General features: G+C 37.1%; 2 protein-coding genes and 2 long non-coding RNA genes across 5 annotated transcripts; all 4 read left to right on the forward strand.

Annotated features, from left to right (window-relative positions):
- Positions 1–21,037: 21,037 nt before the first annotated feature.
- Positions 21,038–35,208, forward strand: LOC132608699 (AT-hook motif nuclear-localized protein 8-like). 2 transcript variants are annotated; one of them, XM_060322441.1, is made up of 7 exons: positions 21,038–21,385; positions 22,215–22,373; positions 22,845–22,952; positions 29,923–29,975; positions 31,211–31,342; positions 33,891–34,052; positions 34,709–35,208. In XM_060322441.1, exons 1-7 carry the CDS (start codon positions 21,280–21,282, stop codon positions 34,940–34,942), a joined length of 954 nt encoding a protein of 317 aa, XP_060178424.1. In that variant the 5' UTR covers positions 21,038–21,279; the 3' UTR covers positions 34,943–35,208. The 2 variants fall into 2 exon arrangements, with proteins under 2 accessions (XP_060178424.1, XP_060178425.1); XM_060322442.1 differs by lacking the exon at positions 22,845–22,952.
- A 2,951-nt stretch (positions 35,209–38,159) lies between these two features.
- Positions 38,160–44,069, forward strand: LOC132610454 (uncharacterized). The gene is made up of 3 exons (XR_009571159.1): positions 38,160–38,289; positions 43,788–43,905; positions 43,987–44,069. It is a non-coding gene; the product is annotated as an uncharacterized LOC132610454 (long non-coding RNA).
- A 90-nt stretch (positions 44,070–44,159) lies between these two features.
- Positions 44,160–45,169, forward strand: LOC132608701 (uncharacterized). The gene is made up of 4 exons (XM_060322443.1): positions 44,160–44,228; positions 44,299–44,472; positions 44,683–44,740; positions 44,820–45,169. The coding sequence occupies exons 1-4, from the start codon at positions 44,175–44,177 to the stop codon at positions 44,978–44,980; spliced, it is 447 nt and encodes a 148-aa protein (XP_060178426.1). The 5' UTR covers positions 44,160–44,174; the 3' UTR covers positions 44,981–45,169.
- A 1,134-nt stretch (positions 45,170–46,303) lies between these two features.
- LOC132608702 (uncharacterized) lies at positions 46,304–48,862 on the forward strand. Its single transcript, XR_009570484.1, has 3 exons — positions 46,304–46,674; positions 47,619–47,669; positions 48,463–48,862. It is a non-coding gene; the product is annotated as an uncharacterized LOC132608702 (long non-coding RNA).
- The last annotated feature ends 23,227 nt before the right edge of the window (positions 48,863–72,089 follow it).

Genomic DNA, 72,089 nt, shown 5'->3' on the forward strand with positions numbered 1-72,089 from the left:
ATCACAGATTATATTTGATTTGAGTACGATGAAAAAAAAAATTATGTATGTAATAGGAGTCAGAGGGTTCGCTCGGCCCTAAGTAAGGGTCGGGTGCCCATCACACCCTAGTAAGATCAGGGTGTGACAAAGTGGTATCAGAGCAGGTCGGTCTAAGGGGTTGTCTGCAAAGTCGTGTCCAGTAGAGTCCTGTTTATGGGTGTGAAGCCGGCCACATTTATAAGCAGGAGGCTGCGGGGCATCTAGGGATTGTTGACCTTCTTTTTGTCTTACGATCGTGCGATAGAGCCAAGTCATAGGAAAATGAAAATTCCTTACATAAGCCTTATATACGACGGAAGAAAGTGAATGGCGATATGGAGAGCCACAGGGGTAAGTATTGACATTTGTTCTGGAACTGGAAGCTCTGGACAGCTAGAACGTGTTATATAGCCGTATGTTCTGTGGTCTTGTCGATATCTGCTGCATACATATTGTAAATAATAAGAATGGTAAAGGAGATTCTGTCAGAATTGCTGGGTATGCTTAACAGGAAAAAGCGTGGAAAGGAAACATCGTAAACAGACAATAAGTGAGATGTGTTGTTTAGAGGAGCCACGGATTTGGACATGGCATGAAGAAAAATTGTGAGAAAGACGATTAGTAGTCCGAACTGGATGATAATCGGATATGCATAAGTAACGACGACGAAAGTATAATTGTTACCATCAGGAATCTGGGAATCCAGGACGAAAGATAATTATGCACGTAAGTGAAAGGTGAACATTGGGAATCAAAAAGGGTAAAATAGTAATTGCAAAAGAAAGGACGTGTTACGAAAATGTTCCGGAGCCTGTAAGACTTCAGTTTGCCTCAGAACATGTAATAAAGGTTATGTGAGGAAGCGGACGCGAAAATATCAGTATTAAGGCACCGAATTCCAGTGAAGTTTCGAGGTTAAGCGTGCTCAGGTGGGAGCAATTTCATGATGGGTGACCCTCTGGGAAGTATGCAAGAATTCTATAAATTGAGACATGAAAGGCAGATGAGAAGCTAGGGTAACCTAAGGGAAAATAGAGTATATGGGATGGTTGGAGACCATAAGAAGTCGCGCAAGACGAAGCAGACTAGATTGGCGAAGAGACAGAAAGTGCATTACAGCTCGGGAACTAGGATAGGCTTGAATAGCGTTTGGAAGTATTTTGTGGACTAGTTGATAGTAATTATATATATATTTCATATGTGATTGTATCAGTGGACATGCGAGTCTCAGTAACCGGCGCTACGGTAAAGAAGACATTAATCAAGTAAGAATATCATCAATGACAAGTAAAGATATGATTATGATTGTTGTTGAAATCAATGCTGAGTACAACACAAGAATAAAAGATTATGATGTACAAGGGGTGCAAGATTGGAGGTCAGGCAATGGATTTGCGAATGATATAAGTAAGACCCTAAAAGGGGGGAAGCAAGTTAGGAAAGCGTAAGTGAAGAGATTGAAACGACGAATTCCAAGGTGTGACAAGTATAGGCCCTAAAACAAAAGTGAAATTTATACGGAAGTGATACGACCGTTATCGTTATACATTTCAGTATGGACATTAAGGGAATCGATGAAAGGAACGCATTGAGCTTAAATTGAAAGTGAGGATTGCAGATCGAAGAGTGAATTTGTCTTGAAGGCACCGTAAGGTAAGACTCATAAGGAGAAAGCAAGTGAATAGAGCGTAAAGATTCTAAACGCACTCAGATGTGACAAATAGATGCAGTTCGAAGTGAGAATTTTTGTAGAAACGAGTTCAATAAGATCCAGGGGTTAGTCAGCAAAAAAAAATAAAAAAATAAAATAATAATAATAATAATAATAATGATAGAGTGATTGAAGGGTATCTTTTAAAATCGGACTAAAAATAATTTATGAGAAATAAAAGAATCGAGTGATATTCCAATGAAATGGGGCGAATATTAACAAGATATTGGAGTAACAAACATACTTGTTATGGTATAACGGGATGTACCCGAGAATAAGATTATGGACAGACTACAAGACTAGTATGAACATTCGAGGACGAATGTTTCTAAGGGGGAAGGATGTTACACCCCGGAAAAATTTTGCGTTACCAAAAACTATAGACGGCTTAGAATGGGCCAAAGGGCCAATACAACGCGAACGCGCCCCCAACGTGGCGCGAACGCGCTGAACAAAAATCTGAAAATCAATTTCAGAATGAAGGTTGTGTTATAAGAAGGTAATAATGGCATATATATATGACATTTGGAGACCATATGGTGTAAATTAGTTCATATGTTAATTGACGAAAAGCCCTCGTTGCTGCAAGCTAAGTGGGGCCCACATGTCAAAGTTTTATAAAGGACATATGAAGATGCATAAGAGTAGTATATGGAAAGTTGAGCAAGTCCTAAGAAGGACCCATAAGCCAAAAATGGGCATAAGCCCTCCAAAAGGACGATTTAAGGAAATGTTTTCGGATGATCTGACTTGAAAGGGCAAAAACGACATTATAAGTTTGGAATTTGGGAAAACCCCCAGAAATAAAAGTTGTAGATAATTGAAAGATTCTAACCATAGGTCGTGGGCCCTCATACGATATCGGGATCAAGAGTTATGACCGTTTTACTGAACGAACATCCAGTCAGAAATTTTAACCCTGCGCGAACGCGCCCAAAGGGGACGCGAACGCGCAGAAGGAAATTATTTAACTCTACGCGATCGCTCCAGAAGGCAGCGCGAACGCGCAGAGCATTTTTCCAGCTGCTTCTGGCAGCTTCTAAACATCATAAAAAGGGGGAAACCCCCCTCATTTTCAGATCAACACACGAAAAACACACCCCAAAACTCTCCAAAAATCTGGAGAGTTCTCCCAAACTCCCCAACCAAAATTTTGCCCAAAACCAGGTATAATTTCCCAATTCCAGTCCGGGTAGCGTATAATTATTGGTGCAGAATCATATAACAGTGTGTGGTGGCCTAAATTTAGCGTGGAAAAGTGGAGATTAAGAAATATTAAAGGGAGAAAGGTATGAATCTCTTTCTATTTGTGCTAATACTGGTTTATTTACGAAGAATACGCGATTAAATAATTGTATACTGAGTTAATTAGTTATGAAAGCTGAAAAACAGCGTGTGGGCTGTTTTAGGAGATATTTTGAGTTGGAAACATTATAATTGATGTTGGTATTGTTGTTGTTGTTGTTGGCTGCTGAATTAAAAATTTGGGCTAGGCATATAAACAGGGGAGATGCTGCCCGATTTTCGGCAGAATATAAAATAGTATAATTTGAATTATGGCACAAGTGTATGATGAAAAGGCTAACATTAGTGTGAATTATCTTAAATGTAGACTTACAAGCTCGGACACATAAGCATAGCTAATAGGACGTGGAACAGGTATGTTAAGGCTCGTCCCTTTTCTTTCAAAGGCATGATCCCGATATTGTGAATTTAAAATTGTCTCCATATCTTACTTGTTTTTAAAAGTTAGATGTCTATGATTCTAAGGTATGATTACTTTCCCGATAACCCGTCAACGTTTTTCAAAATGTTCGTATTGTTCCAAAACAAAGGTTTATGGTATTATAAGCTTTTATGACAAAAATGATGGATATGTATTACAATGACAACGCTGACATCAAATATGAGAAAATGTCTATGACAGATATGTTGACGATATGTTCGTACCATGAATATGACAATATGAAAATGTTAAGTTATTTCTTGATTTCTCAACTCTATTATGGATATTCACTGTTTTAAAGGCTCCAAGTATATGAAACGATGCCTCATGACCCTATTTTATATTTTCTCATAGTGACACTCTTCATTGATAGTCTCGCCTTATGATACTAGTTCCTTCAAGGTGAGACGAAGCGATCATGGTTATTCCATAACGTAATCGGAGGTCACCGACCTTACGTCACTCCGATGGATACATGATTTTTTTTGGGCTCTCCTGCATGCTTATATGACATATGTATATAAGATATGTATATGCACATGGGGTGGGGGAAGGGATACATGGGGGATGGGAAGGGAAACATGTTTCATTTCCACCTGGTCAGCTGGTTTATCATCCCAGACGCGGGATGCCCGGACGCGGGATATATGGGCGAGCCGACGTATTTCGGCGCTATGTGGGCTAGCCGACATTGTTCGGTGCTATGACATGAAATGACATGATATGATATGACACGACATGATATGACATGACATGATATGATATGATATGATATGATATGATATGATATGATATGATATGATATGATATGATATGATATGATATGATATGATATGATATGATATGATACGATATGAGATGATATGATAAGATATGACATGACATGACCAGCTAAGTATGCATGGTATCCGCCCTCAGCGGCACTCATATGTACAGGTTACTCTTTTATTCTATGACATGTTTTATGTTTCCATGCAGTTATTATTCACACGCATATTTCTTACTATGTTACTATTCTTGCCTTACATACTCAGTACATTGCTCGTACTGACCCCTCTTCTTCGGGGGCTGCGTTCATGCCGCGCAGGTACACCCAAAGGATGCGAAGTTAACATAGAAGATGTTCCAGCGGAGTTGGTAGGCTCCACTTGTCCTGGAGTGCTGCCAAGTCAGAGTATATGTACTATGACGCTATGTTCGAGGTTAGAGACTTTGCAGACAGAGTCGTGGGTATAGAGTGTCGGTTCTGTCAGCAGCCTATGTGTCATTTTATGTTATGTTATAAAGTCCATATGATCACATATTATATTTGATTTGAGTACGATGAAAAAAAAAATTATGTATGTAATAGGAGTCAGAGGGTTCGCTCGGCCCTAAGTAAGGGTCGGGTGCCCATCCCACCCTAGTAAGATCGGGGTGTGACACATCACTAGCTCGATACTCGAAATTGTCCTTCGCCAGTCGATTCATTGTGCACGAACGAAAATTTTCCGAGGTGTAACATTCTCCCCCCCTTGGGAACATTCGTCCTCGAATGTTAAACTATTCGGGATTCTACGAAAATTTCACCAGAGTTTCCCCTGTACTATGGCACTACTAACCTGTCACAACAACCCATAATATCATCGCCTCACAGGGCTACATCACAATAGCAACATATTTGTGGCCACACACGACCAAAATCATAAAAATTTAATGTATACGTACCTTATCTCATTGGCGTTTCGTCTTGGATTTCTCCTGGGGGTTGGAATAAGTGCGGATACTTTGACTTCATACTCTCTTCCGCTTCCCAAGTCATTTTTTCCCGATTATTGTTCCGCCACAAGACCTTAACTGAAGCTACCTCTTTGTTTCGAAGCTTTCGCACTTGCCTATCTAAGATGGAAATAGGCACTTCTTCATAAGTTAACTTTTCCGCTATTTGCACATCATCTATCGGGACAATCTTTGTGGGATCTCGAACACACTTGCGGAGCATCGAAACATGAAAGACTGGATGGATTGATTCAAGCTCTAAAGGCAACTCTAATTCATAGGCTACATGTCCCACCTTGCGGATGATTTTGTAGGGTCCAATATACCTCGGACTTAGCTTCCCTTTCTTGCCAAATCTCATCACCCCCTTCATCGGTGACACTTTCAAGAATACCCAATCATGAATCTGGAACTCCAAATCTCGTCGGCGGTTGTCCGCATAGGACTTTTGGCTACTTTGGGCTGTCAACAACCGATCTCGAATCACCTTGACCTTTTCTATTGCTTGCTGGATCAATTCAGGGCCCACTAATTGTGCTTCTCCTACCTCGAACCATCCGATTGGAGATCTACATTTCCTTCCGTATAAAGCTTCATATGGAGCCATTTGTATACTAGAATGATAGCTGTTGTTATATGAAAATTCAATGAGAGGTAAATGATCCTCCCAGCTACCACCAAAATCTAACACACACGCCCGTAGCATATCTTCTAAGGTTTGAATGGTACGCTCGGCTTGCCCATCAGTCTGTGGATGAAATGCTGTGCTAAATTTCACTTGTGTGCCCAAACCTTCTTGAAAAGACTTCTAGAACTTAGCGGTAAACTGTGCTACCCTGTCTGTGATAATAGACAATGGTATGCCATGGAGCCGCACGATTTCCTTGAGATATAGCCTTGCATAGTCCTCTGCTGCATACGTCGTTTTGACTGGGAGGAAATGGGCTACTTTCATCAATCTATCCACGATCACCCATATCGAATTATACTTACCCCGAGAGCGAGGTAATCCCACAATGAAATCCATGTTGATCACCTCCCATTTCCAAGTAGGTATTTCTATAGCCTGCAATAAGCCTCCCGGCTTCTGATGCTCAACTTTCACTTGTTGGCAATTTGGGCACTGAGCTACGAATTCCGCTATATCTCTTTTCATACCATCCCACCAATACATTATCTTTAGATCGTGATACATTTTGGTCGCACCTGGGTGAATAGAGTACCGGGAACAATGAGCTTCCTCTAAGATTTGTCGGCGCAGATCCGCCACATTCGGCACGCATAATCTTCCTCGGTATCTGAGAATCCCATCACTAGAAACTTCAAACGAAGAGTTTTCTTTTCCATGAGATACGTCTCTATAATGACATAACTGAGGATCTTCGCGTTGCCGTTCTTTCACTCCTATAACAAAGGACGAAACTGCAGAATCTTAGATACTAGTACCTGCCTCACCCGCATCAAGCACACGTACTCCAAGATTAGCCAACCGATGGATTTCTTGAACCATCTCTCTCCTTTCCGGAGGGACTTCACATAAACTGCCCATTGATCGGTGGCTAAGTGCATCGGCTACTACATTGGCTTTCCCGGGGTGGTATAAAATGTCAACATCATAATCTTTCAATAGTTCTAACCACCGCCTCTGTCGCAGATTCAATTCCTTCTGCTTGAAAATGTACTGGAGGCTCTTGTGATCTGTATAGATATCCACGTGCACACCATACAAGTAATGTCTCCACATTTTTAAGGCATGAATGACTGCAGCCAATTCGAGATCATGCGTTGGGTAATTATTTTCATGCTTCCGCAATTGTCTCGAAGCGTATGCAAGAACCTTACCATGCTGCATCAATACACATCCTAATCCGACACCTGAAGCATCGCAATACACCACGTAACCATCTGATCCTTCTGGAAGTGTTAAAACTGGAGCTGAGGTTAACCTGTCTTTCAACTCTTGGAAACTACGCTCACAAGCGTCGTTCCATTGGAATTTATCCGCCTTCTGGGTTAGTTTCGTCAATGGGGCCGAGAAAGATGAAAATCCCTCTACAAACCTCCTATAATAGCCTGCCAAACCCAGGAAACTACGAACTTATGTGGGCGTCGTAGGCCTTGGCCAAGTTTTCACCGCTTCAATTTTCTGAGTATCAACTCGAATACCATCATCGGAAATAACATGGCCTAGGAATGTTACCGAATTCAGCCAGAACTCGCACTTTGAAAATTTCGCATATAGCTCCCGGGCTCGAAGAATGCCAAGAACAATCCTCAAATGATCTGTATGTTCCGATTCCGTGCGAGAATACACCAGAATATCATCGATAAATACGATCACAAATAGATCCAAGAGAGGCCTGAATATGTTGTTCATCAAATTCATAAATACAGCCGGAGCATTAGTCAACCCGAATGACATCACTCGAAATTCATAGTGGCCATATCTCGTTCTGAAAGCCGTTTTAGGAATATCCGCCTCTCTAACTCTCACCTGATGGTAGCCCGACCTCAAATCTATCTTGGAAAACCACTTGGCACCTTGCAATTGATCGAACAAGTCATCAATCCTTGGGAGAGGATATCTGTTCTTTATCGTCACCTTGTTCAATTGCCTATAGTCAATACACATTCGTAGCGAGCCGTCTTTCTTTCTCACAAACAAGACCGGTGCTCCCCACGGTGATGAACTGGGTCTAATGAATCCCTTCTCGAGTAAGTCCTTCAACTGTGCCTTTAGTTCTTTAAATTCTGCCGGAGCCATCCGATAAGGAGGAATAGAAATAGGCTTTGTGTCCGGCAACACATCAATAGCGAACTCAATTTCGCTTTCTGGTGGAAGACCTGAAAGTTCATCCGGGAATATGTCTGGAAATTCATTCACCACCGGAACTGACTGAAAAGTTGGCGGCTCTGTCGCAGTGTCGTGAACCCGAACTAAATGATAAATATAGCCCTTCGCTATCATCTTCCTCGCCTTGAGGTAGGAAATAAACCTACCCTTTGGCGATGCTGCATTACCCTTCCATTCAAGCACGGGCTCTCCCGAAAATTGGAATCGAACCACCTTTGTCCGGCAATCCACATTTGCATAACACGAGGCCAACCAATCCATGCCCATGATTATATCGAAGTCAACCATTTCTAGCTCAATCAAATCAGCTTGGGTCTGACGATCACATATCACAATAATACAATTTCTGTATACCCGTCTTGCTATCACGGGTTCACCAACCGGAGTAAGTACCTCAAAGGGTTTAATGAGCTCGGGTTTCACCCCAGCACAACCGGCAACATATGGAGTAATATAAGAAAATGTAGAACCCGGATCTATCAACGCATACACATCACGGGAGAATATAGACAATATACCTGTGACAACATCTGGGGAAGACTCAAGATCCTGTCTTCCAGCTAGAGCATATACACGAGGCTGAACAGCACCTGAAGTGGATGCTCCCCCTCTACCTCTGCCTCTACCTGCTATCATCTGGGGAGTCTGTGTTGTCTGGCGCGCTGACGAAGAACCCACTGCTGAACCTGTGGGCTGAGTCCCAGTCCTATCTCTCGCTGAGGGGCAGTCCCTCATCATGTGACCGACTTGTCCGCAGGTATAGCAAGCATCCGAACCTAGGCGACACTGTCCCGAATGCAGCCTACCGCACTGGTTACACCGCGATATTGGGGGTCTCCTCTGACCCTGATCTCTTCTGGACTGGAAATTTGAGGCCCTCAAACTCTGTCCCTGAACTGGCTGAAAAGAACAATCGGACCTCCTGTCTGGGAATCTGGAAAGTGCACTGGTCGCTGACTGACCTGAGTGCCTAGAATGCGGCTGCCTTGGTCCCCCTCTATACTCACTGCTCTCTCCCATAGATCTAGCTCTTTTGCTTGGCCTCCTATCACTGTCGCGATCACCCCTCTGTTGTGGTTGTCACCCCTCCAAATTCTGAGCATCAGCCTGTATCCGGGAAATGTCCATCCCGTCTTGCAAAGAGGCTGTCAAACATTCTCTAAATAAATGTGGTCCCAAACCACTCACAAATCTATGTACCCGATCTCCTATGTCGGCCACCATGGCCGGAGCATATCTAGCCAAGGAGTTGAACTGCATGTTATACTCTCGGGCACTCATATTCCCTTGCCTCAAGTTCACAAATCGATCCGCTCTAGCTCGGCGGACCTCGGGTGGAAAATAATGGCGAGTAAAAGCATCTACAAACTCTTGCCAAACCGGAGGAGGCGCATTCTCCCCTCTTGATAATACCCAATTGTTGTACCATAATACCGCCAAATCCCGGAGTCTATAGGATGCCAACTCCACGGATTCAGTTTCGGAGGCATGGACAACCCTTAATGGCCTCAATATATCATCGATAAAACCTTGTGGGTCTTCCTCTGGCTTTGACCCGAAGAACTCTGGAGGATTTAGACTCATAAAATCACGGGCCCTTGTACTTGCTGCCCGGTCACTTGAACCCACATTCTGTCGTTGTGCTTGTGCAGCCACCAACTGGGTCAATAACTGAATAGCCTCGGTCATTTGTTGGCCCGAAGCAACCGGCGGAGGAATTGGAGCTGGGGCTCCTGCTTGCTCTTCCACATTAGGCAAGGTAGAAGAAGAAGTGGGAGTGACATGCGAGGAAGTGCCACATTCGGCTGGTGCCTTCACCGGCGGCATTTAATATCGCGCGGATTTGCTTCTTCTTTGGCGGCATCGCTGAAACCATAACACATAATTAGAATAAAGGAAATCTTACATTACGGTCCTATCGCATGATCTTGTAGAAGAAAGATGGTCATTTTTCCTAAATGCCCTGTAGCCTCTTGTTTATTGATGTGGCGCGCAACACACCATAAACAAGACTCTACTAGACACGGCTCGTAGACACTTCCTAAGATCGAACCGCTCTAATACCACTTTTGTCACGACCCGGCTAGGGGCCGCGACGGGTACCCGTACTAACCACCGAGCACCACTCGTGTTACTACTCCTTAGCCTCTTTATCAATCACTTATCCACTTCATACTTAATTTATAAGAAAACCATTTTCATTTGGAAACAAAAGCATTGTATATACTTGAGCCCTATAGGCTAGCAAAATAATAATATATATATGTACATACATACAAAATGACCCTTCCATGAGACCATACAACCCACATCGAGTATCTACGAGCCTCTACGAAATGACATACACAACTGTACACAAAAGGTCGTCATAGGCACCTCCGGAGCAATGGAGGGCTTTCAATCAACTAGCAGCTCTAAGAATCCGGAGCAATGTCTCCTCCCTGTCTACCTGTGGGCATGAACACAGCGTCCAAAGAAAAGGACGTCAGTACGAATATTGTACTGAGTATGAGAGGCATAAACAATGAAGAAAGGCATCAATAATGTAATGAGAATATCAATATAAAGCATATGGATCTGACCGATAATCATAAATGGAATAATGCATGTTGTCTTAATCATACTTATCATCATAACATATATGCATCATATGCAGACTGCCCGTCCAAGATGGAACGGTGTGATCATCAACAGTATAAGCCCGCGTCCAGGCCTCCCGCGTCCGGGGTACCAACTCATCCCGCCCACTAGTGGTGTCTGCCCATGCCAAAAGGTCATGGTGTATCCGTATAGCTGCCCGCCTTGGCGGTGACTGCCCGGCCAACTAGGCACGGTGTAAAATGCTCATGACATGCTCACCATAAAATACTTGTAATAATATGCTTATCATAATATGCTTATCTTATCATAGTACATGCATAAGGCTCAAGATCAACTATACTCTATCGGGGTGACGTGAGGTCATGATCCCCCGATTTCATTATGGAGCAATTATTGACATTCTGACTCACCTTGAAGGAATTAGTACATAAGGTGAGTGTAAGCAATAAACAATATCATAATCAATACGGCATCATCATATCATATCTCTTATCTTATATAGACATTGATGGACTTAGGCTTCTAGCTTTCCGGAAAATAAGAACTCATGAAGAGGAAAAAAACTTATGCTATAGGATTCATGCCATTAGAAGAAAGGACTAGCCTCACATACCTTTGTCGTTTAGCTAAGCTATCGGTCACTCGTTCACCTCCGATGTCACGTCGTCACCTTCATTAAAGAATGCGAAGTACATTAGCTAACTAACTATAAGAACGCGTCGCTAGTTCTAGGAAAAATTGGGCAGCACTTCCTTTGTTTATGCTACTTTTCCCATGTTCTATATCAACTCCCAACATTCACAATACTACTCACACTATCACAATCAACAATCATCATCTATGTGCATTTAGCAAGATCCACCATTTTCTTCCAATTAACTCATGTTTAGGGTTATAGCTCATTATCATGTTTTTCGCATACATAAAGCTCATTTGCACCGCCTAAAAATCATTCACCACATGTTCATAATCACCACATCCCAACATCCTTGATTCAATCCCACTATCATCCAATCTGCCACTATTCACCCAAAAATACCCCATTTTCTATGTTCTTCTACATTCCAAGCATCTAAGCTTTCTAATACCTTAAATAACATGGGATGATCATAAAACTCACCTTGGATGATGGTTGAACAAGTCTTGAAAGAGAATACCTCCTTAGCACCAAAACCCTACTTCACTCTTTCTTGAATTTCCTTGAAGAAGATAAGCTTTACTTGAACCTACACACTTGATTTCATGTAATTGATGTTGTTGATCTTGATTTTCTTTTGATATCTCTTATAGATGGATGTTGGAGAGAGTTCTAAAGACTTTCTTGGCCAACAAGATGGAAAAATGATTTTTTTGGACGAGTTGGGTACATTTAAAAGGGGTCCAGAATTTTCTGGACTGGCACGACATGCGACACACTTCGCGAGTCGCAGGTGGTGTCGCGGATCTTGCCAGACGACCGACCCTCACTGGCACAATCCGCGATGAAGTGGCGTGGTCGTGGGTCGTATCCGCGAGTCGCGGGTGGTGTCGCGGAGTGTGCCAGAAGGTGATATTATTTTGTCCCGAAACAGTCTGTCGTAGAATGGCCATAACTTTTGATCCCGATATGCTGTGAGGTCCCACGACCTATGGTTCGAAATCTCTTTCAGTTATCTACAACTTCCATCCTGAGGTGTTTTTCCCAAATTCCAACTTTAAAATGGAGTTTTGGATGGTTTATGCCCATATTTGGCTTATGGGTCCTTCTTGAAACTTACTTGACACTTAATTACCAACATAAGGGGCATTATAATTCTTCTCCTAAATCTCATTAAGACATCACTAGTTCGATACTCGAAATTGTCCTTCGCCAGTCGATTCATTGTGCACGAACGAAAATTTTCCGAGGTGTAACAAGGGATGCATAGAAAGTTTTCAAATTCTTAGCTAAGTTTTCAAATTCTTAGCTTCATTGAATAATGACTTTAAAGGATTTAGTACACAAAATTCAATTGATTTAGAATTCCTAATTTTATTCAGTCTTTTTTATCCGCTAAAAATTAATTTCACACTAACTGAAATAGTTATTTATTTATTTTCCTAATATTTATAACTTTAAAATCAATTAATTTATTTCTTATTATATCTTTGTTTATTTGAATTATGTTGGAAATCCTAATATAGAACTTTAGAATCTTTAAGATTTTACCTTATATAAATCTCTTTAAAATCATTTAGAATTTTAACTCTTATGTATTTTACACTTAAATTATATATAAATGTAAACAAAATACAATAAGGAAATACAAATGATTCCATGAATAAGAAAAACAGGAGAAATAGTTATATTACTATATATAATATGGGACAATGCAAAGATTTTGTAGTCCTTAGTTGGATCTCAACCATTTAGTTGTGTGCTTGCTAACTAAATGGATTTTCTCTTCCAAATCTATCATTGTACTTGTTATTTATTGCATGATATACCAAAATATATTATAAATAAATCAAGATACTTTCAAATCTTTTTTGGTAATATTGTACATGGCCCCTTTGTTCAACTGTTTGTAAGTGAAATATGTACCATAACTTTTTTTTGTCATATATTTAGCCATACTTTATTCCTTTATTACTTAGGTTGCCACATTTAATTTGGTAAATATAGTAAAGTTTGAGACCCTTTAAAATGCTTAAAAAAATGTGAATATTAATGATGTCATCTAAAAGAACCAACTATCCATAAAGATAAATAAATAATAGTACTACTTCTACCCCAATTTATGTGGCACCGTTTGATTACACACAGAGTTTAACATATTTGTGAGCAGGGAGTTTGAGACTTTTGAAATTTGTGATCCAAAATAAGTTTTAGATATTAGTGTGGTTGTAATTCATTTCATAAAGTTAAATTATTTTTAAATGTAGAAAAGTTAAATTGTTTCTAAATGTAGAAAAATGACATTCTTTTTTGGACATACTAAAAAAAAAAAGTGTGCCACATAAATTGTTCATAGGGAATAGTAACTTTGAAGAGCTCATTTGGTATTGAGAGAGAACTTTGTAAATGATATTTTCACTTTGTAAATTTTATGATTATAGTTAGATTTATCATGATCTAATCTCTTAATAATCTTTTTATTTTGAAAATATAAATTAGGTATGATATTTTAACATAATTTTGTATAGTAAAGAAAATCAAAATTGATCCTTCAGAAAAATAAAAGCAAGAAGGAATAATATTATTAGGTACGTCGTTGCATCGAGGCATGATTTACTTATTAAAATATAGTTGATCCTAACATTCTTGGACTGGGTATAATATTATCATGACGTAAATTATCAAAATAATATTCCACTTAAACTTTAAAAAAAGAATGGAAAAGAAATGTCATTTCCCCACATGCATCTTTTGAAAAGAAAAAAAAAAGTTTAAATTAAGAAAAGTAGCAGTTTTCCATATTTTGTATGATTTAATTAGAATTAGCATATATTAATATCATTTTAAAGTGTCAATTTTTAAAAATTTAAATTTTTATCTTTATTTACAAATAAATTCACCAATTCCTCAACAGAAGAATAAATGTAAAATGTATGGTTTGATATTTTTTTCTTGAACCAAATTATATATTATTATTCTTTTCTTTTGTTTTTTTGTAAAAAGTAGTTTATAGTTCATAAAACATGGTTTTTTTACTAATCGTGCATATGTAAACCACCAGTCCTTCTAGCAATTTTGTTGTTGTTGAGATTTTGCATTGAATCTTAGTTTTTCTGGTGCAATAGCTTTTGCTATATTATGGTATCAAAGCTTTTCAAGAATTAATATATTAGGATCTTTTTTTTTTTTTTTTTTTAAGGTTTATTCAATGTTCTTAATTAAGTGGAGGAAAGGGGGGGGGGGGGGGGGGGGGATGGTTCGGAGGAGAGTAAAAAGGAGAGAGATGTAAATGTGTCTGCTAAGTGATCGGTTCCTTAATCTATTTTTAATAACTTTTAACCTTGTTAATAATTTTGTAACTTTTGAAGTTTAATTTTGTTATTTATCTTTTCTAACTCTTAAACCATTTTAGTTTAGCTGAACATAGGCTTTTACGGATATCAATATGATATCTTTTTAAGAAAATGATGCAAGAATTTGTGGTGAAGAATTAAAATGATCCTTTTACTTATCGAAATCTTAGCTGAAAAATAATAGATTTCTTTGAATCACTATGAAGAAGAAGCAAAACACAATGGTCGACTACTTATGTAGTCAGTTTGGAATTATTTTAAATACTTCCAACTATGTTAGTTTACAATATATCAAATATCTTTTTTCAAATTAAACTATTATAAAGTTTTCTACATTGATCTTGGGCCCGGGCTCAGCACGGGCTTCACAAGACTAGTTAATGTTATAAGTAGGGCTGGGCGTTCGGTATTCGGTTCGGTATTTTTAAAGTTCGGTTTCGGTAATTCGGTATTCGGTAATTGAAAGTATATACCAAATACCGAACTTTCAAACCTCGGTTCGGTAATTCGGGAATCGGTAAATTAAATTTCGGTTCGGTTCGGTAATACCATTTTTTTGCTAGCAGTTGCATTCATTCACCATTAAGCTTAGAGTTCACATCATAACTGCCAACTCCCAAAACTTAAAAAATAAAAGTCAGCACCACACAGTTCAGATATATAAGATCTTGACAAGGACATTCATAAGCATAAGAACACAAGAACTACAAACCATCATAAGATCACTCTCAGAATATTATTTTCACACAAGTGATGTAGACGGGACAATATATGAAACCGCCAATAACCAAAATTCTGCAGCACAATGTACAAAATTGGCTACTAAAACAAATTTAAGCAGACATTAGATAATGGTTGAAGGGAATGTTCTCTACAGCTCATTCCCGTCATCATAAAATTATTTTACCTTATCATAAAGCAAATGTTCTCTAGAGCTCCTCTTGCTACAATAAATTGAAGATACAATTCACAACGTTGTAGGTACTTAAGAAAGGAAAGGATGCCAATGGCTCAAACCAAGATCACCCGAAAGTAGCAGCAAAGCGCATTAGCAGATTAGGGATTTTTTGTGTGTGGGTCGAAATTGAAGAACTGATGGGTATTGAAGAAAAAAAGACTTGGAAGTTGGAGCTGAGGTGAAGTAAAACTGATGGCCATGAAAGTGGTGAGACTGGTGGATGGTTGGAGATGGGGAGAATTAATAGAGAAGGAGACTGGTGGATGGTGAGTGGTTTTTAGGGATTTGATTTAGTGTGAAGTGATTCAGTGAACTGATGGCATGGGCTATGGGTAATGGGTATAGATAGATTTAGGACTTTTACTCCTATAGTCTATTGGGTTTGGGCTAGACTGGAAATTTATTTACAATGGGCCTTTAGTCCTTTACTCCTTTAGGCCTTATTGGTATTAATTTCGGTATTCGGTATATAATTATAAATACCGAATACCGAAACCGAAATATTAAATTTTATACTTCAGTCCCGAATACCGAACCGAATACCGAATTACCGAATCCCGAAATACCGAAATAGCCGGTTCGGTTCGGTAATTCGGTTTTCGGTATTTTATGCCCAGCCCTAGTTATAAGAACGATGTACCGTACATTTGCTCAATTCGGAGTCCAAAAGTTACTTAATATAGGAGAAAAATAATTAATAATATGAACCTATTTATCATGTGTTCTTTTTTGGGTATGAGTATAATTTATTATGATATAAGTAAATATAGATATAACTATATATTTAGAAATTCCATTCAATAATAGAATATATAACTAAAAATAACTAATAAGATAAAAGAGAAAAAACGCAATCATAGAGCAAACAGTAAATTAATAATTTTCTAATATTTAGGTATTTAAAATCAAATAAAAATTTATTTTTATTTGTTTTGAATCATGTTATTCAAGTCGTTGTATCATAAAATTTTATTCTTAAATATATTAGATAGAACAAAAATGAAAGCTAAAAATTTTGCTCAATAGTTAGACTTAATGTTCTCATATGATAAGATAATAATTTACTATGATTAATTCTTCTTAATACTAACCGCGCATCGCGCAGGTACGTATACTAATATATATTAAAAGAACAAAATTTATGTGTGCTAGCAGATGAATTAAGAAACATACATAAGAGAAAGAATTAAGAATATACAATTCATACTGATAATCGATAAACTACTGAAGGGTTGTTCGACAATAGAGCAGCAAATCGTTTATTTTGAAGGAGAATCGTTTCCTCTTCTGCTAAAAATATTGAGCTTTTACCTCTTCTTTTTATATCTCTCATGTTATTTATTTTTCTTACAATATTGACATGATTGCATATTTATCTAAATTTATTTATTTAATAACGTGATTCTTAAAAGTGTTATAAATATCTAAACAATCAAAGAATTTCGACCGAAACTACAAAGGTTTATCTATAAATATAAAAAATTAATTTCTTGAAAGTTAAAAATTAAAACAAATTTCTTAGATATGTAATATCATTAATGAAAATTATAATTCAAAATTACATGTTTAAAGCAAAGAGAAGGAAAATTAAAATAATTATCACACGTAATTCAACAACTAAGTCAATGTAGTAATATAATTTTGTCATTTAAATGAATTTTGCATATATTTTAATGTCCATTGCTACTATATATATTTTTTGTTCTTTTTGTATAAAATTCTTAATTTACTGACACTTGCAACACACATAGCCTAAAACTAGTATTATTGAAGTATGTTAAACCATTAGATAAATTAAATCATAAGATAGGACAAGCATAGCAGTTTGAAATACTAAAAAAATAGCTTGAAGTGTAATGCAACAAAACCCATTGTTGGTAAGATGTCAAGTTTGCTCTGCAAAGCAGTGTTATTATTAGCTGCAGGAAGAGGGAAAGTATTTCCATTTAATGGAAGAAATGATGTTAGGCTTATTAGGAAGGACTGGAAAAGGAAATTATGGATATTTAAATCAAATTCTCTCTTAAGTTTTAGGACTAAGTGAATTCTTTGATCCATATATCCAAGCCTAAAACATCGGCGAGAGTACTGACCCTGCCCGTAGTTAAGGTTCTTAGGTATTATTATTATTTCTTAATTCCAAGCTAATACACATAAACTCCCATGAAACAATAAAATTAATGTACATACTCATCATGACTTAGTTGAATGCGAATTAATTGATATTGCTTATACACAGATGTCTTTTAAATAATATTATGGTGGTAGGATTTTTTTTTTTTTTTTAAAATGTGTATCTTCATTTTGGTTACTTGATGATCTTTCTATAGTGAGCGATATAAGTTGCAAATTCTTCAACATTTGGAAGTGTTGGTACGAGTCCGCCACCTAAATGAGTTGCATTTAGATCTAAACTTTAATAATGAGATCATGTTTATTTTTTCTCCATTTGTGTATTGTTATAACTGGTTAGGTTCCTCAATTGGAGAAACGACATAAATGGTTCCTTATGTTTGAGGGTAGGTTCAAAATAATTCCTTTAAGTATGTACTTAATAGTTTGGTCCTTTAAGTTTGCCACAAGTTATTATAAATGGTCTCTTATGTTTGAGGGTAGGTTCAAAATAGTCCTTCAGTACGCACTTAAACATTTTGGTCCTTTAAGTTTGCTGAAAGTTAACGCATTTATTCGACAAAATTTGTACGTTAGATTTGCCAGGAATTATGAAAAACATGATTTAATTATAAACACCAAATCCCAACAAATTCTAAAATATGTAACACAAAAAATTACACTAGACACTAAAAAGATATTAAAAATAAAATAAAAAATCACACCTCAAAAAGCTGCACCAGAATTTAGAAATTGCAGAAATTACAAAAAAATTCACTACTAAAAACAAGCAAAAAAATTGATGAATGAAAACCAAGGGACGCTATCGGAAGCCAATGATTCTTTTTTAATTTCTTATGTTATTTTTTTTTTATGAAAACCATGGACTTCCATCAGTTATTTTCGAGCAAAAATACGCAAAAACTATTTCTTTTTTATAAAGAAAAAAATTCACTACAATGGAAGTAATTATTTTCATACTGATTTTACAATAAAAATCAAGATTTTTGTATTTTACCTAGCCGATGAAATCCCTCGATTTTAATCGATGGAGTTTGTCGATTTTTGTGTTCTGAGACAGTATTTCTTTGACATTATCAAGTCTGTCGATTTTTCCTCGGTTCTTTCCCATAAGTCCGTCCGTTTTGTCCCGAGTATCTGATAACGTCCAAATTCACTCCTTAAATAGAAAGTGTACACGGTCGTCGCAATATAATTTACCCAACTATGAGTCAGGGTCGAATCCCACAGAGAAGTATAAAGGCGATTAAGAAAGTAAAGGATTTATCACCAACTAAGCTAAGCCTACGCTTGTTCAATATTTGATTTTTTTTATTTAAAAACTAACAAAGATAAAACTAACTTAGAAAGCAAGTAAATTGATCAATGGCCACAAGCATGGATATAAGGGAAATTACTCTCAAGTAACAATCCAATGTATTTTATGATTTTACAACTAAGAGCGAGTTTATATTAGTAGATAATGATTTCTAAAATCTCATTGAAAGTCTTCCAGCCAAATCAATGAATTTCACTCTAAACTTTTCCAAGCTTTAGAGTGTGATATTAAACACTATCAATTGAATCTCAAGTTAACTTTCCTGTTCCTAGCTCAATTTATTAGATGAGGTTTAAAGTCCCAAAATTTTTGTTAATTAATCTTTCTCAACCTCAATTTTTCTCTTCCGAGCTCAAAGCGAAGTAAATGGGCGAGTTCTAGGATTAGCTAATCCCTTAAGAAACATTAAGGAACAAGATTAATTAAAGAAACTAAAACTCACTTCATTAGAAATAAAAATCATTCAATACATAAGCATAACTAGAGTTCTAATCCAAACTTTAACAATGTATATTTCTATAAACAAGTTTCAAGTGATGGAATAAAATGCTACACACTCAGATATTCAAAACATAGCAGGGAAAAGAAGAAATGAGTAAAGGATTAAGAAATTCTCATCAAAGTCTTCAAATCTTCATTCCCCAAGTATGACTGTAAGAACTCTAGCTCTCCAAGACTTGTATGAATGGCCAAAGATGAAGATGATAGATATTTTCCTCAAGTCTTGCTCTTATAGATCCCAATTTTTCCATGTCAAAATATGACCAAAATAACCACACAAATACGAAATTGCAGCCAATTTTGCGCCTCAAGCCACTTTTGTCATTTTCTTCAATTTGGCTCCTTTTTGCCTCATTTTCACTTTGCTTCTTCTCGATCATTTTCAAATCACATAAAACCTATAAAATGAAAATAAACGATATTAAATGCACTATTTTCTCAATCAAACATAGCAAAAGTCTAAGCTTAAATACCAACTTATCAGTATCTTAGTAGTGTGTACCTTTAAATGTGAGATCTCGCTAATTTCCTTTTTTTATTCTTCATAGTTCCCTTCTAATCTAGCAAATAGAGTTTGATAAATATTTCTTCGGAGACTAAACGTGTTAAATTTTGACAAACTTAAAGAACCAAAACTGTTAAGTGCATACTTAAGGGACTACTTTGAACCTACCCTCAAACATAAGGGACCATTTTTGCTAACGTGTTGCAAACTTAAAAGACCAAGACTGTTAAGTGCATACTTAAGGGACTACTTTGAACCTACTCTCTAAGGGACTATGTTTGCTAACGTGTGGCAAACTTAAAAACCAAAACTGTTAAGTGCATATTTAAGGGACAATTTTGAACCTACCCTCAAACATAAAGAACCATTTATGTCGTTTTCTCTCCCTAATTGTATAGACGATCAATTTTTAAAATTTTACGCAATTGTTTAGCAACCTACAAAAAAAAATTAAGGCAAATTCGTCTCCATCATCTGCACACTGTTCTTGCCGACAAAATAATGGGAAAATAGACAAAGGATAATATACCATTTCATTATTAAGTCAAGTTTTTTTTTATTAGTTTTTACTTTGCCGTTTCGCCCGTTTATGTAGTGTAATGCGAGTTGCTTTCAATTTATAGGAACATTGGAAATAGAAAACTCATGATTCTTCCTCAGATACTTTTTTATTTAAAATTTGGACTAAATTTAGTAGTTCTTCATGTAAATTAAAAGCTTTACAAATAATCTCAACTAATTTGTGATTGAGGCACAGTTAATTGAATGACTGATGAATGAAGAATGAATTACTATCCTTAATTTGGCCAATGGGAGTTGAAAAGTAATTAGTTCTATTTTTGGATGTTGATAATCTCTTGTATCACGTGTTAACTCCAGTTATTACCTACTTTGTCAAATATATAAATAAATAAATGACCATAATTGGTCAAACATAAGTGAGACCATTTAATACTTTTCAATGTTTTTCCCGAATTGTAGAAACTCGTGTTGATTTTCCTAAGCATCTTAACAACTAAATTGTAGCCAAACTATCCTTGCTTGAACGGAAAAAGAGAGATTATTCGGAAAGCTTTTAATTCTTATATATCCATTCCACTCGATAACACCTCGATACTGTCACAACACTTTTCTTTTGGTGAATCTTAAATAATTCAACCCTGTTGAAACATAAATCAGCCCTTGTTGAAAAAAAAAAAAGTAATGGAAGGGAGTATTAACGATCGCACATGGGTACTTGCCCTTGAGGCACCTTCTTTATCTCCTGTAAAGCCCAACCGCGCTCGAAAAGCGAAGTCTTATCCTGAAGGTACTGACTATCCAATTTTAATTTGGTTGCAGTTGATTTTTTTTTCCTGAGGTTGTTTTACATGAGTCTTGTGTCTTAAATCTCATGATTTTACAGAACCTCTATGAAAGAAAGAAAGAAAAGAATTATGTGGAATGGTTCTCTGTTTCTTTCTTTCTTTCTAGGTTCTTGAGATCTAATCCTTGTTCGTAACCGGTGAACTTATATATTTCTCCCACTCCTTTTATCAACCAAAAAAGGAAAAAGGAAGAAATGTTTTCCTTCCCCTCCCTCCACCCCCGATCGGTGAAAAGGGAAAGAAAAGAAAAGTTGATGGAAAGAAAGCTGAATGTATAAAAGCCTATTTGGCCAAGCAATTTTGTTGCCAAAAACGCTTTTTTGGGTTTTTTTTATTTTTTTTGAAAATTTGAGGTGTTTGATTATTGTTTTTTAATATATTTAAATCATCGTGTTGATATTATATCAATATTTAATATTTTCTTTGATTTATCTATGTACTAAATTGATTGAAAATTTTAATATATATTTTTTATTATAATTAAATAAAAGTAAAAACTTTTTCATAATAGATAGTTTAAATAATTTATCTCTATAAACTAGTCGTAATAGTAAACGTTCATTTATATTTGTCATTTTATGTTATTTGATGCTCAAAAGAACTTTTTAAAAAAGATTAGCCAAACACAATCTGGGCAAAACCCAACAAATCTTGATTACTCCGGATTATCTACTCCATTAAGCCTTGAGCCAGCTTAAAAAAAAATACTCTACTAATGATGATACATTGGTTTAGGCCTTAATCCAACTCAACTAATTCAAATTTCTTCAGTTGTGGGTCATACAGATTCCGCTGTTGGTGGTAGTGATAGTGGTGGTGCTGTTGCTGGTGCTGCTGGTGATAATGGTGTTGCTTCTTCACAAAACCCGTCGAAGAAGCGCCGTGGTAGGCCATCGGGCACGGGAAAGAAGCAGCAACAAGAAGCTTCAGGTATATATATATATATATATATATATATATATATATATATATATATATATATATATATATATATATATATATCTTCATTATTGCTTCAAAATGTATCTAGCTTCTAATTTGAGAAGGATAACTTATATACATTGATAAAGTAAAGAACTTAATTTATATACACTATCAATGTGAAGAATTAAGAATCCATGGGGAGACAAAAACACGGTGATTTTTGAGTTAACTGGTACATGTGGGAGGCAGCATGTATCCTGTGGAATTAGTCGAGGTTAAGGTGCACAGGACACCAAAAAAATAATGTAAAGAATTAAGACGAAGCCAAAAGCTTAAGGTGTATATATCTTCGTTAATGCCTTAATTATGTATATATAAAAAAAAAAAGAGGTAGGCCAAGAATGTATCCTGCTAATGATGGTAATATTGTTTTGGGTCTTTCTGCTATTCCACTTACTCAAATTGTGGGCCATATAGATTCTACTGCTGTTGGTGGTGATAATGGTGCTTTGTCGGAAAACCCTTCTAAGAAGGCCTGTCGTAGGTCCCTGGGCTCCGGAAAGAAGCAGCAGCAAGAAGCTTTAGGTGTGTATATGTTTGTGTGTGTGCTCTTTATTACCTTTAATTATGTATCTAGCTTCTAATTTGGGGAAAATTTAACTTATATAGTTAAGGGGTCGTTGGTTTGCTGGTTAGAAAGTGAGTTATTTATGTTGTTTGGCTACCAGTTTATATTTGATACACGTATAAGTTATGCGAGAATCTATGTTAATAACTAATCATTACTAATACTTACATTCTTCATTATTGCTTCACTTGTGTATATAGCTTCTACTTTGGGAAGGATTTGACTTCTATACACTCTTAGCATAAAGATTAAGAAATAGCAAGAAGCTTTAGGTATATCTATCTTCATTATTGCTTTAATTATGTAAAAGCCTCTAATTTGTGAAGGATTTAACTTATATACAGTTAGCGCGGAAACGATGAAAACACAATAATTAACGTGGTTCGGATCAATGCGATCCTAGTGCACAGAGAACGGCCAACACTTTTATTAATATCAAGGGAGAAATTAAGTTATAAGATTGAATACTTTTAGGTTATATGTTCTGTCCTACTTATTAAATCCTAGCTAGCATGTATTTATACTATTAGGTCTAATCCTTTCCTAGAAAGGATCTAAATCCCAATAACACTCGAAAACCAACAAAGAAAAAAGTTTCCTTTTATTTCTTTCTGCTTTTGAGTAGGAATTGGCTTGAATATCTTCTCAACTTCACAATCTCCACCTTGAGATGAATTTCGAGCTTCCATATGAACGTCATTCAGTTCAATGTCTCTAAGCCTACATGAGCTACCTCCGTGTAGGAAACAAGAAACACTAACCGAAACCTTGTAGATACTAGTAGCTCTACCTTGCCCGACCGTTCTCCATCCTGACGCATCAGTTGATGCGAACTCCTGTCAAATTCATACAATGACTGAACTTGACAAGAGGAATCACCTTGGTCAACATATCTGCTGCGTTTTCCTTTGTGTCAACTTTCAAGACCTTAACTGTGCCTTGTTCAACAACATCACGAATAAAAAAAATCTTATATCAATGTGTTTGGTACGATCATGAAATCTCGAATTTTTTATCAAGTGAATAGCACTCTGGCTATCACATTTTAGAGTTGGTTCATGTTGAACCCTGCTCAATTCTGACACCAAACCTTTCAACCATATAGCCTCCTTTACTGCTTCTGCTGCCATATATTCAGCTTCTGTTGTGGACAAAGCAACGACTGGAGAGTTGCCTTCCAACTTATGGCACTAGCAGTAAGAGTAAAGATATAGCCCGTTGTTGATCTCCTTCTATCAAGATCACCTGCAAAATCAGAATCCACATAACCAAGGACCGAGAAGCCTTCATTTCTCATCCTACAAAAAGTTAGACCAACATTCAAAGAACCGTTAAGATATCTCAATATCCACTTAATTTCTTCCCAATGTGTCTTACCCCGATTAGACATTAATCGACTTACCACACTCACGGCTTGAGCAATATCAGGCCGAGTGCAAAACATAGCATACATAATGCTACCAACTGCACTAGAATAAGGAACTTTTGACATGTACTCCACCTCTTCCTTTGATTGCAGTGCCATCAATTAAGAAAGTCTGAAATATTATGCTAACGGTAAAGTAACGGGTTTTGCATTTATTCATGCCAAACCTCTGAACTACCTTCTCAATATACTTTTTCTGTGAGAGATGTACCTCACCGTTCTTCCTGTGAATCTAGCTCCATTCCAAGGATTTTCTTAGGTTCACCTAAATATTTCATAAACTCCTTACTTATCAGTTTCTTCAAATCATTTATCTCTGTCATACTATTAGCAGCAATAAGCATATCATCAACATATAACAGTACATAAATATTTGAATTACTAGATACCGTCATGTGATACACGCAGATATCAAATGCACTTTTCAAGAAACCTTTAGTAATCATGAACGCATCAAATCTTTTATACCACTGTCGTGGTGACTATTTCAAACCATACAAAGATTTCTTCAATTGACAAACCTGGTCTTCTTTTCCTTCAATAAGGAACCCCCAGGCTGATTCATGAAGATCAACTCTTCAAGTTCACCATGTAAGAATGCAATCTTGACATCAAGCTGATAAAGCTTCAAGTCATAATGGACAACCAAAGCTAGTAACAAATGAATTGAGCTATGCTTCACGACTGGTGAGAAAATCTCATTATAGTCGATTCCCTCCTTCTGACAAAGGCCCTTAGCAACCAATCTCGCTTTGTAGCTAGCATCTTCTATACCCGGAATGCCATTTTTTTTTCTGAAGACCCATTTCCAACCAACTGTTCTCTTCCCCTTAGGTAGACTCACCAAATCCCATGTCTGGTTCTTGTACAGAGACTCCATCTCTTCGGTCATAGCTAAACACCATTGATCACCTTCACCACACATAGTAGCTTCTGTATAGCTTGAGGGTTCCAGATCCTTTATTTCCTCCTTGGCAGTAGCTAATGCATATGCAACAAGATTAGCTTGCGAAGGCTGAGGATAATTTTTTGGATTAGGCGTCGGAGTTCATTTGTGCCTTTTAGTAGCTATACTGTATGGTTCACCTTCAGGTACTACTGTATGAGCTTTTTCATTATCTGACTGCACCTGAGTCACTTGATCCTCCTGCTTGGTGAGTTTCACATTTTCCTCCACTGTTTCTATTGTAAGAGCTTTATGTCCTGCAAACTCAATAAAAGTCTTTCCAGGATCAAGCATAGAGGCCTTATCAAAAGTAACATCTCTACTAATTACAAACTTAAGAGGATCTAAAATCCATATTCTATATCCTTTTACCCCTTCAGCATATCCCATAAATAAACATTTTCGAGCTCTTGGTTATAGTTTTCCATCACTTGCATGATAATATACGGGACATCCAAATTCTTAAGTACGAGTAATCAGACAGTTTACCTGACCATACCTCATTTAGAGTTTTGAAGTCAATCGCCGACGCTGGAGAACGATTAACAACATAACAAGTAGTATTTACTGCTTCCGTCCAGAACTCCTTAGGCACCCTGGCATTAGAGAGCATACATCGTGATTTCTCAAGAAGAGTGCGGTTCATCCTTTCAGCTACTCCATTCTGTTGTAGTGTATGCCTAACAGTTTTATGTCTCAATACACCATGAATCTTACAGAAACTGTCAAATCCTCATTGCAAAACTCCAAGCCATTATCTGTTTGAAGACATTTAATCTTTCTATCACACTGATTTTCAATTAATGTCTTCCAATTTTTGAAATTCTCAAAGACATCACTTTTAGCCTTTAAGAAGTATACCCAAACCTTGCATGAAATATCATTAATGAAAGTAAGAAGATACCTATTTCCACTCTTGGATGGAACCTGAGATGGACCCCATAAATCTGAATGAATGTAGTCAAGTACCCCTTCGATTTTGTGCTTGCCTGTGCTAAAGCTAACCGTTTTTGCTTTCCAAGGACACAATGCTCACAAAAATCAAGTGTACTAATCTTCTCACCTTCAAAATGTTTTGGTTGCTCAAAATTGCCAACCCTCTCTCGCTCATGTGACCTAATCTCATATGCCACATCTTAGCTTTGTCATCATCTGATAACTGTGAGGTTGCAGCATTCACAGTAACTAGAATGGTGCTGCCCATAAGTACATAAAAACCACCCTCCAGTTTGACCTTTAACATGACCAGAGAACCCTTGGTCACCTTAAGGATTCCACCTTCACATACATGCTTATATCTGAGCTTATCAAGAGTACCACGAGAGATCAGATTCTTTTTCATATCAGGAACATGTCGAACATTAGACAATGTTCTTATGATCTCGTCATTACACCATATACGGGCTGAACCAATGCCTGTTATTTCACATACTGCATCGTTACCCATAAGTACAGTCCCACTCGCCTTCTCGTAGCTAGTAAACTAATCTTTTCTGAAGCACATGTGAAAGGTACAAGCTGAATCTAAAATTCACTTATGTTTCTGAATGTCATCTGTTTAAGCAGTTAGAACATAATCGTCTCCAGATGTCTGAGCTACCTGAACCGTAGATGCACTGGCTATTATTTTATCAATCTTCTTATTCAGGAAATCCCTCTCAAAGTGACCCTTTTGATGACAACACCGACCAACATCCTTCCTACTCACCCTTGACAACCCCAACCAACATCCTTTCTACTCATCCTTTTCCTAGACTTTGACCTAGCTATTGATTTCCCTCTCCCTCTTTGGCTCGAGCGACCTCTAACCGTCAAACCCTCACCATGGTCCTCTTTCTCACCATTGTTGATATGGTTTCTTAATTCATCCGAATTCAATGCATATCTTACCATTTGTAACGTGACCACCTCCTTATTGTACATCATTGAATTAACTACGTCTTTGTACGTCGGTGATAATGAAAACAGTAGAGTGTACGCCAGTTCTTCATCTCCCACTTTAATATCAACATGAGTAAGATCCATAACCAATTTATTAAAAGCATCAAGATGATCCTGTAAAGTTGTACCTGTCTTCATCTTGAAGGTGTGTAAGCGCTGCCTTAACAACATTCTAGTTGTTACTGATTTCTTCTGGTAGAGATCTTCAAGTTTCTTCCACAAACTCGCAGCCGTTTCCTCGGTACTGACTTCACATAACAAGTTGTCTGATAATGATAATTGAATTTCCCTAAACGCATCCATCTCAATCTTCTGTTTCTCGGCCTCTATCATATTTTTCGGATATGAGTTGTCCAAAGAATAGACTGATCCTTCTCTCCTTAACAATGCCATGATCTTGATCTTCCAGATGTTGAAGTTATTACTTCGCTCATCAAAATTCGCTACCTCAAACTTCATAGATGTCATAGTCTCCTTGTCTCCTAGATCTCATGACCTGTAGGCTCTTGATATCAATTGTTAGCACAGAAACGATAAAAACACACTATTTAACGTGGTTCAGATCGATGTAATCCTAGTCCACAGAGAACGGCCGACACTTTTATTATTTCAAGGGAGAAAGTAAGTTACAAGATTGAATACTCTTGGGTCTTATGTTTTGTCCTATTTAATAAATCCTAACTAGCATGTATTTATACTACTAGGTCTAATCCTTTCCTAGAAAGGATCTAAATCCCAATAACACTCGAAAACCCAACAAAGAAAAAAGTTTCCTTTTATTTCTTTATGCTTTTGAGTAGGAATTGTCTTGAATATCTTCTCAACTTCACATATACATTGACATCGTAAAGAATTTAACTGATATTCACTGGTAATGTAAACAATTATGAATCCCAGTGGAGATAAAAAAACACTAGGTGATTTCTCCCCATCTGTCTAAGCCATGTTGGACAGAGTTAATTGGTACCTGTTGCAGGTGGGAGATAGATAAAAAAAAAATGTCAAAAATTAAGAATTAACTAGACGCTTTAGGTATATAATTTCATTATTACTTTAGTTATGTATCTAGCTTCTACTTTCGAAAAGATTTAACTTATATACATCGATAACGTAAAGAACATACATTGATAATGTAAAGAACTAAGAAAAAGATGGAAGCTTTAAGTATATGTCTTCAGTATTGTTAATTATATATCTAGCTTTCATTTTTTTTATTTTTTTTTTGTTTTTATGTATCTAGCTTCTAATTTGGAAAGGATTTAACTTATATACACTATTAATGTAAATAATTAAGAAACAAGCAGAAGCTTTAGGTATATAAGTCTTCATTATTTCTTTAGTTTTGTAAACGCTTCTAATTTGGGAAGGATTTAACTTTTCTACATTGATAATGTAAAGAATTTAACTAATATACAGTGATAAATGATAGTTTAAAGAACTAATAAATAACATGAAGCTTTAGGTATATATGTCTTCATTATTGCTTTTATTATGTATCTAGCCTCTAATTTGGGAAGGATTTAACTTACATATATTTATAACGTAAAGAATTTAACTTATATACACTAATAATATAAAGAATTAAGACATGTAGAAGCTTTTGGTGTGCATGTCTTCATTGTTGTCTCAATTATCTATATAACTTCTAATTTGGGAAGGAATTACCTTAGATACATCAATAATGACATAAAGAGTTTAACTTATATACGATGATAATGTAAAGAATTAAGAAATATCTAGACGCTTTTGTTATATATGTCTTCATTATCGCTTCAATTATGTATCTAGTTTCTAATTTGAGAAGGATTTAACTTATGTAGATTGATAAGTAAAGGATTTAACTTTTATACATGAATAGTATAAATTTTAACTCTATCAGTGTAGTTACAGCCTTCCTTTAACTTGTCTTTACATTATAAATGCATAGAAGTTAAACACATTTGGAAAATATAGTAGCTAAGTTTTAAGATTACCTTTTTGTTTCCTCAATTTTCTCCTATATGTCTTCGTAATTGTTGTGATTATTTATATAGCTTCTACTTTGAAAAGGATCTAACTTATATACACCGATAACATAGATAATCTCCTATCCATACCTGGTCCACTCTTCTCAAATTTACCAGTTTCAAAAAGAAAACATAGATAATGTAACGAATTTTACTTTATTGGTGTATTTTGTTCTGGTAGGTAATCTGCCTTATTCTTCATGTTACTAATCACTTTTTAAATGGACGGTTATGTGTAGTTAACCTGACATTTACTCTGTCAAGAGATTAAACTCATTTGGAAAATATAGAAGCTAAATTTTAGGATTTCCTTTTTGTTACTCAACTTTCTCCTATGTCCCAATTTATTTGCTTATCAGAATTAGGTTGAACACTTTTAGGGGCCAAATATATTAGTTTAATTTAGAGTTTTTAAATATTAAAGTTTAGCTTTTTGGAAATACTGAAAAGTACTATAAGTTACAATTCTGTAGGGAGAGGGTAAAAGAAAATATTTTAAGATGTTCATCAAAATTCATTTATAGTTTGAATCTTGAAAAGTGAAAAGTGTCAAATATTTACCAATTTAGCATACGCTCAGAAATTATTGGGTTTCTTGATGGTTACAGGTGTCGTTGGATTTGGCTTTACACCGCATCTTATCACTGTGAACGCCGGGAAGGTAAATATGTTTTGTTCATTGATCTTTGCTCTAAAGCATGCATCTTTTTTACTTTACAAATGCACGAGTCTGCATATTTTGTGCTATATATTGTTGTTTCTGCAACAGGCTCGAGTTTCGAATTTCTTATGAGAGAAAAAGGAAGAGATTAGTTTTTTTTTTTTGGTCGTCTTCCTTTCTTTGGGTTTATACACTAATGGATTGATGGACAAGTATTATAGGATGAAATAAAGGAACCAAACTAATATATTTGATGTAGTTTCTAACGGCAAAATAAATGTATGCTTTTGTTCAACTGTTCCAAGTTTCTGGATCAATGTCCATACCCAACATCACAAGAAAAAAATCACCAGCATCACCTCTTCTTCCCTACCTCCACACATCTACTGCAACAAAATCATTTGAAAAGTTTTGAATTATGAAAACAAAATAGAGGTGAAATGAAATGCAAAGTTCAAAAAGCAGAAGGAATTAAGGATATCTGCAAATTATTGAAGAACAGTGTGGAGGGGGGGGGGGGGGGGTGGTTTGCGAAAAACTGTATTTTACAATAAAGAGAAAAGGAAAAAAAAAATCAACAAAACACGCCTAATTTTTCTTTATTTTATTTTTTGTGCCACATCAGCTCTCAAAGTGGTACTAAATTCACTTTTTAAATGTGTAGGGGGTAATAGGTCGCTCGATTAGTTTGAGTGTGAACTCGACATTTCGGTAATAGTTTAGAGTGCAATCTATGTCTTTTGCCTTATTCTTTTTCCTTTTATTTGTTTAGACCAGATCATGTTCCTTCCATCTTAACGTCTCTTTTTAGTTGCAATTGATTTTTGTTCTTCCTTGGCCTCCTTATGTTTTAGGAAAACCTGTACTATTTTTCATCTCAAACATCTTAATAATTCATCCCAAATTTATGTCACGCTCTTTCCTTTATAATTAGTCAAACAAAAGAATGACACCTTTTTATATTTAGTAACAATTTAACTTTAAACTTTTCATTTTACCCTTCATGACAAAATTTATAGCTAGACAAATATCTCTGACTTATTTTAGACCACAAGTTTCTAAAACCATCCTTTCATTCTTAACTTTGTACCTAGTCAAACACCTTCATATAAATTGGGACGGAGGGGATACGTAATATTTATATCTTACCATAATTAAACTTCTTGTTTAAGGTTGACTTGAAATGAAGTCCCAGTCTTGTGAGTTTTATGGTTGACTTTTCTATATGATAACAGGACATAGCGTCAATGATAATGACTTTTTTGCTGCAAGTACCACAGGCAGTTTGTATTCTCTCCGCAACTGGAGTTATATGTAATGTTACCCTCCGGCAACCTTCAATGGATGGTGGCAGTGTGACTTATGAGGTTTGCATGAGTTTCAGCTTAAAGACACTTTAACCCTCTATGTTGCCTTTGTGCTGAGGCATGTGTGGTAGCGTATGCTTAGTTACAGCTTGTTTGGTCAAACTTCTAAAATTTACTTATTTTTTAAAAGTATTTTTGGGGAGTAGTAGTTTGTGTTTGGCTAATCAATTTTTTTTGCCAATATTTTGCAATAATTTGTGCTTGACTAAGGTTGCAAAAGTCCTTTTGTCAAAAAACTACTTTTTTAGCTTCTGAAAAACAACTTCAACTGCCATGCAAAAACACTTGTTTTTTGTCTAAAAGCTTGGCAAAACCGACTCAATTTTCTACAATAAATATTTTTGAAAAAAAATAAGCACTTTTGCCTTCCAAGCTTGGCCAACAGGCCATTAGTCTATGTATATCACTACAAGAGAACATGGAATTAGCTACGGCATTTGTCGGTAATCCCTAGCTAATCCATCGCTAAAAAGCTCCTCACTAATTAGATTTTATTATAATCCGTCGCTAATCCGTAGCTAAATGATATTAGCATGGAATTTTGTTGTTTAGCTACGAAATTTTATCCGTCACTAATTCCATGTTTTCTTGTAGTGATATATGCTGCACTCTTTTTACTGGTTTGCTGGCTGTTTTATCTGGAAATTTGATTTTCTGGCGTTTATTCAAATGTATACTCACGTAACAATTGTTCTTGACATTAGAGAAAAAATCGGTAAAGTATATCCTTTTATGATTACTCTCTGAGCGTTTATGCCTATTACCTTTTAAAGAACCGATCACTATTCTTTAACTACTATTTTTCAAATACTTCAAACTCTTTAATTATAAAGTATTGTGATTCATAGTACTTTTATGTAGTTCCACTTACAAATAAATGAATTGCATTTCAATGAAGTTGAGGAATTGATGTCTGGAATCACACACCGCGACATTCATTTTGGGACAGAGGGAATATCCGTTAATCTTTAGAATAGATGATGATATTGCCGACAAATTACTGATGTAAATGTTACTCTCTTTTGATTGTCTGCTCTGAAACTAGTTGTACCTCATACAACATTTTGGAAACCTTGTTATCTCCTAATTATTGCTTCTCTCTAAAATTATTTATTCACTCAGCAAATCTTTGTTTGAAGTGAATAGTTTTTAAGAAACATATTGTTTTAAAATTGTGGAAGTGTATAGAAACAAAGTCACACCCTCGGGTGGTACGTGATTGGCGCCCCCCTCTAATTGACTGTCGAGCGAGCCCTGTTTCTAATGCTAACACTGAGACTGAAATTCATAAACACCCACTGGGCTAAGTTTTGAGCCTCTAAAAGAATACTATCGAAGAGTATGATAAAATATATGTCCTCGGGGCATCCTCGAAATACTAAAAACATAGTAATGAGTCTGAAACTCCTACTGAAAAGAAAAGCAGGATGAAGCTGGACTATGAGTTGATCCTAACTGGCAAGACCTTGAACGTAGTTGGCTAATCTGCAACCAAGGGCATGTTGAAAATAGTAAACTTAAATGTTTAAGTGTCTAGATTCAAATGATTTTTAGGATACCTATGTGCATGGTTTTTATGTTACCTAAGTTCATTGTCTTTTGTATTATCTAGGTACATTATTATGTTTTCAAGGGGATTAGGTTCATGATGTGTGTGAAATCATTTATCAAGTATTGAGTCAAGAAGTGTCTCTTGACACCTATAAAAATATCCTTTGTAAGGCTATTATGTAAGAGTGGAGTTTTCTAATGGTATGAAATGAGCATAATGTCTCTCTCCCTCTTCCATCCTCTTTGTACCCTATGATATTATCAAGTGTCCGCCCTTATATTTCCAACAAGTGGTATCAAAGCATTGGTTCGATCCTGGAAGGTGTAAAGGTGAAATTTTGGCAATCTCCATTGAAGGTGTGTCTCCAGGTTTGATGACCTGTTGAGAGGCCGGCTATTTGCAAAAGAAGAGTGAATTCTTCGGGTTTGTGAAGAGAAGAACAACCAGTTGAAAAGGTGTGAGTCTTGAAGGACTTCACAAGTTAGGAAGATAAGACAAGAGAAGTCTTCCGTGAGTTTGTATTTGCTACAGCCAAAAGTTAGAAGATGATGGAGAATGAAATGCAAAAAGATGTGGATGTGTATACAAAGAGGATGTTGAAAATGAAGTTCAAATTTTCAAGAAAGATTGAAGAATAAGAAAAGAAATTTAAGTTTAAGAGGGCATGTTGAAAATTGTAAACTTAAATGTTTAAGTGTCTAGATACAAATGATTTTTAGGATACCTATGTGCATGGTTTTTATGTTACCTAAATTCATTGTCTTTTGTATTATCTAGGTACATTATTATGTTTTCAAGGAGATTAAGTTCATGATGTGTGTGAAATCATTTATCAAGTATTGAGTCTAGAAGTATCTCTTGACACCTATAAAAACATCATTTATGTGTTTGTTGTATACTAATGCTTGAATTATCTAAAGGTGATCATTGCGTGTATACTAATTGTCTAACTATTTGGCATTGGTCATTGAGCATGGTCTCATTCTTTAAATGCAGGGTCTATTTGAAATCATCTCATTATCGGGTTCATTCTTGCTGTCAGAAATTAATGGTAGCCGTAGAAGAAAAGGTTGTCTAAGCGTGTCAGTGGCTGGACCAGATGGTAGAGTTTTGGGCGGTGGAGTTGCCGGAATGCTTGTGGCTGCCACTCCAGTACAGGTGGTATTCTACATAGGGTTTTCCATAAATACCACTGTTTTCCCCTATCAAATTATGGCGATATTATTGAGTTTTTGACACATAGCAACAGTATTTTCCAAAACATATCATACATATACACATACACTAGCAGTCATACATACATACACACTCTACAATCATACAAACATACACTGGCCGTCATACTTGCATGCATGCATTCATATATACAATAATAATATGCTATAAAATGAAAAATCTAACTATTTTTTTGTAATAATTTAAAGTATAGCCAAAACGGATAATTAGTGGCGTAAGTTGTTATATCATGTAATATTTCCTTTTGTTTGTGGAGGTTGTTGTGGTTCAACATAAATTTCACTTGGGGAAAAGGGTTGATTGCTATTAATTCACTCAGTACAGTCCTTTGTCCGAGAGGCAGGTTCAGAGTTTAAACTTGACGCGATCAACCTTTTCTTACTGTTGGACCTATTGAACTTTTGAAAGTAGAGGTTCAAATTTTACTACATGTTGACAGTTTAGTAATTTATAACATATCTATTTAAGCTCCGTGTTAAAAATACCAGGTTCAGTTGACCCTTGAAAACTAGGCTGCTATATACCTCGGTTTCGCCCTCATGTTTGATACTTGCTAACGGTTTTTAGTTCACTACCAGGTAGTTGTGGCCAGCTTCATTGCGGAAGAGGAAAAGCCTAAGTCTGAGGCACCATCTTCAATTCCGCCTCCAAATATGTTGAATTTTGGTGCACCGGTAACCGAGGCGAGCTCTCCTTCCCCGGGTGCCTCAAGCGACTCATCCGATGAGAACGGTGGTAGTCCTCTCAGCCACGAACGGATACCTTTTGGTAATGTTTCTCAACCGATGCACGGGATGCCAACAACATATTAGGGCCAAACAATGTGAAAAAGCTTCTTTAAACTGACATGATGCGACTGAGTAGGCTCAAATTTTAGGCGTTAGATCGATTTCATGACTTAAGCTTGCTTATATTTTTTTTGTCTCTTTTCGTTAGCTTTTGTCTACCCTAAGTCTTAGACTCTTAGTATATGTTAGGTGACCTTTGGTTGAGTATCATTTTATTTTCAGATTAACAAACCTTTTTATTTGTAACTTTCTTATGGATTAGGTCTTAATGCAATTACCCCTTTCTGCCATTAAAATGCTTTCTTTCTTATAATGAGTTGGGAAAAGGGGCAAATAAGGCAGATATACCCCACGTTAAAAATGGTGCATATAAACTCCTGACATTTTACAAATGGCAAATACACCTTTTTTGCTGATGATTTTTTTTTTAAAATCATTTAACTTGTGTTTTATTAAAAAAAATGTCACATAACTTTAAAAAATTAAGTCTATCCATTTTTTTGAGTATGCTTATTTTTCTAAAGCCATGCTGTAAATTTTTTTTTCTGGTCGGTCGGGTCTGGTTTAAGCGTTTAAATGGTTATAGGCTGAGTTCAGGTGGCTAGGTGGAATATTTGGACAAGTTTAGGAGGCCATCTATGCATTTGGCCAAAAGCTAAACAAAACGAGTATATTAAAGGTAAAAACTTACCCACACCAGATATTTACACCAAATCAATAGATGCATGTCATGTGTATGAATATACAACAACATCATTTAACCTTGGTTGTATAACGTACATATCCACTGCATTAAATTACTTAACTACAGTAAGTTATATTGATTTGATGTAAACACCCAGTGAAGATAAATTTTTACCTTAACCTTTGATTGTATCAAAATATTTTGACAATAACACATAAAACCTAAACTCATTTATGATTATCTTGTAAAGTTACTTAATCATAGTAACATTCTATAACATTAAAACTTGCAAACTTTCTTTAACCCAAGAATCCCCACCTGTACACTACCCACCCCACCACCTCCAATCTCTACCACCCTCACCCCCAGAGGCAAATCCAGGATTTCAAGATGATGAGTTCACCTTAGAATATTTAAAAAAAAAAAAAAGATGCAAAAGTTTATTTAGTAGGGTTCAATCCCACAACCTTAAGGAATTAAAGGTAGCAATTAGCTAGTGCTCCATTCGGTCTAGTTTGAGCATGTGATCCTTTAGTTATTATTAGATATATTTTACGGATTATATATATAATATACCAAGTTTAGTCGAGTGATCATGTGTTCACGTGACCCATTTTTTATACCAGGATTCGCCCCTGCCCACCCCCACATACCCATTCCACAATGGTGGTACCCCCACCTCCAACCCACCACCCCACCCCCACCAACAACAAGAACAACCCAACAACTCATACATTCTCCCCAACAACATCAACAACAACCTTAACATCCCCACAAACAACATATTCCAACAACACTTCAATTCAGTTTCTGGGCAAAACCCAATCTTGATTACTCTGATGGATCATCTGCTCCATATTAAGCATTGAGCCAGCTAAAAAGAAAAAGAGGCAGGCCAAGAAAGCACTCTGCTAATGATGGTAATATTGGTTTAGGCCTTAATCCTACTCCACTAACTCAAATTTCTTCACTTGTGGGCCATGCAGATTCTACTGGTGGTGGTGGTGGTAATGGTGGTTTTGCTGCTGGTGGTGGTGATAATGGTGCTGCTTTTTCACAAAACCCGTCGAAGCAGCAACAAGAAGCTTCTGGTATATATATATATATATATATATATATATATATATATATATATATATATATATGTCTTCTTTCTTGCTTCAATTATGTATCTAGCTTCTAATTTGAGAAGGATAACTTTTATACATTGATAAAGTGAAGAATTTAGCCTACATAAACTAATAATGTGAAGAATTAAGAATCCCCAAAAAAAAAAAAACACTAGGTAATTTTTGAGTTAATTGATACCTGTGGGAGGCAAAAGATATCTCGTGGCATTAGTCGAGAATAAGGTGCATAGGACACCAAAAAGGTAATGTAAAGAGTTAAGAAAAAGCTTAAGTTATATTTAGCTTCGTTATTTCTTTAATTATGTATCTAAAGAGCTTTAGGTGTATATGTCTTTATTTTTGCTTTTATTATGTATCTAGCCTCTAATTTGAGAAGGTTTAACATATATATATTCAAATTTGAGAAGATTTAACTTATATATATTCTAATTTGACAAGGTTTAACTTATATATATTGATAACGTAAAGAATTTATCTTATATACACTGATAATATAAATAATTAAGACATCTAGAAGCTTTAGGTGTATATGTCTTCATTATTGCTTCAATTATTTATCTAGCTTCTAATATGGGAAGGAATTACCTTACATACATCAATGACATAAAGAGTTTAACTTATATACGCTAATAATGTAAAGAATTAAGAAACAACGAGAAGCTTTAGGTATATATGTCTTCATTATCACTTCAAATATGTATCTAACTTCTAATTTGGGAAGGATTTAACTTATATACATTGATTAAATAAATCAAGTTATATACATGAATAATATAAATTTTAACTCTATCAGTGTAGTTACTGCCTTACTTGAACCTATCATTTACATTATGAATGCATAGAATTAAGTTAAACACATTTGGAAAATATAGTAGCTAAGTTTTAAGATTACCCTTTTTGTTTTCTCAACTTTCTCCTATATGTCTTCGTAATTGTTGTGGTTATTTATCTAGCTTCTACTTTGGAAAGGATTTAACTTATATACACTGATAGCATAGATAATCCCCCGATCCACACCTAGTCCACTCTTCTCAAATTTACCAGTTAAAAAAAAACATAAATAATGTAATGAATTTTACTTTATTGTTGTATTCTGTTCTAGCAGGTAACCTGCCTTATTTTGCATGTTACTAATCACTTTTTTAATTGATTGTTATATGTAGTTAACCTGACATTTACTCTATCAAGAAACCAAATGCATTTGACAAATATAGAAGCTAAATTTTAGGATTTCCTTTTTTGTTACTCAACTTTCTACTATGTCCCAATTTATTTGCAACTATTTGCTAATCAGAGTTAGGTTGACCAACTTTAGGGGTCAAATATATTAGATTAATTTAGATTTTAAATATTAAAATTTAGCTCTTTGGATATACTGAAAAGTACTATAAGTTGCAATTTTTGTAGGGAAAGGGTAAAAGAAAATATTTTAAAATGTTCATCAAAATTCACTTAGTTTGAATCTTGGAAAGTGAAAAGTGCCAAATATTTACCACTTTTTGGCATCTGCTTGGTTGACAGGTGCCGCTGGATTTGGCTTTACACCGCCCGGGGAGGTAAAATATGTTTTTCTTATTGATCTTTGCTCTAAAGCATGCATCTTTTTTATTTTACAAGTGCACGAGTCTGCATATTTTGTGCTGTATATTGTTGTTTCTGCAACAGGCTCGAGTTTCGAATTTCTTTAATTATTTTTCTTTTGAAGGGATGAACTTGCCCTTTATGATAGTATGTCAGTATATAATATATATCATATTACTTCTATTGTAGTCTAATTATTATTTTTTCGACATATGACATTTATTCGGTGTTTCCGCAAGTTAATGTTATCCCCTTCTATGATCATCCCACTTTATTAGTTGATACATTTGGTCACAAAAACTTTAATAATCCGCCCTATTTTTTTTATTATTTTTAATTTTGAAGTAGCAGGTTATGCTAAAAAATTACTTGTGATTCCTATTTGTTACACTTAGTCCCTAGGGTAGAATAGTGAAATTATATGACATTTAAAGGACTAGGACGAAAAGTGTTAGAAATAGAAAAATAAGACTTCTTCTACTTAAAAGATAACCGAGTTCCCAAAGTAGAATCTCCATCAAATTTCTCTGAGTTCAGACCTATAAGCCTCAGTAACTACTCTAATAAAATCCTATCCAAGATCCTAGCAAACAGATTAAACCCTTTACTACCTAAGCTCATATCTGAGAACCAGAGTGGTTTTATTTCTGGGAGACTTTCTTTCTACAATTAAATCTTCTATCACCAAAGAAAACGCCATTATTATCTTATTTACTTTGATTCCACTAAACTAACTACTTTTTTGCTACAAACACAAATAAAATAATTGAACTTAGTGCTCTACTTGATTTTGGTTCAATTCCTACTAGATGCACGCCAATGGGACCCTCCAATAAGTCTATTGGAATTGGCTCTGTATCAATGGAATCTCATCATCCATAAATAACGAATTGATGTGGTATATTCATATCATAATATATGAATAGTAAGAACTAGTATTCTTATTGAGACTATAACTCATAGGGAAGAAAATCGATTTATGGATGGAATCAAATATGCAGTACTTACAAGTTACTATGGTTCCCGCACTCCATCCACCCTCGGTCGCCTCACAGCCAACAAGTCTTGGGGATTCTACGGCATCTTCTGCAAAGAGCGCCAGACACCTTTGAGTTCACGGGGTGAGGTGATGGGAGACTCATCACAGATAATGTGATGCTAACTCTGGAAATTATCCACCATATCTCAAAAAAAAAAAACAAGGGTGGTAATGTGGTTCTTAAGTTGGATATGTCTAAAGCCTATGACAGGTTGGCTTGGTCTTTCCTCTACAAAGTTTTGATAAAGTTTGGCTTTAACAACAATTGGATTAATCTGATTCACAGAAGCATTTTCAATGTTTGGTACTCCATTATTCTGAATGGCTCAAGGCATGGTTTTTTCAAGTCTTCACAAGGATTGAAACAAGGTGGTCCAATCTCCCCTTCCCTCTTTGTGATTGCTGCTGAAGTTCTCTCCAGGTCCCTTAACAGTCTCATTGCTAATTACAATTTCATTCCTTTCTCCATGAGTACTAGAGGGCCTCAAATTACACACCTGGCCTATGCTGATGATATTGTAATATTTAGCAGTGGGAACTCAAAATCTATCAAGCTGGTTATGAAACAAATCAAGAATTATGAAAGGGCATCTGGTCAACTAGTAAATGTTGAGAAAAGTTGTTTCCTCACAAGTCCTAAAACTTGTGCCTACAGGATCAATAAACTCAGAGACTACACAGGCTACATGAATAAAGAATTTCCATTTGTGTATTTAGGTTGTCCCATATACACTGGCCCTAACAAAATTTGTTACTTTGATAGTATGGTATCAAAGATCATCAAGAGGATAAATGGATGGCAAGGCAATATGTTGTCACATGGTGGAAGGTTGGTTCTTATTAAGAGTGTTATTCAAGCACTTCCTACCTACATTTTAAGTGCTATAGATCCTCCCAAAGGAACTTTTGAACTCATTGAACAACATGTTAACAATTTCTTCTGGGGTGCATCAAAAGGAAAAAATAAATACCACTGGAGTGCTTGGAAAAATATATGCTTCCCAAAAGATCAAGATGGTATTGGTATAAGGAGGATGCATGATATCTCTAACACTTTGGCAATAAAGGGATGGTGGAGATTTAGAACTATCAAATCTATTTGGGCTGATTTTTGAAAAGCAAAATATTGTATTAGAAAGCACCCTGTGGAAAAAAAAATGGGCTTATGGAAACTCACAAGCTTGGAAGAACCTTTTGCTAGCAAGAGATAAGGCAAAGAAGTGCATTAGTTGGAAAATTAACAAGGGACAGTGCAATTTTTGGTGGGATAATTGACTTGGCTCTAGCCCTTTGGCTCATTTCTGCTCTGAATATAGGATTGGTGGTGGAAGTAAGGTCATGGTCAAACATTTCTTGATTAATCATAGATGGAACATGACTAAATTGTACAATACCTTACCTGGTGATATTGCATTGCATATTAGCACCATCGACACTGGTCAAGAAGACAGCATGGATTATGCAATATGGAGTGAAACAGAAAATGGAAAGTTCTCTAACACCTCAGCTTGGCACCTTACTAGAAGTCATAGACCAAAAATGCCCTTTTTTGATAAGCTATGGCATAGTTCTATTCCCTTCAAAATCTCTTTCCTCTCTTGGAGACTGATTCACAAAAAGCTCCCTTTTAATGAAGCAGTTGCTAAATTTAGAAGACAAGGCTCTCCAACATGTCTATGCTGCACAGTTCCTAACAATGACACTATACAACATGTTTTTGTTAAGGGACAAACAGCTCAACATATTTGGAATATTATTGGAGCACCTCTAGGACTCAATCATCAGCATATCCCTATCAATGGCCTGCTTGAATACTGGAGGAAGGAAAAATCCATAAACAAAGTGCACAAACTTATTTTTCAGACTGCCCCCATAATGATTTGTTGGGAACTATGGAAAAACTGGAGCTCGTGTAGATTTGGAGATCAGCAGAAGTTTTCAATCTACAGATTAGAAAACCAGGTCATATGGAATATCAAAGCTGTCCTCAATGTGACTTTTCCTAGCATAAACAAAGAGGGAAGTTGGATAAATATTTGTGACACTATTGAGAAACTCAGGCCTGTTATGAATTGCACTACAATTTGCTGGGAAAAACCAACTCTAGGTAAAATGAAACTCAACATTGATGGGAGTTTTTGCAAGGGAACTAGAAGAGCTGGTATTGGAGGAATTATCAGGAATGAAGAAGGAGATCTTATTATGGCATTTTCTATTCCAATAGAATGTGTTAGCAACAACCATGCTGAAGCCACTGCTGTTGAATATGGTGCTATTTGGTGCAAACAGAATGGCATTAAAATATTCAAATTGAACTTGATTCACAAATCATTGCCAATATGCTCATCAACTAGGGAACAGACAACTTAAAGGTCAAGCAAGTCATCACCAAGATCCTCAAGAATCTAGAGGGCATCTTAGTACAAATCTCTTATTGCTTCAGGGAAGCTAACACTGTTGCTGACTATTTGGCTAAGCTGGCCTCATCAAGTAGAACCAGGACCTTATACCATTCTCATGACAGCCTACTTGGAGAAGCAAAGGGACTGTTTCAACTAGATAAGTGGCAGCTTCCAATCTTTAGAAGAAGATTTAAGAAATGCAATTTTTTTGTAAGCTAATATGTTTTGTTCTATATTATGGAAAGAGACTTGTATAGGCTCACTCTTTCCTTTTAAGATTGGTTATCAATCTTCTTTTGTAGATTAGAGGCAAGGTTCCATGTCCCCCTCTAATCATTGTAAGCTTCTTACATAAATTAACATGGTAGGGGTCAAGCCAAATCCCCCTACATCTTAGGCCCACAACCTAATGGTGATGGCTTAATATATATGTGTATATATATATAAAAAAAAAAAAAAAAAAAAAAAAAAAAAAAGATAACCGAGTTCAAAAGTTAGCATGGTCAGATTTTCAATTCTAGTCAATGGATGTCCTGAGAGTTTCTTCTCCTCCTCAAAAGGATTAAGACAAGGAGATCCTCTATCACCGTTTCTCTTCATTTTGGTGATGGAACGATTTAATGAGATGATAAGGTTGGCAAGTATTCAAGGGTGGTTGAAAGGATATAGATTAACAAGCAGATATGGGACAGAGTTGGAAAGCACAAACCTTCTTTATGCTGATGAAACACTTGATCTCAAATATGGTTTATCAAGTTGATACTTATTTCTCAAATTGGATGCTCTCCTAACCTATGTGATGTCACTCTTTGTAAAAATTGAAAAAGGCTGGACAAGCTAAGGAGAGAGTTTCATAGGCAGGGAAATAAAATTAACAAGGGTACAACCTTGTCAAATGGAATTCAGTTACTAAAAGCAAAAGGAATGGAGCGTTAGGAATCAGAAATTTAAAATTGCAAAAATGGTTATGGAGGTTCAATGTAAGTATGAGCAAAGGTTGGGAAGGGGAATAAAATTTTGTTTTGGAAGGATAAATGGGTTGAAACTGGGGCTTTGGAGGAGTTGTTTCCTGACCTGTTTAATATTGCAACAGGACCTAATGTACTCCTCAATACAGTATGGACAAACACTGGTTGGGAAATAACTTTTAGATCATTGAATGACTGGGAACTACAAAGAGTAGAGGAGCTTTTCAGTGTTTTGAAATCCTTTAGAGGATTAAATTTGGAAGAAGACAGACTCATGGAAAAAAAGTAGCCAGGGAATCTTCACTTTTAACAATGCTTACAAAACTCTTAAGGGGTTGACAGAACCAACTGGTCTTGGAAGACTATAAGTAGTTCTAATGCTCCTTACAAAGTGATATGTTTGTCATGGTTAGTAGCTCGAAGGCTTGCTCAACACATGAAAGTTTGCAAAGAAGGGGCATGCAAATAGTTTCCAGGTGCTTTTTATGTCAGGAAGAAGCTGAGACTTACAGTCATCTATTTTTACACTGCAAATGGACCCAACAGTTGTGGCAGCTGTTTCTCTTCAATGCTGAATTGTGATGGACCATGCCAGAGTCCACAGCTGATCTGTTAGCATGCTGGATTAGAAGAGGGGGAACTAAGAAGCAGAAGAAGTGGTGGAGAAAAATCCGAGGGTGTAATTTTTTATTTTTTATTTTCAGTATCCCAGGGTGCATTTGGTGGACTATTTTGAGGGAAAGGAACTGTAGGTGTTTTCTGGACATTGGCAATCCTATCCAGAAAGTTAAGATGTCTTGTATTTTGTCCTTAAATTTTTTGTGTAAAGAACAGTTTGTAGAAGAGTCTGAAGCTATACTAGACCTCTTAGGATCCTTGTAAGTGTTGTATAGGTAAGATTCTTTTATTTTGCTTTAAATATGGTTGGCCAGCACATCTTTAGTGCTGATGACTACATTGTTACCTTTATTAAAAAAAAAAAAAAACTATTTCCTGTGAATGGGGGTTTTCTTTTCCTGGAGACTGTTAGAATAACACGATTCGTCTTGTTATATGAACTACAGAATAAACAAATACCCGGAGGTGGATCTATACTTGGGATCAAGCCAAGTAAAAAGCTTCTTATATTGGATGTAAATGGTATTTTAGCTAAAATAGAACGGTCAGATAATGAAGTCACAGGTAATTAAAACATTCTCTTTTTAATGTTTTAGAACTTAACATAAAATATCAGCATCTAATTGATCTTCTTCTTTGTACCAGCTCTTAAAAGACACGGTTGCAGTGAATTTTTGGAGTTTTGCTTTGAGAAATTTGAAGTCGCTATTTGGACTTCTAGGAAGAGGTAACCTTCGAGCTTCTATTCTGCAAGTTTATCAACTCCAGATGGCTAAAGCTTTTCAGTTTATACTTAGAAGTTGTAATTTTGCAGGGAAAATTTTGAGAAGGCAATGAAGTGCCTAGAAATTGATACTGAGATAACAAACAAATTTCTGTTTATTTGGGTAAGTGAATTTCTTTACAACATATGTTTGGTTTCTGAAGATCCTCATATTTCAAACGACTGTCTTGTAGTGTCAAGATGAGTGTACAAAAATAGGAGACACGTTTGGAAAAGACAAGTTTGGATTTACAGTCAAGCCTGCATTTTTCAAGGAATTGAAAAAAGTGTGGAGCATCCACACTAAGTATGACGTATCCAACACTTTGTTGGTCGACGACTCCCCTTATAAGGCATTCCTCAATCCAGTAAGTTTAAGGGCTTGAGTTATTCGTTCACATATGCTTTTGGTGATTCTGCAATGATATTTCGTGTTAGGCATCTTGATTTGGCTCTTATGTGGAGGTTCGGAAAGGAAAATGGGTGGGGTTTGCTGATGTCTTATGTTGATTTGTTACATTGATCTATGTTATTACTCTTTACATATTGTTTCTTGTTTGTGCCGTTGTCTACTATAGGCACATACTGCGATATTTCCTCATTCATACCAAGGAAACTGGAGCGATACTTGTCTAGGTAAGAAACTCAATTATTGTCTTAATACTTCAGCAGTTTGTATTCGAATTTATTACATATCATGAGGAATGGTTGACAGATTCAGGAGATAGCATAAGAGTTTATTTGGAAAAATTGGTGGAAGCTGATCATGTGCAAGAATTTGTAAGACAAAATCCATTTGCTGGTGGTCAAGAGGCTATCAAAGAAAATTCTGAAGAGTGGGACTACTATCGCAAAATTACAGAAAGCCAATGTTGAAATGTACGACTGGGTCTAATCATTCAGTAAACAATAACTTGACGAAATGTTGATAATAGTTGTAATTTAGTTTTGACAGCCTTCAGTAACTTAGTAATTTATTTCTCCACATGGAAATACGGGAGTAATTTTCCGACTTATGACCTGATCAATTTATGCCAGGATCAATTAGTAACTTAGTTTACACAGTCGTCAGTAACTTTATTGCTGCCTATAAATTACTATAATATTTATCAAATAATTGTGTCTGCATCCTTAAATCGTTGGGGTGTTTTGTGGTCCCCATGGCCATCTTCTTGTCTTTTAGAGCTTCTTTAGGGTTTTATCAAAGAGTTTAGGTTTTAAGTGTTCTAGAATATTAGTATGCTTAGGTTACTTTTTAAGATAATCATAAATGAGTTTAGGTTTTATGTGTTATTGTAAAAGAATTTTGATACAATTAGGCACCCGGTGTTTACACTAAACCAATATGACTTACTGTATATATAAGTTATTTAATGGAGTGAATGTATACATTATACAATCATAGTTAAATGATGTTATTGTATATTCATACACATGGCATGCATCCATTGATTTGGGATAAACACTCGGTGCGGATAAGTTTTTACCATATAAGTTTTATATTTAATTGTCATAGAATATTGATTTAATTAGGTTATTTTAAGATAATTATTAGTAGTTACTTTTTGTGATTGATAACATGATAAAAATAGTACTCCAGTAACTAATACTCCCTCCTTCCCAATTTATGCGAAGGCGTTTTATGGACTCCGAGTTTGAAAATGAAATGAAATTTTTTAAATTCGTGCTCCAAAATAAGCCAAAGACAATGTGTAAGCGGGTTCCTATTCCAAATATCCTCCATCTTAGCCACAAGGGCGGCTTCCTCGGTTTGATCCAATTCCATCTGGATAGCCCTAGTGCAGTTGACTCAGTGTTATATCCCGTATTTTTGAACGTCAGATTATTTGCTGAGGTGGGGCCCACACATCGAGATTTTTTTAGGACATCTGAAAAGTCATATGAATCACATATGTGAAGTTAAACACAACTCAAGAAGGACCCTTGGGCCAAATCAAAGTGGAAGTCCTCCAAACGAATATTTTTAAGAAAACGTTTTCGGGTGATCTGACTTCTAGGGGCAAAAACGGTATTATAAGTTTGGAATTTGGAAAATACCAAGAAATATAAGTTGTAGATAATTGAATTAGCTTTCCAACCATAGGTCGTTGGTCCCCAGGTGACATCGGTACAAGGAGATATGGACGTTTTAAGGTCGAAAGGTCAGTGGGCTAGACCCAACTCGGGATCAACCGAGTTGGCCCAAAAAAATAAAAAACGAATTAAGGCCCAAAGGAGAGGGGTGGCCGGCCATCTTATGGCCCAAGCCCACAAAATTAATAAATTTCCCATGTGATAATTAATATAAAGGATCATTAAATTGTCTTGAAACATTTAGAAGTTTCAAGACAATTGAGAAAGAGAGAAACAAGAGAAAGAAGAGCAAGAATAAGAAGGCCATTTTCGGCCAAGCTCTAGACCAAAAAAAAAAAAAAAAAAATTTTTTTTTTCAAAAATCATTTTCTACCAATTAAAGGGTCCTTTACAACTTGGTGTAATTATTTTGGAAGGAAGAACACTTGTTTCTTCAAGTTGACAACTTGGTCAAGTGAAGAAGATTGTAGAAAAAGGTAAGAATTAATCCCTTTTTATTATGTTATGAAGGTTGGTTTATGTTGTAGTATGTAGAAATGAGTAGAATTTATGGAAATATGGAAGTTTACAAAGTGGGTGTGCATATATGTAAGTGGACATATATGTATATTGTTGTATAAATAATATGAGTTGAATTTTATGTTGTATTCTAGTTGTGGTTATGGTGAAATTTATATTGGAAATGGAAGAAAATGGTTCAAGTTGGCATGGAAAATTATTGGGAATAGTTATAGGAAATTATATGATTTTAATGAAGTTTTTATGTAATTATAGAAGTGGAGTTTTAAATGTGAATTATTATGTTAGTTGGTGAATTTGGAAGGATAATAGTCCATATTGGCATGAAAGATTGGTTGTTAAGTGGTTATGAGAAGTTTTGTGATTTTATGGTAGATTTATGTAATTATGAAAATGAAATTATTAAGGTGCAAATTATGATTATGGTTGATGAAATTGGAAGATGGAAATATGTTATGAATATGTAGATTGAAGATTTGAAGTTTTGGATGGATTATGGTTTTGGTGGAAAGTTTGTATATTTTGTATATCTTGTGAATATTTGGTAGAAACGATATGATATGCTTCCGAATTATATTGTAATGATCTTGATTAGTAATGAATGTAAAAACATTGAGATTGGTTTGGAAATGTGAAGTTGGAATGAAAGCTATTGCATTATGTTGGAAAGAAGACTAGTTGTGTTATATTGTGTTTTGTAGTCATGGTTGTTGTAATTGTGTTGATAGTTTGGCCGGGTTGAATTCCCGGATTGTTGTTGATAAAAAATTGGCTAAGTTGAATTTTGGGGATGGTGTATTTATAGGGGAGATGCTGCCCAAATTTTTGTAGACAAGTATTGGTTAAGATTGAAATCTTAAAGCTTTACAATTAACATTTGGTAATTGTGACCAAATTGTAGATTTTGGCGAACTTGAAACTTGATTTTGGAGACGTGTATGAATCGGAAAAGGTATGTAAGGATTCACCCTTCCTTCTATGGCATGTCTTAAACGTAATAAGTTGGATACGAGCCTCAGGGACAACTCTATTCTCCGAAATCCGCACCCAAAGTTTCCCCTTTTTCATTCAGTAGAATTGAATTAAATATTGTATGAAATGTTGAAAAATTGCCTAAACATCTAGAACTTGCACAAATAGGACCCGACTACCTTAAAACTCTCACAAGTGACGTCATGAAATGTAACGTATGTAAATCGTGTACGCCACCTCATTTGACCCGAGGTGGGCCCGTTATTCCCGGATTTTCTTAATTGTTGCGTTTATCGAACGATAAGTATATGTACATGTATATGGGGAAGATTGGGAAAGAGAAGGTGCTATAGACGCATAGCCACCTGATCAGTTGGAGTATGGTACATGATATCGTCCCGGACGCGGGATGCCCGGACGCGGGATATATGGTTAAATGGATCGGAGCCGACGCCTCGGCAATATGATATGTTCTATGTTATATATATATGAAAAGAAATGTTGTCCAAGAAAGCAAAATATTATATGTATATGGATCGGGCTGCACGTGCCGCAGCAATACGTTATAGTATATGCACATATGGATCGAGCTGCACGTTCCGCAACGCTAAGCATGCATGGTATCCGCCAACGTGCACTTATATGTACAGGTTGTGTTTCTACTTCATGACATGCGCTATATCTCTTTTATGTTATTATTCATGCCTTACATACTCGGTACATTACTCGTACTGACGTCCCTTCTTGTGGACGCTGCGTTTCATGCCGCGCAGGTCAACAGGTAGACAGATTTGACTCTTAGAAGCTCCATCAGCAGTACTGTGGCAGCGCTCCAGTTGTTCCGGAGCCTCAGTTTCTTGGTACTACTTTTGTGTACATATTCGGGCACGGTAGAACCGGTCCTTCTTGTATATGTATATGTACTTTGTTTAGAGGCTCGTAGACAGATATGTACAGTCAGATGTTTTGTACTTTTGTGGTCCTCGTCGTTGTATAATGTGCTAGCAAAGTTTATAAGTCCATGTCTACAATTATGCCATTAATGTTAGCGTTAAGCAACAGAAAAAAAAAAGATACGGTATAGTCTATACGGCCCACCTAGTAGTAAAAGTACGATACGAGATAAGGGGTGCTCGGTACAAGTATCGGGTACCCGTCGCGGCCCCTAGTTGGGTCGTGACACTCAGATTCCGTGGAAATGTGGCAAGAGGATTCACACAAATCAAACGAATAGACTATGGCGAGACCCTTTCAATAGACGCAAAGGTCCATTCTATTAGAATCTTACTTTCCTTGGCTACACAGATATCGTGGCCAATAAGCGATCTAATTTAGCATAATAGGGAATTTTAAAGTTAAATTGTTACTAAATATAGAAAGGTATCATTCTTTTTTAGACTGACTAAAAATGAAAGAGTGTCACATAAATTGGGACAGAGGGACAAAGGGTACTGTATACAAATTTATGTATTCCTATCACGACCCGACCAGAGGGCCATGACGGGTATCCGGAGCTACCCTACCGAGCACCACCTAACTCACTTGTCATCACATTCAATCTGAACATACACCGTTCTCATCATAAAACCCATTACGAGACAACCTTCATTTACTTCCCAAACATATAGGCCCACAAGGATACAAAATGATGCAGAATATGCACTAATAAGATCATAAGACATCTACTACCCACACACATGTATCTACGAGCCTCTACTAGAATACTAGAATCATAAGGACGGTGTTATATCCCGTATTTTCGTACGATGAATTATTCATAAGCTGAGGTGGGGTCCACATGTCGAGATTTTTTTTTTAGAACATATGACCAGTTATATGAATAATATATGCGAAGTTAAACACAACCCAAGAAGGACCCTTGAGCCAAATCAAAGTGAAAGCCCTCCAAAATAATATTTTTAAGATACGTTTTCGGGTGATTTGATTTCGGGAGGTCATAACCTTATCGTCCTTTGGGAATTTGGGAAAACTCCCAGAATGAAAGTTGTAGATAATTGAAATATCTTTCCAACCATAGGTCGTGGGTCTTCATGTGACATCGGGATAAGGAGATATGGACACTTTAAGGCAGAAAGGTCAAGCTGGGCAATGAATTCGGCCCAACCCGATTCCAAGTCGGGTTAGCCCATTTTCTTTGCCATTTAATGAAAAAATTCGGCCTTCTCTTTCATTTTCAGACCTCAAAAAAACCCAGAAATTTCAGAGGTAGAGAGAGAGAGGAGAGATAGAGAAAGAAACCAAAATTTGACCACAATCTAAGCCCCGAATCGCGAAGCTCCTGAAGAGAAAAGTGTTGTACGTCGCGTTGCCTTCAATTTGAGCTAAAAATCAGCCAAGAAAGAGAGGGTGGAAGTGGTTGCTGCATAATTAAGGTAAGATTAAGGTCCATTTTTCATTGTTAACAAGTTTATTTAGAGTTTTAACGGATTAGAACGGAGAAAATAGCATTATAAACTCGTTTGTTGTTTTGTTGGGATTTATGGATTAAGGGGCTGTTTTAGGTGGATTAAATAGATGAAATTAGCTGAGTTATGATGTATAATAATTGTTGACATTGTTGTTGAAGTTGTTGATAAGTTGTTGTTCTTGAATTTGGGAGAATAAAGCGTATAAAGATATTGTATACAAAGCGTATACCGGGCTGTTTTGTGCCGATATTTGGGGCTGTTTTATGTAATTTTCGTGACTATTTATTGACAATATTTTGGGGCTGTTTTATATAATTTTCGTGGCTGTTTTATGACAAAATTTTGGGGCTGTTTTATGTAATTTTTGTGGCTGTTTTGTGACTATATTTTGGAGCTGTTTGGTATAATATTTGTGGCTGTTTTGCGATGATATTTTGGGGACTGTTTTATGGTCGTTATGGACTGTTTTGTAGGCTGGAATATCGGGGGATTGACTGTAGTTGTTGTTGTTATATTATGGATATACGGAAATAAAGAAGTGTATACAAGCATTGGCATCCGAATGTATATTGGGCTGTTTTGGGAGTAATTTAAGAATGGATTTAAGTCTAGTTTGATATGAAATTGTTGGTATTGTTGTTGTTGGTATTTTGATTGATGTTTGGCTAAGTTGGAATTTCGAGGATTGTTAAGTTTACAGGGGAAATGCTGCCCAATTTTCTCTAGAATTTACGACGCGTCCTTATAATCTATTAACTAATGTTAATATAAATTCTCCCGTTAAGGTAACGACGTGACATTGGAGGAGAGCAAGCGAACGATAACATAGCTAAACGACAAAGGTATGTGAGGCTAGTCCTTTCTTTCAAATGGCATGAATCCTATAGCATAAGTTCTTTTCCTCTTCATGAGTTCCTATTTTCCGGAAAGCTAGAAGCCTAAGTCCATAAATGTCTATATAAGATAAGAGATATGATATGATGATGCCATATTGATAATGATGCTATTTATTGCTTACACTCACCTTATGTACTAATTCCTTCAAGGTGAGGCAGAATGTCAATAATTGCTCCATAATGAAATCGGGGGATCACGACCTTACGTCACCCCGATAGAGTATAGTTGATCTTGAGTCTTATGCATGTACTATGATAAGCATATTATTACAAGTATTTTTTTATGAGCATGTCATGATCATATTACACCGCGCCTAGTTGGCCGGGCAGTCACCGCCAAGGCGGGCAGCTATACGGATACACCATGACCTTTTGGCATGGGCAGACACCACTAGTGGGCGGCATGAGATGGTACCCCGGACGCGGGAGGCCTGGACGCGGGCTAATGTTATTGATTATTACACCGTTCCGATATGGACGGGCAGCTTGCATATTATGCATATATGAGATTATGATGAGTATGAGTAAGACAGCATGCATTACTTCTTTTATGATTGTCATTCAGATTCAGATGTTTCATATTGATGTTCACATTATATTATCACTGTCTTTCTTCATTGTTTATGCCTCTCATACTCAGTACAATGTTCGTACTGACGTCCGTTTTCTTTGGACGCTGTGTTCATGCCCACAGGTAGACAGGAAGGTGAGCTTGGTCCAGACCCTTAGTAGCTGTCAACTGATCGAGAGCACTCCATTGTCCGGAGGAGCTTATGGTTCTTCTTTTGGTATATATGCATATTTTGGGCATGACGGAGTCTTGTTCCGTCTATATGTTTAGTATGTCAGTAGAGGCTCGTAGATACGCAGTGTGGGTCAGATGGTCTCGCAAGATGTTATTATTATGTATATGTTATTTTGATGGCCGAGAGGCAAATGTATATAAGTATTTATGTTTTTATATAAAATATGATTTTCCTACAATTCGTGTATAAAATTGGTAAAAAGGCATTAAATGAGTAAGATGAGTATTAGAACGAGTGGTGCTCGGTGGCTAGTCCCGGGTACCCGTCACGGCCCCTAGCTGGGTCGTGACAGACGGGACAGGACCCCACCATGCCCCAAATATGTACACAAAAAATATACCAACAAGCGGCAACTCCGGAGAAGTGGAGTGCTCTTATAAGACTGTTGATGGAGCTCCTAGGTATTTGGTCTGTCTCTCTGTCTACCTGCGGGCATTAACGCAGCTGTCACACCCCTATCAGGAGTATGACGGGCTCCGACTCGTAGGCCGGGAACCACCTGACTTATCCGTTACTTTGAACATTATAAACCATAACTCAAAGAACACCTGTACGCAGAAAAGGCCCAACATAGGAATATCCGATCATTCAGCACATATGTACATATGTGGGCTGACAAGGTCGCCACAACACAGCGTATATCATAAAGCCGGCAAGGCTAACAGTAAAGTATCAAGAGCTCAAAATAAGGCCGACAAGGCCACCAATATATTATACCGTAATATGAACCGGTGGAGCTACGAAACATCTAACTATACATACACGTCTAGGAGCCTCTACATAGAATACAAATGATCATAAGTACAATACCAAATAGACTGCAGCTCCGAAGAAAGTGGAGTGCTCATGAGAATCCGCTGATAAAAGACCTACGGGTCTGATCCGTCTCCCTGCCTACCTGCGGGCATGAGCGCAACCTCCACAAGAAGGGACGTCAGTACGAATAATGTACTGAGTATGTAAGGCATGAAAAACAACATAATATAGATATGAAAGGTAACATGGAATATGAGAGATAACCTGTACATCTGGATGCCTCATAAGGCAGATGTCATGCATGCTTAGCCTTAAAAAAACATTTTATACATATACATAGTACCATGCCTGGCCATTAAGGCTCGGTGTCATATATATAGTATCATGCCCGGCCATTAAGGCTCGGTGTCATATATATAGTATCATGCCCGACCATTAAGGCTCGGTGTCATATATATAGTATCATGCCTGACCACTCGTCTGAGGGTAATATGGAGTGGCAACCCTGTGATGCACGCCATATTTTTCAAGAAGGTCAGCAAATGGTTTGTTGTAAAAATGAGAACCACCATCACTAATAATAGCTCTAGGAGTGCCAAATCTAGTAAAGATGTTCTTTTTTAGAAAGACATTGACTCTCCTACCATCATTGTTAGGCAAGGCCACCATCTCCACCCACTTGGAGACATAATCCACCGCAACAAAAATATATTTCAGGTCATATGAGCTCACAAAGGGCCCCATAAAATCAATGCCCCACACATCAAAGAGCTCCACCTCAAGCACAAAATTCATCGGTGTTTCATGCTTCCGACCTATTGTGCCCTGGCGTTGGCATTTATCACAAGAACGTGCCAACATATTTTCATCACGATAGATAGCTGGCCAATATTAGCCACACTCTAGCACCTTGGCTGCAGTTCTATTTCCACTATGATGCCCACCAACCGGAGAATCATGAAAAGCCTTCAAAATATCCATCACCTCAGATTCAGCCACATATCTTCTAATCATATTGTCTGCACAAGTCCTGAATAAGTAAGGCTCATCCCAATAATACTGTCGGCAATCTCTCAAGAATTTCTTCTTTTGATATGCCTTCAAATCTTCAGGAACGATGCCAGTTACCAAATAATTGGCAATATCGGCATACCATGATGCCACATCATTGGAGATTGCCAAGACTCTTTCATCTGGGAAAGTGTCATCAATATCCAACACATCATTCGGTCTCCCTGGTGCTTCAAGTCTGGAGATGTGGTCAGCTACTTGATTTTCTGACCCTTTTCGGTCTTTGACTTCGAAGTCAAATTCTTGTAGCAACAACACCCATCTTATCAACCGAGGCTTAGCATCCTTTTTAGCCATTAAGTACCTCAGGGCAGCATGGTCAGTGTGAACCACTACCTTGGTACCCAATAAATAAGCCCGGAACTTTTCAAAGGCATAAACAATAGCAAGTAGTTCCTGCTCAGTTACGGTATAGTTCAGTTGAGCTCCATTTAGCGTTGTGCTGGCATAATAAATTGGGTGCAATATTTTGTTGAGCCGCTGATCTAGCACAGCGCCAATTGCAAGACCACTGGCATCACACATTAATTCAAAGGGCAACGACCAATCCGGGGACACAACAATAGGGGCTGAGGTTAATTTTAACTTCAACTCGTCGAAAGCCTTTATGCACTGCTCATCAAAATTGAATTTGGACTCCTTTTCCAAGAGTTTGCACATTGAATTTGATATTTTGGAGAAGTCTTTGATAAATCTTCTATAGAATACGGCGTGCCCCAGGAAACTCCGAACCCCTTTTACTGAGATGGGTGGAGAGAGTTTTGAAATCACATCGATTTTGGCTTGGTCAACCTCAATCCCTCTTTCAGAAATCTTATAGCCAAGGACAATTCCCTCTTTTACCATAAAATGACACTTTTCCCAGTTGAGAACGAGGTTTGTTGTCACACCCCGACTGTACTAGGGTGTGATGGGCACCCGACCCCATACTCGGAGCCGAGCGAACCCGCTGACTCTTATTACGTACTTAATTTCCTTAGACTCTTGCATTAATAAGGAGTGAAAAACATAGTAAAGCTTTCAATTTTTTTTTCATCGTACTCAAATCAATGTAATCTTTGATCATATAGACTTTATAACATAACATAAAATGACACATAGGTTAGTGGAGCCATTCACAATACCGACATCTTATACCCATGACTCTGTCTGCAAAGTCTCTAACATTTATCAGACATCATAGCACATGTACTCTGACTCGGTAGCACTCCAGGACAAGTGGAGCCTACCAACTCCGCTGGAACATCTTCTAAGCTAGCTTCAACTCATCAGGGTGTACCTGCGCGGCATGAAACGCAGCCCCCGAAGAAGAGGGGGTCAGTACGAGCAATGTACTGAGTATGTAAGGCATGAATAGTAACATCACGAGAACATACAATATGAATAATAATATAATGAGTTTATAGAGCATATAGTAGATAAAAGAGTAACCTGTACATATGAGTGCCCTCTTAGGACGGATGCCATGCATACTTATCTGGTCATATCATATCATATCATGTCATATAATTTCATATCATATCACGTCATAGCGCCGAAATACGTCGGCTCGCCCATATATCCCGCGTCCGGGCATCCCACGTCCGGGACGATATCATGTCATACAGTGCCAACTGATCAGGTGGATAGCGTCTATAGCGCTCTGGCCCCTTTTTCCCATATACATATACGTGTATCATGTACATATATCAGCGTCTATAACGCTCTGGCCCTTTTTCCCATATACATATACATATATCATGTTCATGTGTCATATACATATATCATATAAGCAACATACATGAGAGCCAGAAGAAGGTCATGTATCTATCGGAGTGACGTAAGGTCGGTAACCTCCGATTATATTATGGAATAGCCGTGGGCGTCGTGTCTCACCTTGAAGGGAAAATTAATATAAGGCGAGACTATCAATGGAGAGTGTCATCATGAGAAAACATAGAACCGGGTCATAAGGCATCGTTTCACATACTAGGAACCTTTAAAATAGTCCTTATCCATAATAGAATTGAGAAATCAAGAAATAACTTAACATTTTCATATTGTCATATTCATGGTAAGAACATATCGTCAACATATCTATCATAGACATTTTCTCATATTTGACTTCATCGTTGTCATTATAAGATCATATTCATCATCTTAGTCATAAGAGCTTCCTATCTCTTAAAACTTGGTTTTCGGAAAATATGGGCATTTTGAAGAAAAACGATTATGAACTTTTAGGAAAAACTTATACCTTGGAGTCATAGACTTATAGCTTTTGCAAGTAAAGAAGGTATATAAAAAAAACATTTGAGACATTACGACTTGGGGATCATGCCTTTGAAAGGAAAGGGACGAGCCTTAACATACCTGTTCCACGTCCTATTAGCTACGCTTATGTGTCCGAGCTTGTAAGTCTACATTTAAGATAATTCACACTAATGTTAGCCTTTTCATCGTACACTTGTACCATAATTCAAATTATACTATTTTATATTATGCCGAAAATCGGGCAGCATCTCCCCTGTTTATATGCCTAGCCCAAATTTTTAATTCAGCAGCCAACAACAACAACAACAATACCAACATCAATTATAATGTTTTCAACTCCAAAATATCTCATAAAACAGCCCACACGCTGTTTTCCAACTTTCATAACTAATTAACTCAGTATACAATTATTTAATCGCGTATTCTTCGTAAATAAACCGGTATTAGCACAATTAGAAAGAGATTCATACCTTTCTCCCTTTAATATTGCTTAATCTCCACTTTTCCATGCTAAATTTAGGCCACCACACACTGTTATACGATTCTGCACCAATAAGTATACGCTACCCGGACTGAAATTTGGAATTTTATACTTAATTTGGGCAAAATTTGGTGGAGAGTTGGGGAGAACTCTCCAGATTTTTGGAGAGTTTTTGGGGTGTTTTTCGGGGTTTTGGGCTGAAAATGAAGGGGTCTCCCCCTCTTTATAATTATTTTGGAAGCTGCCAGAAGCAGCTGGAAAAGTGTTCAGCGCGATCGCGCTACCGTCTGGCGCGTTCGCGCAGGGTTAATTAAGTTTCTTCTGCGTGTTCGCGCCCCCTGTGGGCGCGTTCGCGCAGGTTTAAAATTTCTGACTGGATGTTCGTTCAGTAAAACGGTCATAACTCTTGATCCCGATATCGTATGAGGGCCCACGACCTATGGTTGGAAAGCTCTTTCAATTATCTACAACTTTTATTTCTGGGGGTTTTCCCAAATTCCAAACTTATAATGCCGTTTTTGCCCTTTCAAGTCAGATCATCCGAAAACGTTTCTTTAAATCGTCCTTTTGGAGGGCTTATGCCCATTTTTGGCTTATGGGTCCTTCTTAGGACTTGCTCAACTTTCCATATACTACTCGTATGTATCTTCATATGTCCTTTATAAAACTTTGATATGTGGGCCCCACTTAGCTTGCAGCAACGAGGGCTTTTCGTCAATTAACATATGAACTAATTTACACCATATGGTCTCCAAATGTCATATATATGCTATTATTACCTTCTTATAACACAACCTTCATTCTGAAATTGATTTTCAGATTTTTGTCCAGCGCGTTCGCGCCACGTTGGGGCGCGTTCGCGCTGTATTGGCCCTTTGGCCCATTCTAAGCCGTCTACAGGTTTTGGTAACGCAAAATTTTTCCGGGGTGTAACATCCTTCCCCCCTTAGAAACATTCGTCCTCGAATGTTCATACTAGTCTTGTAGTCTGTCCATAATCTTATTCTCGGGTACATCCCGTTATACCATAACAAGTATGTTTGTTACTCCAATATCTTGTTAATATTCGCCCCCTTTCATTCGAATATCGCTCGATCCTTTTATTTCTCATAAATTATTTTTAGTCCGATTTTAAAAGATACCCTTCAATCACTCTATCGTTATTATTATTATATTTATTATTATTATTATTATTATTATTTTTTATTTTTTTATTTTTTATTTTGCTAACTACCCCTGGATCTTATTGAACTTGTTTCTACAAAAATTCTCACTTCGAACTGAATCTATTTGTCACATCTTGGAATTTCTTGCATACTTCCCAGGGGGTCACCCATCCTAAAATTGCTCCCACCTGAGCACGCTTAACCTCGAAACTTCACTGGAATTCGGTGCCTTAGTACCGATATTTTGGCGTCCGCTTCCTCACATGACCTTTATTACATGTTCTGAAGCAAACTGAAGTCTTACAGGCTTCAGGACATTTTCGAAACACGTCCTTTCTTTTACAATTACTATTTTACCCTTTTTGATTCCCAATGTTCACCTTTCACTTACGTGCATAACTAATTTTCGTCCTGGATTCCCAGATTCCTGATGGTAACAATTATACTTTCGTCGCCGTTACTTATGCATGTCCGATTATCAGCCAGTTCGGACTTCCACTCACTAGCCTTACCTAGTAATCCACAGCAAAACTAATCATCGACTTTCCCTGAATCCTCTAAACAACACATCTCACTTATTGTCTGTTTACGATGTTTCCTTTTCACGCCTTTTTTTTCCTCTTAAGCATACCCAGAAATTCTGACAGAATCTCCCTTACCATTCTTATTATTTACAATATGTATGCAGCAGATATCGACAAGACCTCACAGAACATACGGCTATATAACATGTTCTAGCTATCCAGAGCTTCCAGTTCCAGAACAAATGTCAATACTTACCCCTGTGGCTCTCCATATCGCCATTCGTTTTCTTCCGTCGTATATAAGGCTTATGTAAGGAATTTCCATTTTCCTATGACTTGGCTCTATCGCACGATCTTAAGACAAAAAGAAGGTCAACAATCCCTAGATGCCCTGCAGCCTCCTGTTTATAAATATGGCCGGCTTCACACCCATAAACAGGACTCTACTGGACACGACTTTGCAGACAACCCCTTAGACCGACCTGCGCCTTTTTTGTGACGACCCCCTCTGGGGACCCACTACTCAAGGTATTGTCTATGCCAGGGTACAGCCAGTCCGCGCAAGGCCTTCGCCTCGTCCCTCTTCACGTTGCAGCGCTACGGGGCATCGAACCCGGAACCTCTGGCTCCTTTACATTCCCCAAAGGGAATCGCCTCTTACCAATTGAGCTTCGCCTTGCGCGGACTGGCTGTACCCTGGCATAGACAATACCTTGAGTAGTGGGTCCCCAGAGGGGGTCGTCACATTTGTCTCCTCACACCTTTGCAGCACTCCATCAAGATGGTCTAAACATTCATCGAATGAATCTCCCACCACAGAGAAGTCATCCATGAAAACTTCAAGAAAGTTTTCAACCATGTCAGAGAATATCGACATCATGCATCGTTGGAAAGTAGCTGGGGCATTGAAAAGACCAAATGGCATCCGGCTGAAAGCGAATTTCCCATAGGGACAAGTGAAAGTAGTCTTTTCTTGGTCTTCCAATGCAATGTTGATTTGGTTGTACCCTGAGTACCCATCCAAGAAACAATAATAAGACCTTCCAGCTAGCCGATCAAGCATTTGATCAATAAAAGGCATAGGGAAGTGATCCTTGCAAGATGCAGTGCTCAGCTTCCGGTAGTCCATACACACTCTCCAACCGGTGACAGTTCTTATTGGAATCAACTCATTTTTATAGTTAGGGACAACAGTGATGCCCCCTTTCTTTGGCACACACTGGACTGGACTTACCCATGGACTATTGGCAATCGGGTAAACCACCCCAGCATCTAGCCACTTAATAATCTCTTTCTTCACCACCTCTTGCATCGGTGGATTTAATCTTCTCTAATGCTCAACACTTGGTGAACTTTCCTCCTCCAACTGAATTCGACGCTCACAAATTCCGGAGGGAATCCCCCGGATATCTGCAATAGTCCAACCCAAAGCTCCTAAATGCTTCCACAAGACTGCGATGAGTCTTTGAATTTGGCCCACATTCAGAAGTGATGACACAATAACTGGAAGGGTGGCATTTGCTCCAAGAAACTCATATTTAATATGGGATGGAAGTTGCTTGAGTTCCAACTTCGGTGGCTCAATAATTGATGGTTTGCTGGAGGAGTTGTTCGTTTCTCTAAGTCAAGAGATAATTTATTGGGCTCATAAGAGTAAGACCCCAGACCGGTGAGTGATTTCATTGTCTCAATATATCCCTCCATTTGTTCTTCATCAAAATTCACCAAGATGGCTGATAATGCTTCGCCCAAGCATTCTTCCTCCATTTTGAATTCTACCGCTTCATCCACCACATCAACAGAATTAATGATGGAAATACTTTGATAAAGACTAGGTAATTTCATGCCTTTGCTGGCGTGAAAAGTCACCTCCTCATCATTCACCCGGAACTTGATCTCATTCTTCTCGGAATCCATAAGAACCCTCTCTGTCGCAAGGAAAGGTCTCCCCAGAATAATAGGAATTTCTTGATCAATAGCACAGTCAAGAATCACAAAATCTGTCGGCAGTAGGAATTCCCCGATTTGAACAAGCACATCATCAACTACCCCCACTGGCCTTTTTATCGATCTGTCAGCCATCTACAACCTCATGGTAGTTGGCCTTGGCATCCTTAATCCCGATCTCTTGAAAATTTCAAGGGGCATAAGATTTATGCTAGCCCCGTTATCACACAAAGCCTTGGCAAAATCCTGCTGCCCTATGGTGCATGGAATTTGAATGCTCCAGGATCTTCACTTTTTTGCACTGTGGTCTTGGAAAGAACAGCACTAACGCGATGAGTGATACCCACAGTGTCGTGTTTCATTGGCTTCTTCTTCTTTGTTAAGAGATCCTTCAAATACTTAGCAAACCCAGGCATTTCTTGGACAGCGGCCATGAAAGGAATGTTCATCGTCAACTGCTTGAGTTGATCATAAAATTGCAAGCACTTGTCATCTTCTGTTTTCCTCACTAGCCTTTGAGGAAAAGGCGGTGAAGATTTGAACAATTGGCTCAAAGGGCGTAGAGCGCTTGAAAGTTTTGCCTTCCCCTTTTCCTATATTTCTCTGTGTGCCTTGAGATTATCAAGATTCTGCTCCTCTTCAGCTATAATAGGGACTTCCTCCTCTGTTTCTTCCTCCACAATATCATTAGATACATCAGGTTGTGCCTCTTCTTCAACAATTGGCTCGAGGTCAACCACCTTTTTATCAGCACCTTGAAGTATTTTTTCACTTCTGGTGCTAATAGCAGCTACATGCTCCACATATTTTACCCCACTACCTTTTGGATTTGGAACTGTATAACTTGGTAGTCGTCCACGTTGAGGAGTATGCGCATACTTCTCTGGAAAGATCTATGAATTGCGATTCAAGCTTCTGAATGGAAGCTGCATAAGATAGTTGAACCTGAGACATTCATTTTATTGTGCTCTCAGTTCTGTCCAGATTCATTAGCATTTTCTGCATCATACTTTTCAGCTCCGCAGAATCATTAGGCGCATTACTAGCAGAGTTTCTAGCGGAATTATCTCTCCATTGTTGGGAATTTGATGCTTGCCCCCTTGGTGGAATGTAGGGGTTCGAGCTCTTGTTGCCATAATTATTGTTATTGTAATTCCCTTGATTTGGATTTCCCTGATCATTTCTGCTATAATTGTTCCCTTGAAATTGTTGTTGAGGCTTTTGCCATGGGTGATGACCGGGACCTTGATAATTTTGCCTTTGATAACCCCCTTGCGAGTTGTTGACATAATTAGCATCTTCATACTGTCGTTGCCCATCTTGTTACATCCCCTCAGGGACTTGATACATGCCCTGTGGATGAGGTGGTAACTCCTCAACAACATTTACCCCCTGTGCATCCTTTTCTGCCAACTTTTTTGATAGTAAATCCACCGTGGTTTGCAGTTGAGCAAAGGCATAATCTCTCTCATGGTTTTCTTTTGCAACGGCAGCTAGTGATGGACTACCATAAGAGAGACTCTCACTATCAGTTGAATGCCAAGCTTGATTGTGGGTGGTGATTTTATCAAGAAAACGGGTGATGACGATAAATGACTTGTCCATGAAGCATCCTCCTGCGGCAGTATTGACAGCAATCTGATTCATTGTATCTAAGCCCTTATAGAATTTCTCCATGAGGATAGCATCCGGAAACCCGTGAGTTGGAGATTGAGCTAGATAGTATTTGAACCGCTCTCATGCCGAATATAATTGTTCCCCCGGGAGCTGTTTGAACTCAAAGATCTTATCTCGAAGTTCAGCCTTTTTGCTCGGTGAAAACCAGTTCTTCAAAAAGGTATTTGCTAGCTCACTCCAGGTATGAATAGAGTTGCTGGGAAGCTTTTCATACTATTCCCTTGCTTGGCCAGCCAAGGAATATTTGAAGACCCGTAACCGAAGTGCATCAACAGAAACAACACCTTGGGATTGTTGAGCACACACATGCAGGAAGTTCTTCAAATGCCGGAGTGGACAATCCTCCAAAGAATTTCGGAAATAACATTCAAGTTTCAGCAGCTGATAGATAGAACTATCAATTTTGAAAGTAGCATTTCCAGTCCTAGAAGGGACCACAGCAGAAGCATAATCAGCTTCATTGATGAATTCTGCAAATATATTCTCATCTTCATCCTCTTCTGGTGCAGGAGGGTTCACTTGAAGTCCCCCTTGGTTTCCTTGATTTTGATTCGGTCTTCTAACCATGTTTACCCGGTTCACCACAACAGCAAACAAAATGTGATGGAATAGAAATTTTTTTAAAGAAGAGTACGCACAATCAGTAATTTCAAAACCGTATTCCCCGGCAACGGCGCCAAAATTTGATACGCTCAAATTACACCTATTAATGGCGTAAAGCGGACGTTGTCAAATATAGTAACCCAAACAAGGTTGGGGTCGAATCCCACAGGGAATATGGAGAGAAAAGGATACTAATTGTATGCGATACTAGTCTTTAAAGGCTTTAATCCTATTCCTGATAGTTTGAAATATTTGTTGAATAATGTAATTGAATACTTTGACTTGAATTGTACTTAATGCGAGAGAGAAACTAAGGTTGTGTTCCCTATTTTGATTAGATATTATGCTTCAGGTTTTAATGTGATATATTTCTAATGGTTGTTCTATGAGTATGCACTTGATCTCTTAAGGACTTCCTAATGTTTCCCAACAGTTAGGACGTATTTCCTCTTTATGATTCTTCCGAATGTAAAAGAGCTGTAATCAAAGAGCGACCAATAATGCCAATTTAGACTTGTTCTTATCCCTAAGTTAGTCTATTAAACGAGGGTTAACGCCCCGAGTCATTGTTATTCAATCTTACCAATACTGACTCTTTTTCCCAAGAAAAGTTAATATAATGGCTTAAGCTAATGCTTGCAATCATTACCCAACGCTAACGCACAAAGATAGAATAAATACTAACAACCATTATGCATATATCAATAGTAGAAACTCATTCACATAATATCCATCATAGGATCCACAACCTTAGAATTAAAATTAGCTACTCATAATTTTGGCTAACAAAGAAAGCTTAAAAGTTAACATAATATACTTACGATGTGAATACAATATGGAATGAAAGTGAAGTTGTTGCTTTAAATGCTCCAACCACTTCAAATATTCAAGACCTAAAGTTAATGTTCCTTAAGAAAAATCAAAATAATGAATTAAAACCCTACTTTAAGTATTTATAGGGCCAAAAATCGCGCCAAGTTTCTAGACAAAAACACCCATACGCGGCATAATTACGGACCGTAACACAGGCTATGGTCCGTCCTTTGGTTCGTCCTTTGTCAGCGTGATGTCACGGCCACTATGCGACAGACCGTAACACAGGTTACGGTCCGTATCTCCCAGCGGATCATGGCCTCAGTCTTCAGTGGCCAATGCGTTACGCCATGAAGTTACGCCCCGTAACCTAGGTTATAGACCGTCCTTCTGGGGAGTACCCTGTGACGCTACTTAGGCAACTTTCTAAAAATTTTCCTCAGCTTACGGTACACGTTACGGCCCGTAACATGAGTTACGGACCGTCCTTTGTAGCGGCACGTATCCTCTCTGGTACGGATCACGTCACGGCCCGTAACATGAGTTACAGACCGTCTTTTAGCTCCACGTTGTCCGTTTTTTTCAGCATTTCTTATCATTTCCAATCCTTAGTCAACCAACCCTATAAACACACAAAAATAACATAAGAAACGATGTAAAAACACGTAAAAACAAACAACACTTCTAGTTACAAAGGCATAAAATGTTCCTAAATTCACGGAACATCACCAATCAATAACAACAATACCAACATCATCAACACCATTATCCATACCAATATATTTCCTAAAACATCCAACATGATGTTTTCTAAATTTCTCAACTAACCAACTTGTGATACGACTATTTAATAACTTTATTTCCATAAAGAAGCCGAAATTAATACCAATAAGGAGAGATTCAGACCTTTTCCTTATTAGAACAATAATATCTCCAATATCCACCTTGAATCCAAGCTGAAATCCACCACAAAACGATGCTATAACCATAACTATGCGTTACCCGAGCCTTGATTAGCCAAAAATTACTTCAAACCCTCACTTTTTATGACATATTTGCCCCTATATGTGTGCTGGGCTTTAGGATCTGTTTTGGAGCTGAAAAATGGGGTCTTGACCCTTTTATAGGTGGGCAAAGTCGGCATCACTGTAGCAGTACTGGAGCAGTCGTTTCTGCTTTGTCAGCCAAACTTGTAACGTCCATAATTCTCTACTCCGATGTCCTATCGACGAGCGGTTTGTTGCATTGGAAACTAGACTCGACGAACTTCATTTTAGGATTTTAAAACTCCTCATATACCTGGAGATATACCCCTCCAAAGTTGACCCAAAATTCTATCCTTAATTCTGCCAACTTGTTCCAAATTTTTGACAGACTTATTTTCGTTAATTTGCTTGGTCCCAAAATCTTCCGAAACTCTGATTATATAATATTTATCACAAATAATACTTGATTATAGTCATGTCCTTTGGTTCCAAGGCTGTCCTTCTCGGTTACGACTTGCAAGATCATAATTCATCCTTTACCTAAACCATATACTTAATAATGTTTCGTTTCTCACACTCCAAAGTTGTTTTACCTAGCCATAGCTCGACATACTTACATTCAAATTTAACCAGTGCTTCTCCGAGGTACGGGGTGTAACACTGAAAGTACGGGGTATAACATTCTCCCCCCCCCCCCCCCCTTCAAAAACATTCGTCCTCGAATGTTGAGGTAGAGTTCGCTCTGAGGTAGATGCCAATGCTCTTACATGTATTTGTTGATATTTACTTTACTTACTTGCTCATTTAAAACTGAATTTATCCAAATTACGCAGTTTATCCTTCTTCTTTTGTGGCCAAAACTTACGCCTGTACTCAAAGTCGTCTCTTTTCTTATTATATGTTTGTCTACTAACTCTTTATGCTTTATCGTTCTCATTGCCTCTTCAGCCTTCGTTGTTTACATTTTTGTATGCCCTTTCATCCCGTACTTACCACATACTTTTATCCAATTTTGATCCCATCTTTTTTTTATTCAGAAATTCTTGTTCTCTTCGATTTCTACGTACCTTTCTTACGTTTTACAGATGTCCCAGGCCTTTTCTTTCTTAGAGTTTACTTATTCTTATTCTTTCTCCCTTAAAGATAATCTCAAGACCGGTCACATCTTAGCATCCTTTTCTTTCTATAGCAGTCGAATTAGTCTTTGCGGTACTTTATCTTTCAACTAGTTTAACACAGATATGTCTCGCTTAATTTCTCTTTCTTTCAATTGGACTTCTGGCACTTGGCTAACTAACGGTAATTCTTGTACTTATATCAAAAACATCTCAAACCTCTTCTTTAACGATTCCATTCCTTCAATTTATTCTTAAAGTTTCTAATCCTTATTTTGGCTAATAACTTAGGGGTGATTTCAGAAATTTTTCGAAGAATAACCAAGATTCCTAGTCATGCAGCGAATTCGAATCTTTTCATTCTTTCCTTTGTCTGTAACCTTCATTCATCCCTTTTTCCAATAAGAGCCATCATTTGCTTGTTCCACGAGGTCTCTTTGTTAGCCGCTTGTTCCAATCAAACGTGATATCCTTTGATCATTTCCTTTGGGGTTCTCCTTCTACTTTTAACCTTTGCCCGATTCTCACTTAATAAATCTTTCCATAGTTTGACGCGCTCATCTATCATTTCGGCCTATCAATCAAACGGATCTCTTAATTCCTTAAATATCCATTTCCTTTATTTATATCCTTGAATTATTTTCCTGCAATCTTATCTTCGTCTATTTCCACGATTTCACCTTCCGTTGATTTAGTCCTTCCTATCTCATAGCCCTCTATTTCTCTACTAGTGGCAACTTTCTTATTCGGCTGTGGCACTTTTCCTTGCTCGCTTCTCTAGTGCTACTTTAGATTATCCCTTTTAGTACTAATCGATTTTACATACACATCATCTCATCTCCTTTTTAATTCCTTAGTCGGACTGCTTAATTCCTTGTATTGTCATCATAGTTCCACCTATGGTGGCGCCCAGATGGCTTGCAATAGCATTTCCTTGCTAATGGCTTATTATTCTCATTAATTACTTTACTTCAGATTACTCATCCAATGCTTCAAAAATACCATAGCCAAGGGATTTATATTCAAATGGGACTCAATTCAACCCATACAACAACCTCAGCACCATCCTTTATACACTTGTATACAACATTTTCTTGTCATCATTGTTATCCCTCATAACAAGATTATACTTACAACATACTAATGATCATATCTCCAGCTAATCTACTATTCAAAATATCTTCAAATCCATGGTTGAATCTTTCCTCCAATTTCCTCTCCTCAATTCTTAACATCATTACAACATAACTCATAAGCATGAGACTGAAATAAGATCTTACTTACTCACAACTTCCTTTCAATACGAGTATGCTTTCCTATTTAAGTCCTTGGCTCTCCTATACCAGCGGCTAATTGAGACTTAACTAGCTTCCATTCTTTTTCAAATATTTATTGTCGTCCCCACATTATTTTACTAGCCATTTTATGGTCCTATAACATATACTCTCACGATTTGATATAAACGGTGACTTATAATTTCCCGACGCAGGAAATATTTTCTAATATCAGGTAGTACTGCTGTCATGCTATCCATAGGCATACTGTCTTTCTTTCTTTTGACGATCATTGAGATTCCTATAAATATTCCTCTTTTAAAACTCTCATCTCTTCCAACGCTGCGATTTTTCTTTAGTAATCTCGTCTGTCCTTGATACTTATCCTTGATCACTTGTAGGCCTTCTCACTTCCTCCGTTACCTTTTTAGGGTACATTTGCTGCATATTTAATTGTAACAAAAAAAATTCTCTGGTACGAGCGATTCGAATCATAGCCTGGAACACAACGTATTGCATTGACAAAACTTATTTCCTTGATTTGCTAAACCTTCATTATCTTGTCATGCCTCCTTTCTCATGTCTATCTCATAATATACTTGCATTTAGTCCATTTTCACTTTTCTTTAGCACATCCTTGCTGTATTGGTCCATCTCGAATTTCGACTCTTTCAAGCCGGTACATTTCCTTCTTCTGTACTTTGGAATATTCTAATTCGTCTAAGAATGTCCTCATATACCAGTAACATTCGAGTATTGACCGTCTTTGGTAGTCAATTGGCCGACCCTAGCGATCCTTCAACTCCTCTAGTCCATATAATGTCAGAGTTACTTTTATCACCTGGTTTGACTTATTTCTCTTTTGCAAACTGAATTCTTGTATCAAGTCATCCATACATATTAGACACAACTCAAACTACTTCATTCTTTCATGCCTAATAGTCCCTTAGGTTAATGAATCAATGGTGACATCGGAATTCGTTAGGCCCCTTATAGAATGCCCGACTATACCATGCTCCTTCAGCCGTAAGTTTTTTTTTCCTTCATAGACATCCTTTCCCCAGTACCCTTGAGATTTCTCTTACTCTTGGTTCTCAATTCCGAGTTGGGTTTATATCATACCAGTAAAATTCGATTCTTTCTCTCATATTCTCACCATTCATCCTTTTCTTAATTTAGCTCATAGTGTCCCATAGTTTCTCTTAACTAATTGTTTGTATCATAATCATGCGTCATAATCCTTCTAATGTCCCGCCGATTCTTGTTCTCATCATGAAATTTTAGTAAAATACACCCTTTTCTTTCTTCCTTCGTTCATTTCTTATTTCCCTTTAAAATGCCATAGTTTGCTCGTATGTATGTCTATTCCTCGTATATTTGTCCTGTTTCCTTTACAATCGCATCTCTATTCCAAGTCCACAGTCGTATTCCATCACTGTCTACCTTTGGCCAACATTACTAATTTATTAAGCTTTCTCTTATCGTGACCGATCACATAAATTCCTTTAATTAATTTATAACCGCACTTTCTTGTACTTTTGTCCTCAAGGTCCTCCTTGATTTCCTTTGCTCTTAAAGTGCTCTCTTCCCATTTGCCACTTAATAGTATCTATCTGGAAGTTTGCAGAACATTCCACTAAGAGTACAAACCCATCTTGATCTCGTGTATATATATATATATATATATATACTTCTAGGGTAGAACTTTCCCGTACTCGTTAACTTCCTGTACCATATCAATATCTCTTTGTTATCTCCTATTAACATATCTAATCTATAAATCGTAATACCGTATTTATGTTCCTAATGTCAACTTTCTTTATGTTTCCAATAGGTCGCAATCCTCCGAAATCTCGAATGCAACTCATCCCAGTCTCTTAACTACTAATCATTTTTCCCTCTAGGGTTCCTCCTTTAAATTAAATTAAGATCATTTTAAAACTTCTCTTTGAAAGCGTCGTATAGTTGTTCCTTCAATCATGACTTACCAAACGGATGATGGTCACATTTTCTCTTTTAGTCTTTCTCTATAGACATGCAAACAATTCAATTTGTAAAAATTTCGGCAGCGTTTCCTCTATAATTCTTACTACCTCATTCCTGTACACAGCCCAGAAAACACATCCAATGTCCCACAGAGCAATCACAAATACCATATTATCTTGCTCAAGTTCTTATATCAACATCTATCCATATTAATAAAACAGGAAACATGCCTTTCGAATGAACAACTTCAATTTGAAGCAATTTCCTCGTAGCGGCATAATCAACTGCTTATCTATGATCAAAACATTTGAGGTTAGAATCAGGGACATCACATCCTATGATTTAGCTCTATGGCACGATCTAAGATAAGAAAGAAAGGTCAATAGTTCCTATATGCCCTGCAACCCTTTGTTTATAAGTGTGGCGCGCTTCACACCCATAAACAAGACTCTACTGGACACGGCTCGTAGACATTCCCTAGGATGAACTGCTCTAATACCACTTTGTCACACCCCTATCAGGAGTATGACGGGCTCCGACCCGTAGGCTGGGAACCACCTGACTTATCCGTTACTTTGAACATTATAAACCATAACTCAAAGAACACCTGCACGCAGAAAAGGCCCAACATAGGAATATCCGATCATTCAGCACATATGTACATATGCGGGCCGACAAGGTCGCCACAACACAGCGTATATCATAAAGACGGCAAGGCTAACAGTAAAGTATCAAGAGCTGAAAATAAGGCCGACAAGGCCACCAATATATTATACCGTAATATGAACCGGTGGAGCTACAAAACATCTAACTGTACATACACATCTACGAACCTCTACATGGAATACAAATGATCATAAGGACAATACCAAATAGACTGCAGCTCCGAAGAAAGTGGAGTGCTCCTGAGAATCCGCTGATAAAAGACCTACGGGTCTGATCCGTCTCCCTGCCTACCTGCGGGCATGAGCGCAGCGTCCACAAGAAGGGACGTCAGTACGAATAATGTTCTGAGTATGTAAGACATGAACAATAACATAATATAGATATGAAAGGTAACATGGAATATGAGAGATAACCTGTACATCTGGATGCCTCATAAGGCGGATGTCATGCATGCTTAGCCTTAAAAAAAACATTTTATACATATACATAGTACCATGCCTGGCTATTAAGGCTCGGTGTCATATATATACTATCATGCCCGGCCATTAAGGCTCGGTGTCATATATATAGTATCATGCCCGGCCATTGAGGCTCGGTGTTATCATCATTAGCCCGCGTCCGGGCCTCCCTCATAACATGCCCACTGCAGTGGTGTGCACATCTACGTGTCATGCCCGGCCGACTATAGCGCGGCGCGATGTAAAAAAAATACATACATATATATAAAGCATGCATGAGAGCCCAATCAAAATCCACAATTATATCGGAGTGACGTAAGGTCGGTAGCCTCCGATTATATTATGGAATAGTCATCATCGCTCTATCTCACCTTGAAGGAACAATTATTGTAAGGCGAGATCAACAACAATGAATAAAAATCAAGAAAATCACGAAAATAACTCAACATTCTCATTTTCACATTGAAATCATAAGCTTGGGACTTTTAAACATGAAATCATCATCGTCGTCGTAATCATCATAGAAACATTCTCATCTTTAGCATCATCATTAACATTGTAAAAACATGTCCGTTGTTGTCATAAAAGCTTATAGAATCATAAATCTTTGACTCGGAAAATAGGGACATTTTGGAAAATATTTATGGATTATCAAGAAAGAAGTCATGCCTTTGAATCATAAACTCTATGAATCATGAATTTCTAGCTTTTGGGAATAAGAATATTCTTGGAAAACATTTATGGATTCACATAAAGGGATTATGGGACATTTGGAAAACACCTATTGGATTCATAAGAAAGGAATCATGCCTTTAGAAGAAAGGGACTAGCCTTAACATACCTGGAAGATAATTTCTCGACTTCCAACTTATTTCCTGACTCTCAATCTACATATAAAACCATTCATACTATTGTTAGGCTCGTCATCATGCACTTGTCTCAAAACTTTAATTAAAATCCTTTTAGATTCTGTCGAAATTCGGACAGCATCTCCCCTGTTTATATGCCTAGCCCGAAATCATAATATCAACAACCAATCAACAACAACAATACCAACATCATCAACACCATTATCCATACCAATATATTTCTTAAAACATCCCACACGATGTTTTCTAAATTTCTCTACTAACCAACTTGTGATACGACTATTTAATAACTTTATTTCCGTAAAGAAGCCGAAATTAATACCAATAAGGAGAGATTCAGACCTTTTCCTTATTAGAACAATAATATCTCCAATATCCACCTTGAATCCAAGCTAAAATCCACCGCAAAACGATGCTATAACCGTAACTATGCGTTACCCGAGCCTTGATTAGCCAAAAATCACTTCAAACCCTCACTTTTTATGACATATTTGCCCCTATATGTGTGCTGGGCTTTAGGATCTGTTTTGGCGCTGAAAAATGGGGTCTTGACCCTTTTATAGGTAGGCAACGTCAGCATCACTGTAGCAGTACTGGAGCAGTCGTTTCTGCTTTGTCAGCCAAACTTGTAACGTCCATAATTCTCTACTCCGATGTCCTATCGACGAGCGGTTTGTTGCATTGGAAACTAGACTCGACGAACTTCATTTTAGGCTTTTAAAACTCCTCATATACCTGGAGATATACCCCTCCAAAGTTGACCCAAAATTCTATCCTTAATTTTGCCAACTTGTTCCAAATTTTTGACAGACTTATTTTCGTTAATTTGCTTGGTCCCAAAATCTTCCGAAACTCTGATTATATGATATTTATCACAAATCATACTTGATTATAGTCATGTCCTTTGGTTCCAAGGCTGTCCTTCTCGGTTACATAATTCATCCTTTGCCTAAACCATATACTTAATAATGTTTCGTTCCTCACACTCCAAAGTTCTTTTACCTAGCCATAGCTCGACATACTTACATTCAAATTTAACCAGTGCTTCTCCGCGGTATGGGGTGTAACACTGAAAGTACGGGGTATAACAGCAGCGTCCATAAAAAGAAGAACGTCAGTACGAACAATGTACTGAGTATGTAAGGCATGAACCATAATGTAGTAAAGCAATAAGGAAACATGAGAAAAAGACATAACCTGGCCTCTTAAGGCGAATACCATGCATGCTTAGCCTTTTAAGAAAATATTTTTCATACATACATAACATAATATCATCACTAGCCCACGTCTGGGTAATCTTCTCACGCAGCCCACTAGTGGCGACTGCCCGGCCAACCAGGCACGGTGTAACTATCATTATCCATAAGCCGCCCACAGAAGTGGTGTCTGCCCGGCCAACTAGGCACGGTGTAATCATACATAAAAATAAGCATGCATGAGAGTCCAATTAAAAGCTACAATTCTATCGGAGTGACGTAAGGTCGGTAACCCCCGATTATGTTATGGAATAATCATGATCGCCATGTCTCACCTTGAAGGAACTAGTATTATAAGGTGAGACTATCAACAATGAGTAATATCAAGAAAATCATGTAATAGGATCATTAGTCTTATTATAGCAACA

The sequence above is a fragment of the Lycium barbarum genome, chromosome 9, assembly GCF_019175385.1.
Source record: "Lycium barbarum isolate Lr01 chromosome 9, ASM1917538v2, whole genome shotgun sequence".
NCBI lineage: Eukaryota > Viridiplantae > Streptophyta > Magnoliopsida > Solanales > Solanaceae > Lycium > Lycium barbarum.

What these genes read in the sequence shown, in the direction of transcription:
- LOC132608699 (XM_060322441.1), top strand. Translation starts at nt 21,280, where the DNA reads ATGGAAGGGAGTATTAACGATCGCACATGGGTACTTGCCCTTGAGGCA. An exon ending in GTGGCAGTGTGACTTATGAG is followed by an intron (nt 31,343 to 33,890) that starts GTTTGCATGAGT and finishes CTTTAAATGCAG; the next exon opens with GGTCTATTTGAAATCATCTC. An exon ending in TGGCTGCCACTCCAGTACAG is followed by an intron (nt 34,053 to 34,708) that starts GTGGTATTCTAC and finishes GTTCACTACCAG; the next exon opens with GTAGTTGTGGCCAGCTTCAT.
- LOC132608701 (XM_060322443.1), top strand. Translation starts at nt 44,175, where the DNA reads ATGAAGTGCCTAGAAATTGATACTGAGATAACAAACAAATTTCTGTTT. An exon ending in ACAAATTTCTGTTTATTTGG is followed by an intron (nt 44,229 to 44,298) that starts GTAAGTGAATTT and finishes ACTGTCTTGTAG; the next exon opens with TGTCAAGATGAGTGTACAAA. An exon ending in ATAAGGCATTCCTCAATCCA is followed by an intron (nt 44,473 to 44,682) that starts GTAAGTTTAAGG and finishes TGTCTACTATAG; the next exon opens with GCACATACTGCGATATTTCC.